The sequence below is a fragment of the Zalophus californianus genome, chromosome 13, assembly GCF_009762305.2.
Source record: "Zalophus californianus isolate mZalCal1 chromosome 13, mZalCal1.pri.v2, whole genome shotgun sequence".
Classification (NCBI taxonomy): domain Eukaryota; kingdom Metazoa; phylum Chordata; class Mammalia; order Carnivora; family Otariidae; genus Zalophus; species Zalophus californianus.
Window position 1 is genome coordinate 46,393,187 of NC_045607.1, and position 72,089 is coordinate 46,465,275.

Sequence of the window (72,089 nt, forward strand, 5' to 3'; positions counted from 1 at the left end):
TATTTTTAATCCAACATGGAACCTGGGTCTTACGGCAGGAGGACTTGGCATTCCCAGAGATAGCATGGACCAGTTGGAGCGATTTAGGTTATCGTACCAAAAGGGGGGGAAACATAAAAGCTGTTTTTTTCTTTTCCTCTGGTTTTTTTTAAAACAGTACCCGATAGTCTGTTTTTTCCATTTTGATCTAGCTTTTGGGTAAACTTGGCTAGGGAAAGAGCATGTCCGGTCTATAGGAAGGGGTAGCAGGTTGTAAAGCAGAAAGCACTGCCTTGATCGTCTGTGTTGACTTATGGGCCCTGCCACTTTCAAGCTGTGGTCTTGGGCATTTCACTTCTATCTTTGTGGCCTCCGTTGTCAACAGTATAAAACAGGGACGGGCACGGTGGTGATGATGATGAGGGTGATACCACATAACTCTCAGTTGCCTAGAATACTCTTTAGAGTGAGACAGAGATAAAAATTGCCTCACAAGCTAAAAAAGCAAAATGCCTGTAGATTCCTTTGCATCAGGGAGTCTATTCCCTCATTTACTCTCTTGATTTTTTATTTCTGCTATATTGCTTAGAGGCTCTGAATTAAATGTTTAACAGAGGGCCTGGCATGTGGCTATGGTTTAGTTTCCTGTTGAAACAAAGCCTGAAAATTACTAGATAATCCTTCACCTTTAGATCTTGTTTTTAGTCACTAGACTCAGTGCTGCCGAGAAGTTTGGGCCCCAGGAGCCTGGAAGGAGGAGATTCAGGCTCCCCTTTACATTTTCTGTTCCCTCTTTCCGATTCTGTGACCGACAGTCAGGAGGTGAGGCAGGCGCTGTGGGCTGCATTCCCATCTGCAAGCCTCAACTTGCCCAGAGTGCTCAGCCACTGAGCTGGGTCAGGAACGGTGGAAATGAACTGTATGCAATGTGCAGTTTGACTCCGCTGTGCCGGCTGGAATACACCTCTAGGAGCTGAGCAGGTGAGTTCATTTGGGGGATCCTACTGATTTTCAGCCTTTCAGCGGAAAGGACAGCGATTTCTGGGGAAAATGTAGTCTTCGAGCCAGCTCTTTTCTCACGGACTGTCAGTGGGTTATAAACATCATACAGGCAGGCCTGAGCTGCATTTTGAGCTTGTGACCTGCAGGTGAATGTTCTGCCCATCCCTTCCAATCATTCTTCCCCATGAGGTGGTATTTTTGCATTGACCTAGAGCCCGTCTACTGGTTTTCTGTGCATGGCACTGCTGTAATTTGTGGCTTCAAAATAAGTGCTCAATTTTTTTTCCCGTGTGTGGACATTGATTTTTCTTTTTAAACCTGGAAGGCAAGGGAACCTGTGCCTGCTATCTGAATATCTCTAATTAGGCTACTTGTGCAAATCAACCGATTGACTTTAATAGATTGGATCCAGTTCTGCAACTGTCGGAGGGGAAAGGAGATTTCCTTGCCTCTCTAGTTATCTTCGGTACTCTGTCTAAATTCAGACAGATTTCCCAAATTTGAGATACTCCAGCAGGCAAGCTTTGCCGAGAGCCTGAAAGCAGGATTTAATCATAACACAGGTAAATTATCTCTGCCTTGAGAAAATCGGAGCAGTAAATGAAATGTCAGCCTACTTACCTAGGAGATCATGTATGTTATAGCACCACACCAACCCACTCCTCTGATTATAGAGTCGAGGCTGACATTCAAGCCTTCCTTCCCCCCACCCCTTTTCCTCTTTATAGTCCACTGAGTTTTGTTTACTTCAGCTTCCCTGTGTTCTACCAATTAAGCCCAAAATTGCCAGTTAAGACAAAGTATATAGGAAAGAGAGGAGGGGGTGAGGAAGTGGACAAAAGCAATGGAGAATAAAGTTGAAAATTGCTCGTTTCTTCCTCTTCCCATCATTCTCCTGGCAGCCATGTTAGTAGAGGAGAGACGGAGGTTTGCCTGATGGAGACCCAGTAACTTACCAGGTTTGAATCCCTGGGCAGTCTTGAGTACCGTAGCGTACCCCTTATCTGTGGTTTCACTATCCACCATTCTGGTCTCTGTGGTTTCAGCATCCCCCCCGCCCCCCGGGTCAACTCTGATCAGGAAGCAGATGATCCTCCTCCTGAGATACCACCAGAAGATCGGTGGCCTAATGCTGTGTCATGGTGCCCATGTCATTCCCCACACAGGCGTTTTATCATCTCACATCACAAGAAGTGTGAGTGCAGGACAAGAAGGTATTTTGAGAGACTGCATCCACATCACCTTTATTACAGTACTTTGTTGTAACTGTTGTATTTTTTTTTTTACTAGCTTTTGTTGTCGCTCTCTTACTGTGCCTAATTTATCAATTTGGCTTTATCATAGGTAGGTACATAGAGAAAATAACATGGTGAATTATAAGATTCCGTACTACCCTCAACGTTAGGCATCCACTGGGGTTCTTTTTTTTTTTTTTTTTTTTTAAGATTTTATTTATTTATTTGAGAGAGAGAGAGAAACAGCATGAGAGGGGAAAGGGTCAGAGGGAGAAGCAGGCTCCCCGCTGAGCCGGGAGCCCGATGTGGGACTCGATCCCAGGACTCCGGGATCATGACCTGAGCCGAAAGCAGTCGCTTAACCAACTGAGCCACCCAGGCGCTCTCCACTGGGGTTCTTGAGGGTATATCCCGTGGATACCGGGGGACTTTTGTAAAAATACGTAGTAGGAGGCAAAGTTTATTATGTGAGCCTGTCCCCGTTCCATCTTACGTTGGTGCCGCCCAAGTTCCAGGGCATGCCTGGGCTCCTCCACATGCAACATTATTGGGTAATATTTAGAGAGGTTTACTATGCTGGCCACTGTTCCAAGTGCTTTCAATGGATCATCTCGTCATCATCTTACAAAAACCCTAAAAGGAAACTCACACTGTCTTCATTTATAGATGAGTAAGCTGAGGCAACAGGAAAGTATAGGACGTATCTGGAGGTCACACAGCTACCAAGTGGGAATAGGATTCAAATCCAGACAGTCTGACCTGGGAGTATTTTCACATTACTTTCTAATTATTAACATATTTGTGTTCATTGTAGAAGACCTGGAAAATATTTTAAAAAACCTAGAGAAGGGGGCGCCTGGGTGGCTCAGTCGGTTAAGTGTCAGCCTTCGGCTCAGGTCATGATCCCAGGGTCCTGGGATCGAGTCCCACATCGGGCTCCTTGCTCAGCAGAGAGCCTGCTTCTCCCTCTGCCTCTGCCTGTGCTCTCTCTCTCTGTCAGATAAAGAAATAAAATCTTAAAAAAAAAAAAAAGACCTAGAGAAGGAAATAAAACCATCTGAGCCTTTGACTACTCTGATAAAACCACAATTACACCATTTTGTTGCATTTCATTCCATTATTTCATCTAAATATACAAATGTACTTTATATATATTGCTGAGATCATGCTTTAGATATATAGTATTTTACTTTGTTTTTTTGCAGTCAGCATTCTAGTGAACATTTTCCCATGCTATTTTTTTTTAAGAGTTTAAAAAAAATTTGTTTATATGACAGAGAAAGCATGAGCAGAGGGAGCAGCAGAGGGAGAGGGAGAAGCAGACTCCCCACTGAGCAGGGAGCCTGTTGCGGGGCTCGATCCCAGGACCTTGAGATCAGGACCTGAGCTGAAGTCAGATGCTTAACTGACTGAGCCACCCAGGCACCCCCTCATGCTATTGTTATAAGTTCTCTTGGAATTAATCCTGTGTAATTGACCATTTCCCTATTGTTGGACATGTAGAGTATTCTAATATCTTCACTTTAATGGTGGGATAAAGGCCTGTTTTGCTTCAGGGGAAAAAAATGAATCTTTTAAAGTATAAAGGCAGGAAGGAGTGGCATTTTGGGGTCAAAAAGTCCTTTGATCCAGATTTATTTTCCTTTTTCAAATTGTCATTTTCACTATTTACACTTTCTAAAGCTTTGATTCTTCAAGTTTACTTTCCTTTTACTACTGTACTCTTGGACCAGAGTAATTCAGCCTTAAGATGGACTGACATTCTGTATAGCAAATCTTATTCAAAGGCTGCAGTGAGCTTCTTTTGATGGCATATTTCTTGGTTTTATGGAAAATCTTTAGTGTTCAACTGTCTCCAGTTACATTTGTGCTGTACACCCCAGGGAACTCCTTATTTTCAACTCAATCATACACCTATTGTTTGATACCTGTGTGTGCATGTATGTGTTGCACTGGATATTCAGCTGGCCAAGGGGATTGAACCCAGTCACACACAACTGTCATTAAGAACCTGTGAGTCTAGCCAAGGATGAGAATGAAGAACAAGGATTATGACTTTAATGATTAAGTGCTGTGATACATATGGTTAACGGTCATAAAGGGTTATGGGAACCCAGCTTAAGAAGCATGCTTCCCAGGGAGAACAGATTTCAGCAAAAGCTATGAATAAATGAGATGTCTTTAAGCTTAACCTGGAAAAATGATTACGAATTTTGGAGGCAGATAAGGTAGGCGAAGGGCACACCTTACAGAGGGACAATTATTCGTAAGCCCCACAGAGGTGGGGCTTGTTCAGGATGCACATCTCATGCAGGTTGGGTCAGCAGAGGATGAATAGTGGTTAAAGAGGAAGGCAGGAATGCATCACGGAGAGTGAGGTGCCAGCTCGAGAGGTTTTGATTGTATCTGTAGATGTCAGTACATGGATGAGGCATTTAAGCTAAAGACATAATCTCAACTCTCAGGAACTCACAAGGCTCTGGATGGGCATCTCAGGTACCCATTGGGCTACCCTTATTCATCTTCCCTTCTGTCATCTTCCTATTTTATAACCTCATTCCTTTTAAATGCCCTGGCCTCTGAAAGGTCATTCAAAAACTTGACAATAACTGAATATGAAGTTTCTTGACTCTGAGTGTCCAGTGGAACCATTTCGGACATCTGCAGTTAACCCATTCATGGCCTGCAGCATTGTAGCCTACTCTGGAGGACTCAGGTTCCTTTTTGCCTTGGGTTTGTATTACTTAGGTTTGATCAGCTGCCGTAAAAACCACACCCACAGCTCAGTCCCTTAATGCACTCGCTCCCTCCCATTTTAGTCTAAAGCAGACCAGAGCAGAGGCGTGTGGAGGAGTGGGATATCTGTGGTCCATGCAGTTAGTTGTTCATGGTCCCAAGCTTCCCTAGGAATTCCATTCATGGTTCACTGGCCAAAACTCAGTCTCGGGGCTAAACCTGATCTCACGGAGGCTGGGAAGGTGGCCCCCAGAAGAAATGATATGTGGTTTGGTGAATACCCTGTTACAGTGTATAGCGATAGGGGTATAGTTAGTTACGAAAGGCTTTTGCTTCTAAGGGAGGCATCTCCGGAACTACAAGTCAGGCTTTTAGGTTTGGGGATAGCCCATGCTCACAGCTCTTTAATAGTTTATGAAGTTTAGCTAGTTCTGTTTGGGCTGATAGTCTGGCATATGTGCCCAGATTTTCTTTTTCTGCTTTTTTATACGGAATTTATTTTTCATCTTTGTCCCTACTTGGTAAAACTCTTACAGAGTAAAGGTGTTTATGCCTTCTCCTTTCCCTCTAATGGAGAAGTGGTGATTGTGAATCAGCCTTCAAATTGTAAATGCAAAATTGAATATTCTATCAAAATAGTTTTCTCTCTTAGTTTGGTGCCATCTTAGAAGGTAAATCAGAAGCTGCTGAGGGTGCCTGGGTGGCTCAGTGGGCGCCTGGGTGGCTCAGTTGGTTAGGCGACTGCCTTCGGCTCAGCTCATGATCCTGGAGTCTCGGGATTGAGTCCCGCATCGGGCTCCCTGCTCAGCGGGGAGTCTGCTTCTCCCTCTGACCTTCCTCCCTCTCATGCTCTCTACCATTCTCTCTCTCTCTCTATCTCAATAAATAAAATCTTAAAAAAAAAGCTGCTGAAAGACTGAAAAACTGTAAGACAGTGTGCTCAGACTACATTTATAATAGAAGAAACTGCAAAAATTATCTTCAGTTTGATTTTATTTATCTTTATAGAAGTGTGACTCTGTTGGGCTTTTTGTTCTAATCTCCGTATATAACATTTGCTGTTTTCACCCTGTCCCCCACCAAATGGATCGGTCTGTCATATGAGGCATATTCTCTTCTGTTCTGTCACCTCCACACCTGCCTTATTTAATTCTATGCAATCAGAAATGTGTTGTGGAGAACATAATTAGCACTGCCAGCAGACCAGCAATGAAGCAGCATGTGTGTGTGTGTGTAAGATGGAAGAGATGCTTCTGGGTAAGGAAATACATTTTAGTTTCACATTACACAGGAACTGCTGTAAGCCCCAAAGATAGGAGTTAGAACACAAAATATATTTTGTTAATATCATTGACAATCAGTGGGTATTTTTTTGGTTTCTCCCTTTATCCCCACCACCCTCTCCCCCTCCTTCCCTGATAGCCCATCCATCAGTCCAGGACATTCAGAGTAAGAGACAAGGCTCTGGGCAGCCCCCTGGCCACCAGATTAACTTCCTCAGTAACTTCCCCAACTTCAGATCTCAACTCAAATGACCCTGCCTTGAAGAAGGCTTCCTTGACCAGTGAGGCAAGGCTTGGTGCCCCTGCAGTCTGCCTCCGTAGCATGCACATTCCCTGCCCGATACTGATCATGCTGCATTGCATCGTAGTACTTTTACAATTATCTTCTGGGAAATTATCCGCTGTAATCGTAGCATCTAGCACAATTCCTGGCACATGGTTGACAACGAATATCTGTATGAATAAATGAGTGAATGAATGAATGGTGTAAACAGGAGAGGCTTTAAAAACAGGCGCACCTGGATTTCTTCTTTAATTCTTCTGGTTCATAGCTTTAGGTTTGTGGGCAATTTATTGAATCTTTTTATGACCCAGTCCCCAGAGCTGCACAATAAAGGAGGGAGGTCCTACTTTATTGTAGGACCTACTTTGTTGTTCTGAGGATTGATTGAGCAAGACCGGGTACGTACAGGAGAATTCCCATCCCATAGATGCAAATGTAGTATCAGTTCTGTCATCATGGAGAATGGTGGCGGACTTAGAAGAGGACAGTGACAGAATGAATGTGCTTTGTGAAAGATGAATCTGGCGGCGGGTGCAGAAGAGATGAGGAAGGGAGTAGAGAAACTGCTGTGCGATTCTTCGTGTGAGATGACAAGGTCTGAACTTGTGTGGAGTTAACCATCCCGGATGCCATCTCTGGGTGGAGCGGTTCACTCTTTAAGTCGCCTATGAATGTGACAACTACTCAGTGAGCTGCCTCACCGAGCTCTTGGCCATTTAGCCAGCAGGTGCTGACTTGGGTTAGTCAGGCTCCCAACCAAATGAAGAACAGTGACTCACTGAGACCCTCGTAAACAATGAGTTTATTTAAGGGATATCCTTCAATTGAAACAGGAAGACTGTAGGGATCCAAGACAGTTCTCTCCTTCTTGACGTTCACCACTTTACTGTCGTGGTGTGTCTGCTTCTCTCTGTAGACTTGCTCTTTTATTTCTCCCTGGTGACTTTCTAAACTCCTCGAGTCCAAATCCCACAGGGCAGCTCTGTGTTTGTCTCAGTCACCATAACCCCATGTAGAGTGTATTTTGTGCTAGACCAGCTCATGGGTTCTCAGCGTGGCTAAGAAAGAACATCCTTTGGGTCTTTTCTCTCCCTGACAATGAAGGCCACTGGGGTAAACTAGAAAGGGACTTGGGGATGGTAGATAGCATGAGTGGCTCGCCCAGACAGAGTAGTTGAGAAGGCAACACAACTTTCCTAATGCTATTGGAAAAACTGATCCTGTCTGTTAGCATGAACACGGGCCTGGTATAATGGCAGGGGCCCAGTGACATAAGCAAGGAAAAGAACATGGCGTCAGGATCATCTGAAAGAACAGGCAATAGAAGATCATCAGACAGGAGAGTCCATGAAAAGTGCATTTAGTAATTTAAGAAATAATTATTGGTGCCTTCCATGTGCCAAGCACTGTACCAGGTGCTAAAGATATAGTGGTGAACAAGCCAGAGTCCCTGCCCTCATGAAGCTTACCCTCTAGTGTGGGAAGATAATGAAAAGGCAAGCAAATAAACCCATGATGTAATTTCAGGTGGAGATAAACCTATGAAGACAACCGTAGTGGCATAAGGGTCTCCTGGATGTGGTGGATCACCAATCCCATCTACTCTTCCTCATGAACACAAAAACAGACTGTATTTTCCAACCTCCCTTGAGCTCCAGCTGTGACCATCTGTGTGTGTTCTAACCACTGAAAGCTGGGAAGACGTGATGTGTGCCCCTTCCGAGCCTGACCCATAAAGACCTCCCACTTGTGGTCCTCTGTGCTCTTCCCTTTTGGCTGGCTTGGAAAAAGCGCGGGCAATCCTGGGCATCCTTTGTTAAAAATAGTGGAGCCATGGGATGGGGTACCTGAATCACTACACGGAGGGGAGCTTCCCTGCTGGACGCCGCCCTTATTCGTCGTTAGGTGAGTGAGAAATCAACTTGAATTTTTTTAACCCAGTGGTTCCCTTAACCAGTAGTGTTAACATCACCTGAGATCTTGTTAGAAATGTAAATTCTTGGGTCATACCCCAGACATACTGAATCAGAAGCTTGGACTGTCTGTGTTGTAACAGGTCCTCCAAAGGATTCTGATCTAAGCCAAAGTTTAGACCTGTTCTAAACCGTGGAGCCCCTGGGGTTTATGTGTTACACCAGCTAGCATTATCTTCACTAATAGACTGATTCGAGTGGTGGGGTGGGGTTAGCAATTTGAAACGGAGTGATCATGGAAAGCAGTTCTGTGGGCTTGACAATCAAGGGAAGGAGGGGCCACAAGAAGATGTGGGGAAGATCATTTTAAGCATTGGAAAGCAATCGCAGTGAACTTGCGGAGGGAATAAGTCTGGTGTAGTTGCAGAACACAAAGGAGACCGATACAGTCAGAGAAGAATGATTATGGGAGAAGGGCAGGGGACGAGATCAGAATGGAAAGCTGGGACCGGATCACATTGGGTCTAAGAGGCCATGGATAGCTTTAGATCTCTTCTAAGTGCAATGTGATTTATTTGTTCAACCAACTTTTTTTTTATTGTGGTAAAATATACACAACATAAAAGTTTACCATTTTAAACCACTTTAAGTGTACAATTTAGTATAAGCATTAAGTGCATTAACAGTACTGTGCAAACCATCATCACTGTTCATTTCTAGGACTTTTTCGTCATCCCAAACAGAAACTGCACCCAGTAAACAATAATTCCCCATTCCCTGTCCCCTTCCAGCCCCTGCTGACCTCTCTTCTACTTTCTGTCTGTATGAATTTGCCTATTCTCACCTCCTCATGTAAGTAGAATCACATAGTATTTGTCCTTTTGTGTCTGGCTTATTGCACCTAACATTAGTGTTTCAAGGTTCATCCATGTTGTAGCATGTGTCAGAACTTCCTTCCTCTTGAAGGCTGAATAATATTCCATTGTAGGGTTGTATCGCATTCTGTTTATCCATTCTTCTCATGGTGGACACTTGGGCACCGCCCCCCCTTCAGCTATTGTGAATAATGCTGCTGTGAACATCAGTGCACAGTTATCCATGTGAGATTCTGTTTTCAGTTCTTCTGAGCCAACAAAATGTGTGTGTGCTCTACTGCTGTGTACTGAGAGCGAGGAGATGCACAGGGTCTGACCTGGGCAAGACACTCATTCAGGTTATTAGGAGTCAAGTAAAGATCAGTTGGGATCTTTTGGAGTGGTAAGGTATGCTCATGCCGCGCACCTCGGAGGATCGCCGGCTCGTGTCTGGGGCAGTTTTCCTAGAGGAGGCAGTGCTGACTCCGTGTGAAAGAAAAAATAGAAATGAGGCAGGTGAAGAAGAGAGGGAGGGGTGTTCTAGGAAGAGGGCAGAGCACGGAAGCTGAGGCCCGAGTGTGTAATCCTCTGGAGAAGCCCAGGCTGGCTCAGGGTGGATGAGGCACTGAGGGTAAAGTGGGGCAGGCGGTAGGAGATGAGGCTAACGAGATAAGCCAGGGCCTGGCTGCCGAGGGCCTGGCAAGAGATGTTAAGGAGCCTGACACTAATCCCTCAGGGCAGTGGTTCTTAATCTTGACTGCACTTGAGAATCGCTCAGCAGCTTTCAAAAACCTCCAGTGTGGATCCTGAATTCCACCCCCATACATTCTGGCTTAATTGGTCTGGGCGGGGGCCAGGACGTTGGCATTTCTCACATTTCCCCAGGTAAATCCAGTGTGCAGCTAGGGTTGAGAGGTATTGCCTCAGGCAAGGGGAAAGCTTTTGGAAGGTTTCAAGCAAGGGAGTAACAAGATCAGATTCTTTCCAAACCGCCTGCACATATTTCAATGTAAAGTGAATTTTATGGCTGATGAGGCCTCCTTGGGGAAAGAGGCCCTTCTTTGTTCTCTGCGACTCAGTTTGTCCCACTAAACTTCACTAAAATGAAGATACTCCTTACATACCTCAAGTGCTATTATAAAGATTGCATTTCATCCCTGCTCAGAGCAGATGGGGACTCTTGGTCCTCTGGTCAAAGGTGACAGCGACCGAGGAACCGTAGGCGGGGGCCCTTGATGCGCAGGGTCGCTGGGCGGCCAGGGCCACGGGCCACAGGCCACGGCACTGCGTTCACCTGGGAAAGACAGCAGCAACCTACCGTTGGCATGGCGAAGGCTTCTCCTGAGCAGAGCGCCGGCCGGGGGTCGGCAGCTTCTCTGGCCTTGGCACTCTGCTGGGATCAGAGTCTCGTTTCCTTAACGGGAGACTTCCTGATGAGCGGGATGAATTTACAGTTTGTTTGACTGGAATGAAAAGCAAAAGCTGATGCAGCTGTGCGTGATAAGGATGAGGGAGCGCGAGTGGGGCGGCACCTGCCCGCTGACTTCATCACAGGCTCCACGCTGTGGCAGCAGTCGTGTGCTGTTTGCTTGTTTCCATCTCTTTCTGGAGCACGAATCCCATAGCGGAGCCCTTCACATGCTCCCTTCCACCCCTTCCCGGGAGCAGCGTGTGTGACTGGGTTCAAATAACAAAGAGTAAGAAACCTGACTCTGAGTTGGATCTTTTCTTAGGGCACAACAGCTCTTAATTTGGGGGGGGGGGTGGGGGGTGTCTTTTTTTTCTTCACCTTTACCACCGCTGAGGGCCTGAACCATGCCTGTGGTCACTTTGCGCTTTGGGGTGAGCCCATTAGGTGGACAAAAGAAAGTGTGTTCGGTTGCCTGAGGGTCAGTTAGAATCGGTTATGCTGGGGGGGTGGGGAGGAATGAGGATGAACCCGAGGAGCCTTGAGACTAAGAGAGAAATGCAAAGGGGCAATGCGTCTCTTAGAATGCAAGTTAACAGAAAGATCTGGCCGGGACCATTATATGTTAAAGTCCCTCCCAGAGGGGTGAAACCCCAGGCCTCTCCTACCCCATTTATAGAGCCAAGCTTGATGTGAGGTGGGGCACCCAGAAACGTCAGCACATTCGGAAGCATCCGCCAAAGTCTTGCTTGCATATCCTTGACACTGCATTCTGAGGACACACAGACAGTTGACATCATTGCACACCTCTGCTCTATTCCATTTCTCTAGGCAGTTGAGTAGTTGAGTCAATTGTGTTGGGTGGTGGGGAGAGCTTCTAGATCCAATAGCCTAAATGTTAAAGGGTGCAATGTTTTTGTTCTCTCCAGATTGGAAACCTCACCTTGTTAGCTGGATTTATTTTTAGGTTTGGGACCATTCTTTCCCAATAAGCTGGTTCTCCGTCACTTTAAAATAACACCACGGGGTTAATAGTGCATTTAGGGCAAGTGTTTGAGCCTGTGTCTGTCTCTGGGACAGTCCTGGAGCCTTGGCCCAGCAGGGGGCCCTGTGATTCCTAACCTCAGTAACAGGGCCTGGCCATGCATGCATGCTCAGATGACGGGCCATCTGTGCCCTGCCTTGCGCCAACTCATAAAGTACCTCTCTTGACAAATTAAAGGTGAGGAAGCCTCAGGCTTCCTAGCTCCTTGTGAATGTGGAAATCAGTCCCTTTGAAGTCAGGTGAAGGTGAGGAAATAAGAGAAAGTGTACCCGACATGTCTCATCAGTTCCTTCACTGAACCCTTGTGAGGCAGGTATTTGTTATCCGTATTTTACAGATGAAGGAATGAAAGCTTCACATGACTGAGTACCCTGCCCAAGATCACACAGCTAGACTGGAGGCACCCAGAATTCAAAGCTAGGCATGAGTGCTGGGCTCTCTGCTTGGGTTTCTCGAAATGTCTGCTATTGACATTTGGGGATGACAGTGCTTTATTATCTGCTCTGTGCCCTGTAGGGTATCTAGCAGGATCCCTGGTTTCTATTCTAGATGACAGTAGTACCCCACCCCCCCCAGCCCAAAGATAACAACCAAAACTGTCCCTAGACATTGCCATTTGAGGGCAGTTGGTGGGCAAAATCATCCCATCCCCAGGTGAGAACCACTGTCCTACGTTAATATGTACATTTTCTCAATTCTTACAACAACCCTGTACATCAGGTACCATTTCCTCTTCATTTTTCAGATAAATGTTCAGAACCTACAGAAAGTATGAGTTGACCAAGGTCATACAGCTTGGATGAGTAAGTTGGGAATACGTAGCATCTGAGTCTCTCCTTTCTTCCTGGGTACAGAGTGGTGGATCCTGTATTAAGACCAGGCAAGTGTAACACCAAAGTCATTTTTTCTTTGCCACTTTACTAGGCATTTGGAAAGTTTAGTGTTTGTGGAAATAAACCAGAAAGCTTGTTAAAATTCATATTCCTGATAGATTCAAATCCAGTAGACCTGTGGGGGAGCGCCCAGGAATGTGTATTTTAAAACACCCCCACAGCGATTTGGGGGTGCTGTGGTTCAGGGAGCCTGAATTGAGATACACTGAACACTGTGGTTGGCTGTGTTTGAAGTGACCCTAAGATAAAAACTGAGGAGATAGAATGGAGGTGATTTGTGGAAGGGGTTTGGGATGAGACCTGATGTGTAAGTGCTTTGCAGAATCCAGTTTAATTGCCAGACTTGGAGGGTGATGAATGTGTGTAGTACCAAGTGACCGGCAGTGCTGGCTGGGATAAGGGGTATCTTCTAGACCTTGAGATGATACGTCCAATGCTTCAAATCCTATCCGCCCCCTAATGTTGAATCCCAAGGTTGAGTGGGCTGCCTCGTTTGGAAGCAGTGCATCCTGAAATTCTAAAAACGGTTACAGTTAAACAAAAACAGCTGTGTCAATTTCCAATTTCCGCTCTATTCAGATTCACACTCTGCCTCCTCTCTTCTCTCAGAGGCTCTGGGAGGGACACGCACACACACACGCGCGCGCACACACACACACACACACACACACATGTCCACACACGCGCACGACGCGCACGACGCACACACACACACTGTCGCCTTTCTCTCACTCACACTTGACTTCATTTCTCCATGGAGAGGGAACGTTTCTAGTTTTCCAAAAAGGAATCACAATCAAGAGAAGCCACAAGAGCCCAGACTACAATAAAATGCTACAATATGCTTTCAAGCTGGAGCAACTAAAAAGCTGGGAAGGGAAGGCGGCAGCATAATGCCTATTTTTATCTTCAACTATAATCTACCCACTTGTGGTTTCATAGCTGTCAGGAGGCAGAAAAGGACACGTAATCAGCCCACCGTTCTCTGCTCGCACCCTCCATCCGTATGACACAGATGTGGGTGTGTGTGCACATACACAGATATTTTACAACTGTCAGAGGGTTTGCCTGAACTCACACCTGAGGCCAGGTGGGGTTTTTTTGTTTGTTTTTTTAGAACCTCTCCTTTTGTCCATTATTTCTTGGCAACCAGAAGGTGAAAAGCAGGAGATTAAAACCCATTCTCTAGATGTCAGAGGCTAAGGAACTGCTACTTACTACTAGTATTATTTTGCTCTTTCTGCTTTATTTGTATTGTTGCCTTCGTAGTAGAAGAGGAAGTAGTAGTTTGGGGGTTGATGTCTGCATCTTTTCTCTAGTCTTTGTTATTTTGAGTGGTTACTCTCCTGTATTGCTAGCAGAGTGTATTGATGAGGTTGCTCAGTGTTCCTACAGCGTCCTCACAGACGAGTCCCGGGAGTGACCTCCTTTATGGTGTACGGGTAGGATTTTTTGAAAATCTGATGCCCTAGCATTTTCCCTTTACTTCCTGGCAGATAAGGGACTTAAAATCTTCATGGAGAAGCTCCTTCCCACCCCCTGACCCCCAGGCTTCCCCTTTCGCTGTTCCAGTGCCATCTCAGTGTAAATGGAGGAGCCGGGAGTAAGTTTGGTGCTAATTCTTCAGAGTCATGACACCGGGAATGACGCGGAGCTCGACCTGAGTGCTGCCCTGCCTTTTATTAGCCACGTGAACTTGCAATTGTTGTTGAATCTTTCAAGGACTCAGTTTCGTCATCTGTGAAATAATACCTTTATTGGGTCATTAGCAAGGTTCAAAGTGTGAAAACACTCTATAAACTCCATTGTGCGAGATAACCGCTAGCTGGCTGTCATGAGCGTTAAGGGCGGCCGAGGGTTGGTCCCACCTTTCCGAGAGCTGAAGTCGCAAGAATCCTCTTAGCTCACTGGGGCCCCAGACCAGTTTCTGCAAATGAAGCGCTGTGATTCTCGAGTGTGGTTTTCACTCCATGCTTTACCCCCGGCCTGCGTGCAGGGCCTGCGCCACACGCCACACAGTCAGTTCTTTGTCTGAGAGCTCATTAATGGAGCCACCCCTTGCACAGAAGAGCAGCTGTTGGGTGGCGTCTAGCTCACTGAGCGGGACACACAGGTACTGGGGCTGCGATTAAGCATTTGCAAGATGACAGATTGCCTCAATGAAGTGTCCATGTGCTTCTCCATGATAATGCCTCAGGTTGAGAAAAAAAAAAAAAAAGCCAGGACCCACCAAAAAGCGTTCACAGATTGGAAAGTGCACAGTTTGGGGGTGTTTAGCACTTCAGCACATGCTCTGTGACTGTGCATTCAAGGCAACACGTCAGAAGAAATTAGTCTTCAGCAGGCCACATATGTCAGCCAGCCGGTGGGGGCCCGTGCCTGACACCCGGGCTCGGGACTCCGAAGAAAAGGCTGCTTACCTTAAAAACGCCCTTGATTGAGCGTGTTGGCGAGATTGTCCAGGCTCTCCTGCTCCGGTCGGGTGTTGCTGAGTGTGCAGCACAAGTGTGGGTAAGGGAGAAGTGGGCAGTACCAAGGAAAAGAAATGGAATCCCGGGGCGCCTGGGGGGCTCAGTTGTTAAGTGTCTGCCTTCGGCTCAGGTCCTGATCCCAGGGTCCTGGGATCGAGCCCCACATCAGGCTCCCTGCCCACTGGGAAGCCTGCTTCTCCCTCTCCAACTCCCCCTGCTTGTGTTCCCTCTCTCGCTGTGTCTCTCTCTGTCAAATAGATAAAATCCTTAAAAACAAACAAACAAAAAGAAATGGAATCCCGTGTCATTTACTCAGAGTTAGGCAGAGAGAGATGTGTGCCACACACATAACACACTTAAGATGACAGTGCTGCCAAGAGGGCAGAATGGATATCTGAATTTACTTATGAGGAGATCAAAGCTCAGAGGCGTCACGTGGAGAGAGTCCCCCCACAGAGGTCTTCGAATCTGGAGTGTACTGACGCTCCTTCCTTTTATGGAGCATGTGCCTCTAAAAGGGATGAGGTTGATTTCCTTTTTGAACACACACACCAGTACTCACGTACTTGACCGTCATCCTCAAGGCAGAAACTCTGACAGGCGCTATTCTACGACCAGTGTTCATGTTCAGACCTTGTTGGGTTCCTGTTTGGGAATGTCCTTCCTTCTTCTGAAGAGACTGAATAACAGTGAGTTATAGCCTCTTGCAGGTGGGTTTGTCACGTGGTTGAGAGAGTGATTAGGATTCCGTGTTGAAAGTCTGGGCGGGAGATGAGCTAAGGTCAAGGGCAGTGGTGGTAGGGGCAAGGGCACATGTGCCAGAGAAGGAAAAAGACACCGTGAGCTCTGTAATAAGAGAGGGGAGGGGGAGGAGCGCTCCCAGCTTGGGTAGTGGTGTGGACGGTAGCACGGCTTCCTCACTGAATATAGGAGGAAGAGGAACAGTTTCTTTGAGAGAGCGGGGGTCGGGCTGGAAAGGGATCAGACAGAATGTACTCCATTTAAGACTACAGGCATGCTGCTCTATGCTCGGAAGTCAGGAGGGAGTTCAGAGCTGCTCTTAGGGTTTGCAGTTGCTCAGTAAGTGATCAGAGGAACCGTGTGTGATGGGTAATGTTGTGTGTCAGCCAGACTGGGCAAGGAGATGCCCAGATTGCTGGGAAAGCATTATTTCTGGGTTCCTTTGTGGAGGTGTTTCCAGTTGAGATTAACATTTGAATCAGTAGAATGAGTAAAGATCACCCTCGCCAATGTGGGTGGGTACCGTCTAACTGTCGAGGGCCTGAATGGAACAAGAAGGTGGAGAAAGGGCAAATTCTCTCTCTGTGTCTCTCTCTCTGTCTCTCTCTTTCTGTCTCACCCACTCTTCCTCCCTCTTTCTTCCTGACCTGGGATGTCCACTTTCTCCTGCCCTCAGGCATTGAAGCCCCTGGTTTTCTGGCCTTCACATTCCAGGACTTAAACCAGCTGCTTGTACCCCCACCACACACTGTCCCCCTGTCCAGGTTCTTAGGCTTGTAGCCTCAGACTGGGAGTAGCCTCAGACTGGGAGTAGCCTCAGACTGGGAGTAGCCTCAGACTGGGAGTAGCCTCAGACTGGGAGTAGCCTCAGACTGGGAGGTGGGAGTAGCATATTAGCAATCTGCTTCTCAGACCTTCAGACTCTGAATCACACCACCAGCCTTCCTGGGTCTCCAGCTTGCAGACGGCAGAACGTGGGGCTTCTCAGCCTCCGTCATTGCATGAGACACTTCCTATAATAAATCTCCTCCTATCTATATCTGTATCTATCCTGTTGGTTCTGTTTCTCTGGAGAACCCTGACTAATGCTCCATGAGAGCAGATACGATGCGGAGAGCGAGAAATGAAGAGAAGAGAACATTGGAACTTAATGCCGTTTAAAGGGTGTGAAGAAGAGGAGGGATGTTAGTGACTCTTGAGTAGCATCACCCCTGTTTCAAGCATATCCTTGCCGACAGCTAGATTGAAATTGACGTAAATGTGTGAGAAGAGGAAGAGGAACGTGATCATATTGTTTAGGCCAATTCTCTCCTCCAGGCTTGGTCTTAGGAAGATCATCCAAGAAGGCGGGCTGATGCCGAGTGACAAGTCAGTTGCTGACAGGCCTGTGTGCACAACACAGACACATGCACAGTGCACCCCTCGGCCACATAGTCAGATGACTTGGGCTGCTCTGGCTGAACTCTTTTTTTTTTTTTTTTTTTAAGATTTTGTTTATTTATTTTAGCGCTAGAGAGAGAGAGAGAGCCTACATGTGCAAGCAAGGGGAGGAGCAGAGGGAGAGGGACAAGCCAACTTCCTGCTGAGCACGGAGCCCAACACGGAACTCCACCTCACAACCCCGAGATCATGACCTGAGCCAAAATCAAGAGTCAGACGCTTAACCGACTGAGCCACCCAGGTGCCCTTGAACTCTGCTTTGAAGGATAAATTTGGGAGAGAAAAATTCAAGCAAATATTCCATCCTGCTTTGCCTCGCTCCCGACTAGCCTCGATGTGTGGAAGGAAGGAAGAGTGTGACATAGAGCAACAGGAGTGAGGCGTCAACCATGGCAGCCAGTCCTCTTCGGCAACACTCAGAGAGTTCTTCCTTGTGCTCAATTAACTGTCTCTTGCTTGGACGGGGATGTCATCTCCCTAATCTGTGTGGATTGTGTATGTAATCAGGGGCCGGTGCTAAAGGACCTCAGACAGGGGAAGACAAAGGCAGAGCAAGACCTCAACTCTTAAACACCCATGCACACTTGGGCAAGTGACTTCAGTTCTCTGTGCCTTACCTGCTCCATGTAAAATGAAAGCTTTGGAGTGGTTTCCTCATTTTGTCCCCACTGAGACGTCAGTATGTGTGAGGCTTAATAGAGCATGTTCACACATGCACACATAGAGACCTCTTCATACATCTGTTTCACAAATATTCTGTTCTCACTAATCTGAAGTTACCTACACAAGGTCACAATGAGGCCGTGGTCACTTTATTTGCTGAGTCACAAAGGATCTTACCTCCACCTGTTCCCCAGATTTTCCCCAGAACCACCACCCCGCCCCCCAGGCTTGCAACGCTTGTGGGAAGGAGTTCTCCTTATTTGTTGCCTCCTTCCAGGAGAATTGACAATCTGACGCAGCCCTTAAGTCCGTCTGCCATCAATGAGGACATCTGGGCAAGTAATGAGATTCATGCCAGAACCCGGGAAGTGCCAGGCCGCATGCTCCTGCTTTCCCAGGGCCTTGCTTCAGTCCCCCAGAGACCTAAGTGTATGCCTCCACAGCTTCTCTTTGTGGACGTGGCCCTATCAACCATCCCGCATCATTTCCAACCTCTGACCCCTTCACACGCTTTCTTTCAGCCACCCTGACCCCCTTGCTCTTGTTGACTTTGCCAAGCATCCTCCCACCTCAGGGCCTGGGGACTTCCTATGTATTCCGCACGGAGTAATAGCTATTCTGGTCCAGTATCACATGGTGGCACCTTCATTTCTCCTAGGTCTCTGCGTACATGTCACTTCCTTAGAGAAGCCTTTGCTGAAGACCCCATATAAAATACCAACCTAAGTATCTTTTTTTCATACCTGGTTTTATTTTCTTCATGGTATACCTGACATTGTTCTCTTTGGTTATTGGCTCTCTCTGCATGCTAGAATGTGAGTTCCAGGGACTCAGGGATATTGTTCATCGCTCTGTCCTCAGCACCTGGAACAGTACCTGGCCCAGGGCAGGTGGGTAATACATGTTTTTCAAATGAGTGAAAGTCTAAATGAGCAAATAGGGTGCATGTGTGGCTCCAAGAGTTGTCGCTCTTGGTGATAACACTCTTTCACCTTATTCATGTTGTAATTGAGAAAGAAAAGAGTCCTGTTTTGGTGGAGTTTATATTCTAGTGGTAGAGGCAGATTTTAAAAGTATGTACAGTCTTGGGGCACCTGGGAGGCGCAGTTGGGTAAGCATTCGACTCTTGGTTTCCGCTCAGGTCATGATCTCAGGGTCATGACATTGAGCCCCACATTGGGCTCTGCACTCAGCAGGGAGTCTGCTTAAGATTCTCTCTCTCCCTCTCCCTCTGCACCCCCCCCAACTAAATAAATCTTTTAAAAAAAGTATGTACATTCTTAAACTTCAGATGTCAGTAAGTGCTTTGAAGAAAATAAAGCAGAGAAACGGGAAAGCGTGGCTGGGTTGGAATGACGGAAATTCTCTTACATGGGGTGGTGACGAAAGGCCTCCGGGTGGGTGAAGAACTGAGGTAATAGCAGGTGCAAAGCTGCTGAGCTGGATAAGTTTAGTGTATTTGTGCAGCCCTGAGCCAGCGTGGCTGGAGCTTAATGCATGGGAAGGAAAGCACCAGGTGCCTGGACGGGGGGCTGGAGGTCCAGTCGTGGTAGGATCTTGCAGGCCCCGGTGAGGAGGTTAGTCTTTATTATAAGGGTCTTGAGAAGTCATCCCTGGAACCAGGTTGGCAGGTCCGAGGTGATTCCCATTCCAGGATACACAGCATTTACCTTGCCTGTAAGTCCACTGAACTTGCCACGGCTGTTGGGTCTGGTCACGGAATCAAGAGCCCCGCCCTCTGGAGAATTTCCTTTCTGAGGGCGCATGATGTCCTTTTCCATCATCTGCTTTTGGTTACAACGAGACAAGCCATCACATGAGTTTTTAAATAAATATTTTTGACCTTCACCTGGGAAGAGTCGAAGTCCCAATCCTCATTTCTCCTTTAGTACCAATAGATAGGAGGGAGGTGATATTTCAGTGTCTATACTGCAGACCATGCCCGTGAACTGCTAAAAATATCAGTTCATGCTCATAGAAAATGTTCTTCATCTTTCTAGCTCTCTCTGGCTCTCTCAGCTCTGTCTGTAGTCTTCTGCTTTTCTGGTAGAAGACCCTTTCTGCTTCCTGCATTGGGTTTCTAGTATAGGATTGCTTACATTTGTCTACTGGTTCAGCAAATTTCCATGATTTCAAGGCACTGATTCGAACTTTCTGGCACAGGAATTCTAGAGATGTACAGTTTATGGAATCTCAGGTTTGGAAAAATCCTTAAAAGATTTCCACCTTTAAATGCTGTTTCTAGTAGGGACAGGTTATTGGGGTAACTGGGTGGCAAGTTATTACCATTTTGCTTACTTCTTTTTTTTTTTTTAAGTTTTATTTATTTATTTGACAGAGAGAGAGAGAGTGAGAGAGGGAACACAAGCAGGGGGAGTGGGAGAGGGAGAAGCAGGCCTCCCGCCGAGCAAAGAGCCCGATGCGGGGCTCGATTCCAGGACCCTGGGATCACGACCCGAGCTGAAGGCAGACGCCCAACAACTGAGCCACCCAGGTGCCCCCATTTTGCTTACTTCTTAAAATCTTGTTATGCCTCTACTTTCATACTCTTTCAAGTGGTTGATCCAGATCCATTGCATTGCAGCCAACTGCCCAGTGGCACATGGGGCTGAGGTGGCCTGGCATTAATCCAGAATAGTGGCAGCTCTCTCAAAATCTACAGGGGAAAAATTACCATTTTAGAGAAAATAATTTCCTTAAAATCTTCTTCCAAAATTCATTCTTAAACGTTGATGCCCGCGACCGCTTGTCTGGTAGCAAGCAGTAGCAGATGACCAAGGAAATGAACAAACAGCAAATGAATATTAATGGGAAAATTCTGAAACAGTTGATCATGCCTGGTTTGACAGCTTGTTTCTTTGTGGACATGTGGGCTCCCGGTTCCACATATAGAATCTTTCTCCTAGTAAAATTGTGCGTGCTTCATCTGATGGAGCTCTCACTACGGTGATATTTTAAGGTGGTTGGCAGAGCAGGGCGTTTTGCAAAGAGCATTCTTTATCCCGGGTTCTCCTCTTCCATAACTTTGAGAACCATTCTGTTTTAGCGATCAGCTGAGGTCTGTCTCTTAGGAAGTCCCCAGATCAGATTCTGCCTCTCAGCCACCAGAACTTTAGAATGTTTTTGCCAGTTTGTACAAGGCTATGTGAACATGTGGCTACTTCACAGCATCCAGGGGTAGAAGTCCATGTTCATTTACTCATGTATTCAGCAAACGTGGCCTCCACTGTGTTGTGCTGAGTTGTCAGCTTGAAATCACCTCCATGCACCCCTGAGGTCTTGTGGAGGAGAAGCTAGGAACCGTATTTTTCCAGGATCCCCTTCCCCATGTGGTTCCAAGTTGGAGTCTGCCAATGAGAACTACCCAGGTGAGATTTAGGAGATGGGGAGAAAAAGAGGTCATGTAGGTAGGCAGTTTATGCAGATACACGGACAGGTGGCTGACTCAAGCCTTAGAGAAGCTTCTGGCAAGCTCCTGTGAGTTACCTGCTTTGTGCTGCAGCCAGTGGAGATAGTGTGACTATTTATGAGTCTTTGATTGAGTGTCACCAGCTGATCAAAGCAGCGGGGGCTTCCTGGAGGTTCTTGACTTTTGCAGTAGCTTCTTGGGAACCACCTGTTTTCACTGCTGCAGGCAGAGATCTTCAGCGATGCTTATCAGTTCTTTGCCAACTGTTCCAATGATTGTCCAAGCTTCTGAACTCCTATATTCAAACCCTGCCTATTTGGAACACTCAGAGGTTGGAAGTTTAGATACTGGGGTGTGGGGTTGGTCTTATCAGCCATTTTGACGCTGATGACCCCTGCAATCCCACAGGATATCATCCGATGGGTCAGATCCATCCTTCGACCAGCCTAATAATCTTCTTTGACAGCACCATCTTTGTGAAAGACAGTCTCTCTCTCTATCACATAAACCTCGAAGGACTGGGGAAGACATTCATCTGCTCAGATTTGACATCCTTGGACTTATCAGACCCCCCTTGAACCTGTTTACATTTTCAGTGTTACCAGCGCTTGGGAAATAGTTCCACTTGCCTTCCTTTATTTTTCCTTTTAACTATCAGCTTTCAAGTCAAACTTGGCTGGTATCACTTTAACAGTTCTTTTGAGACTCTGAGTTAAATAGAAGAAGCATGGGCAAATCAAACTTTTTCCTAAGAATATGCTCTTGCCCAGGATCTGGGTGAATTGTGGGACTTACACCCTGATGTAACAGACATCCACGACTGCCTCCACGTTCACTCAACGTGCACTTGATCGTATAAAAATATTGTCACCTTAGCTGTTTCAGAGAAAAAGCAGCATAGAAGTTCAAACAAAATAAATTTTAAAATAGATGGAAGCAGACTTGAGGGATTAGTTCTGTCGCTTGAATGTTTAATGGATGTAGGTAGGCTCAGAGAGCCAGCTGGGTCCGTCTCCACCATCAGTGAATCCTGCTGAATGGACCAAGGTCTCTGGTGGATCAGCATCCACGATGGGCACTGATGTTGGCATTTACCTCCGTCGTCTGTGCTCTGTGGCTAACAACCCCACTCTCCTGATCAACACACTCTTGACCTGTTAAAACATTCCATCAAGTTGTAGTCAAGTCCTGTTTTATTCCATATTTAGGGCCAGTGTTCCACTGTTGGATCACTTTTACGGCTCTACCAGTTTTAAAAATGTCGAAAAGCTTTCATGCTAGTGGGTAGTCACTGCTCTGAGTCTCTGTTGTGACAGACTTGATCTGCATCCTGTATTGGCCACTTCCAGCACTGTGACTGTGGGCACTTGAATCTCCTTGGGTCTTAGTGCACTCGTTTAAAAATGGGGATAATTCATTGGGCGTTTGTGGAGATCAAATGAGGTAAACATATATGCAAAACACATTATGCTGAATTGATAGCTAAAACAAAACCACAAAATAAGCAACTTGCTCTTCAAATTTCATATTTTAGGCAGTGTGAAGAAGAGGCTGAGCAGGTGGTCCTGGCCAGTGGCATTCTTTATATTGTGGTATTTTTATGTTAGTTCCTGGGATGCACTTTTTTTTTCCTGTATTAGCATATTGACTGAAGGCCTTCATGTGTGATGAAGGTCATGTCCCAGGACAAAGGAAATAAGATCCAGTGCTTTCCCTTACCACTTCTAGGAAGAGATGACCAAGGAGAATGGACTTTTTATTCCTGTCCTGTGGCCTGGAAATTGTCCTAGGCCTCTTCAGTTTCCCCAGTGCAGCGAATCCTTGCCAGTACCACAGAGACACATAGTAAGGCAGGCGTCCAAGCTCTTCCTCAGGTGACCCCTCCCCCAGTCCCACAGGCTGTCTTCCATGGCTGCTTCTGGAAATCAGCAATGGGAAGCGATACCTTTTTAATAGTAAAGGTTGCATCAGGTGGTCTTTTTTTTTTTTTTTTAAAGATTTTATTTATTTATTCGAGAGAGAGAGAATGAGAAATAGCACAAGAGGGAAGAGGGTCAGAGGGAGAGGCAGACTCCCCGCCGAGCAGGGAGCCCGACATGGGACTCGATCCCGGGACTCAGGATCATGACCTGAGCCGAAGGCAGTCGCTTAACCAACTGAGCCACCCAGGCGCCCACATCAGGTGGTCTTCTGAGTGCCTCTTGAATAGTGAGGCTCTTTTCCTATACTTCAATGTTTACAATATATGATTCTTATCTTTAAAGTCCAGGTGACAAATAGGAGTAACCCCAAAGGCCAGCACAGGTTGCTTGGTGGAGGCTGCCCATCTATTGTGCTTTCTTGGGATTCTAAGGCTACAATTAAGGCCTTGATGATTACCAGTATCTGTAATGGGTACGGGAAGGAATAAGCACAGGTACCTATAATGCATTTTCCTACCCTATTTTATAGTCTCTTTGATTCTTGTTCAGACAGTAACTTTGTTTTTTAAGGTACAAAATAGCAGACTGAATGAATTGGGGGAGCTTTTCTTAGGAAAATGATAGAACACAAACTGAAGAGGTACCCATTCCTAAGCAGAGTGTTTTATGATTTCAGATTAGAGGGTATATTGTCATATGCGCAAGATGGGTTTTCTGGTGCTTATGTCTACAGGCAATGAAAAGAAAAATACGTGTTTAAATGTACATAATCAGTATGCCCTAGCTTTTACCTCTTTCTGCTAAAATAGGGTATATATGCCTAAAATTTGCAATCTTTTTTTTTGTTGTTGTTACTTTCCTTAGGGGTATTTGCATGGTGTTCTCTCCCACAATGGGATGCATTCATTTCTTCCTTTCCTTACGTGCTGGGAAGCCACTTAATGGTATCTTGCTGCTATAGGTACCCACGGGAGAAGTTGGATGTTGGTACCAAGGATTCCATCTCCTGATGCTCCAAAAGTGTAAATCCTCCAGGGCCGGTAGAAGTGCGCTTCAGCGGGGAGACGACCCCCACCTTCTTCTGTTTGTGTCATATTTCGTATCCTGGGCATTAAGGCAGCACTGAACCTAATGAACCCCTAACTTCTGCTTCTGCATGCAGACCCCGTAACACAGGAGACTGATCACCCAGGGGGACTGGGTAAGGTCTAGAGGCGAGGCTAGGCTTCTGTCCCATGGGTGTGTCCATTGTATCTCTTTTAAAACTACTTGTGCAAATTTCCAGTCGATGGGTCTGTCTCCAGGGGACATTAGCACTTGGACAGTTAGAGTTCTTTGATGTTTTGGATCATGAGTATTTCGTGATTTCAGGTTTTCTTTCTAATTCCTCATAGCCATTTTACTTTCAAGTAAAATGTGGGTTCTTACATAGCGTCCTGGAATATCTGGAATAGCTGGGGTGTGGAGGGAAGGCTTGGCATTTAGATTAGACAGTCTTCTTTCCGATTCCATTATATTCCCTTTTGTTAATTTCTACCATATTTTAATTTTTTATTCATTCATGTACTCAACATTTATTGAGCTGCTCTGATGTCCCAGAGAATACTATTGAATCCTGAACTGATAAATATGAATGCTACAATCTTTGCCTTCAGAAGGCTTTCACAATTTTGCACAGAATGGGAGATAAACGTGAACCTGAAATGCTATCGATGAGTGAAAAATGGAAACGTGAAAGCATTTATGTCTAGAGAATAGCCCTAGGGAGGAAAAGCTTAATCTCAGGCAGATGAGGGAGAATAAATGACTTTAACTTTGCCACCCAGCCCTGGACACCAGTCTCTCTGAGCTGGTGTGGACTTCACCCAGCTCACAGAGGTGCCATTAGCGAGCACTGGCCTGCCAGTACGGCTTAAAAACGAAAACAAATTTAACAACATCCTGAGCTGGAGGAAATCTTAACTGAAAACTGCAAGCAGTAGCTGCCTTGGCATAAGCTGTGTGGAATCTTAAAAGGGAGCAGGTTTTGAGGCCAAGATTTATGTTCAACAGCTAATGCTTTAGAGACAGAGTTATATGTAGAAAAGCTGACTCTGTGTTTGTCCCTTATGGATGCAAATAGGCACATCTGTAATCCAGGCTTTATTTATTTACTTACTTACTTACTGATTTTAGATCCTGACCTATCACAAAAGGTGAGCATAAGGCTAACCCAGAGTACCAAGGAAGGGTCTGTCTCCTCACCCCGTTGCAGGACTGCAGTATGGGAAAAGAGGAACAAGGACCGTGAAAGTCAGTTACCCCCTTGCCCCTAACTGTAGGGGCTGGTTAGCTGTAATGTCAATAGTCCTAATGAGGACTGTGGAGTAATTTGTTAAATAACTGAGCGAGCATGCCAGTCAGAAGCTGCTGGATGAGCGTGCGGCATCAATTAGAGACAAAGGAAATCGCTTGCTTTTCTCTGCATCGAGTGGGCCCTTGGAGGCTCAGAACTAGCTGGTCCAAAAAAGCAGAGAAAGCAGAAGAAGGAATGGGGGTAGATGAGACAACTCAGCCTCCTGGAAGGCTGAGGGGCGGTAAAGAAAGAGACCCCTTCCTCTTGCTTGGAGAACACACAGGACCTGTGCTGAGGGTGGAAAGAAAGGCCCGGGGTCCCCAGGGAACTTGGCAGAGCGTGTCTGACAGCCAGACTGAGTGACCAGCCTCACCATCTGCTCCCACATGTCTCCCCGCAACAATGGGGACTTCTGCAGACCTTCTGCCCCCTCCCCTCCCCCACCTGCAGGATGCATTTAAATGAGGCCCCGCAACTGGGGTGGGGGGGGTGGCGCTCCCATTGTGATCTCTCACACGAGGGAGCCAGCCTAGCGCCCAGAACGGGAAGCCTGAGCGGGGGAGAGGTTAAAATCTCAGCTGCCCAGAGAGATGATTACGGAGCTGCTCCCAAATTAAGCTGCTTCACTGCTGGTACTTGGGCATGTGTTGGGATAATTGTGCTTGAATACTTAATGCTTGATTGACTTGGCTGTTTTGTGTTTGACCATATTTTGAAATGCGATCTCACTGTTGGGGTAGGCAATTAGCATCGAGCCCACGGGGTTGGAAAGAGTGAAACTGAGTTGCTTCTATGGTGATTTCTGCTTCTTTCCTGGATTCAGCACAGAAAGCTGAGTGTTCTGCTGGGGCTCATTTGCCTATATTTGGATCATCTGGAATTTTGATCTTAAAGAGGAAGTCTCTTAATCCTGAACGTCAGTGTGGCTGCCAACTTTGATCTTTGAGCCTTTGGTTAAAGCGGAGAGTTTTGCCTCCATTCCAAGTGACCTTTGTTCTGGTTCAGCAGTGGAAGAATAGGAGAGGGGAAGTCAGGGCTCAGGAAAGGGAGATTCTTGCCGGCTCTTAGAAAGGCGAGGACAGAATGTGAGTGATAAGTTATGACACAGGATCCAGAATTTCTACATGGCAGTCTGCTGAGTGGCTTTGGTGCCCTGTCTTGTTCAGTTCAGTGGGTATGTCTTCATCATCTTTGTATCCCCAGCGCACAGCACAGAGCCTGGCTTTTAGTAAGCATTTGGTATTTATATTTGTGAAACAGGTATATTAAAGCTAGCACAATTTTTAGGAAAACAGAGAAGGGCAATTAGCCAATTTTTAAAAAATCTGTGTAATTTCATTTTCAGATGCTAATCTTGAGCACCAGTCAGGCTGTGCCCCATTTTATTGGAATAAAGTGTTCCAGTTAAGAATTCTAAAAGGCAGGCAGTATATCTCACAGATTCAAGATCACTTTTGGGATATTTGACGCTACTGACTCCCAATTATAAAGGAAGGCCAGGTTTCTACTCATTGAATCCCATTAAAAGCAGCACAAGTAGGTACTGATTTACTTAAAGAGAAGAGGAAAGTTAACTATGGAATAGTCAGATAACTTAATGTGTCTCACTAATTCCTTAGAGGAAGATGTCCATTCCATAAATGAATGCATCACAACCCATTTGTTGAGTTTTATGAGAAAAATAAGAACCAAGGACTAATTCAATGTATCGTGAAACCTAAGTATCGGGTCTTTATAGGACAACTCCCTGAGTACAGAAACTCGTGGGCTGGGTCTAAGGCCAAATGTTGATATATGCATGCAGTTGCAGTCTCTGTATTGCCTTGGACCTCTGAGGACTAGGTATTAGTGAAATGAAAGGGGTCACTGACTTTGGCTCAGGGGTGTGAAGTTCAACAGATCTGGGATATACAAACTCAATTTATTTGTAAATTGACCTTGAGCATCCTTTAATCAAGGCAGGACTCCTATGTTGTTCTCATTGTTGTTACTGTTTTGAATTAAAAATGAAGAATGATTCTTGGATTTGCATTTGTTCTGTGTTCTTAACTCAGAAAAAGTCTTTCGACTTTTTCGTGTCCTGGATGTTTAATCACCTCTTTCAAAAACTGGTTATAGAAAAAAAAATTAGTTATTGATACTTCTGTTTTTGTTTCATCTGTATAATTGGGATTTTAATAGTACCTACTTCGTAGAATTGTGAAGATTAGATTAAATAATATATGGAAAATGCTTAAATTGTGTCTGTCACCTAGTATTTACCTATATTTGCAATGATAACATTTGCAATTATTTGAGCACCTTCTTGTTTGTCAAGGATGCAGTCTTACTCATGTTTCTTTTCTGTTTAAGTATGTATGACTCTGCTTAGGAAGACTGTAGACTTCTCCAAAAGATAGTGCAGACAAATTTATTATAGTAAATACTTTTGTAAGGTCACATAATGAAGTATAATAATTCTCAGTCACTGCCCTAAATTTGAAATTCTAATTATACAATTATCATAAATTCCTAGCAGCTGGGGAGTCTGGGTTAAGTATTAACAAGGCTAAGTATTTTAGTGCATCATGTAAGGCAGAGTAGAGTAGTGAATAAGCAAGTGGGTTTGAATCTTGGCTCCTTCAGTTATTAACCTCTTTGAGCCTTGAGATTCTTGTCTTTTAATGGAGTAATAATACCTACCTCACAAAACTGGTGAAAAGATTGAATAAGATAATATGTGTAAAGGACTTAGCACAGTGTTTGGCCTATATAGAGAGGACCCAGTAAGTGAATAAGTGATGATGATGATGATGATGATGATGAAAGCTGTGATCATTATCTTAGGTCACAGAAATTAGAAGGTGGGCCTTTTTTACTCCTCACGGGGAAACAGCATTCATGAGAAGCTTACTGGGGACAGTTTGGCATCTTAGAGGATATGCTATGGTTTATTGCCAAGAAGCCAGAGGACATGGATTGGAACTCTCGAAATGAATGCCAGGCTTCCAGTCCCTCTTGGAAGGCTCTACAGAGCTGAGGATGGCTTTGCTGCTATAGTAGCAAAGGATGATCTCCTCTGCCTACTCTCTGCCCCCAGTAATCGCAACTATCATCAGAATATAAAGGCACCATTTATTGACTTCCTTATATGCGCAAGGACTTTATTTGCATTATTTTTAATTACCATAGAAAATCCAATCTGCAAGCTAGATTATCCCAATTTACAATTGTAAAAAAAGTCACTTAGCCAGTGGGTAGCAGAAACAAGGATTCCTGTGGGGTCTTTCTGACTGTGAAACCTGAGATTTCACCATTGTTTTCCGGCACACGTTACCACCTAGCGCCATCTCAAAATTTACCCTTAACAAAGGTCTTTAAAAACAGTTATAAAGAAACATTTATGAGAATAATTTTTTTTCTCAACTTGAGTTGTGTTTCTCTTCCTCCCCTACAGAGTACAAAATTATCAGAATCCACACATATACACACTTGTGAAACTATAGTGCGAGTCACTACTCTGAGTGGTGTTACATGTAGTTTGGCTGCAAGAAAATGAAACTCTGCATCAGGAAATGGTTCCTAAGACCAGTATTTTTATTTTTTGCTTTTTTGTATAAAAGCAGATGCCAACGAAAGAGTGAATCCGAAAAAAAGTCTCCCAACCACAGATAGTAAATACGTATAATATTAGTTCAGTGTTCTAAAGAGGTTGCTCAAGGTTGGTCACACAGCAAGTTAGTAATGGAATCAAATTGGAATCCACCCCTTTGGATATTCTTTCCAGCACTTTTTCTTTATACTTCTACAGCTTGTCAGGTATTGGGGTTGTAGCACAGAGAACAACTTTTTACGAAAAATGGATTGTGGGGGGAAAGTGGTTAACACACTCCCGGAATGTGTTACCTGAAGAGGGTATCTAATTTTTGAACCCTTTTGGAGGTTGCCCACCTCCTTAGATCTGTGTATCATGTGCATAAACAGCGTATTTAGCTCCAGGCCACCGCTCAGCCCTGAGCATACACTACACTGGGCATGTTGCAAGGACCATTCATTCCAACTAAACACCTCTACAGGGGCAGGTGGAGGTGTAGCAAAATGTCCATGCTGGCATTTTTCTCTCATGGTCCTCTGACTCCTTTTGATATACCTACTAACCCTCTGGCAGGCTCTGAAATCCTGTTTGTATGTTTTGTTATTGAACAGTTTATTTTCACATGAGAACTATTTTTACAAAATTCTACAAAAACTTACCTGCAAATGGTAATCACCTGTATTTGTATAGCTCATTCCATTGAATAAAGTATCCACATATGCATTATTTTATTTTTCTTGTTAACTCGGCCAAGTGGACCACACATGTGGGTTATCCACATTTTACTACCATTATAAAATGGGGTTGGAGAAGTTTTTTAAAAGACTTGCTCAGAGTCACACTGGGTAGTCAGCAGTGGAGTCAGATCAAACTTAGATCTTCTGAGACCTAACAGCGCATTCATCACTGAGATGCGTTTCTGCAGACAGTATTTTCACTTCTAGAAAAGATTGAAAAGTGCTTAATGTAAAGACTCTGGTCATGTAATTTCAGGCTTTATGGCAGAAATAAGGCAAAAATAGACTTTGGGGGGCACCTCTTGCTTCATACCAGGGAAGCCTAAAACCTTTTTTTCTTTTTTTAAGATTTTATTTATTTATTTGACAGAGAGAGAGACAGTGAGAGAGGGAACACAAGCAGGGGGAGTGGGAGAGGGAGAAGCAGGCTTCCCACCGAGCAGGGAGCCCGATGTGGGGCTCGATCCCAGGACCCTAGGACTATGACCTGAGCCGAAGGCAGATGCTTAACGACTGAGCCACCCAGGCGCCCCGGGAAGCCTAAAACCTTAATGAAGTAAGGTCATTGGAAGCATTCCTTCCCCAAGGTCTTATCCCACAGTAAACGTCTGACAAATTTTTATCTTCAGAAAGAAGGGAATACATTTTTTAGTGTCAAGTATCATTTTTAAACAAAAATCATTGTCAAGCCAAAAATACTCAGTATTTCTCCCACTTACCATGTTCTATAACCTCTTTATTAGAGGATTTTAAGTTCTGAGATAAACGTTAACCAGTGAAATTTATGGGAAATTCATAAGCAACTAACATGAAACAGTGACATTAACTACTGGTCATATGTTGTGTTATCTGTTGGTTCCCAAACTCAGGAATTTCCTGGGTAAAATCTGTAACTGGCTCTGGTCCACAGAGGGTGTGGAGAGACTAAAGAAAAAGGTGGGCCCCTCCAGATTGGTAAGTGGCAGTTTTAATAAGCAAGGGAACTTGCTTGTCTTTAGCAGCCGCAAGATCAGTAGATCTCTACACCTGCCCACCACAATCTTAGGCCTTAACTGTGGTCAGTCCTTCTGGCCTCAACAATACCTTACTCTCTAAGGCTGAGTCCTTGAAGCAGCTCCTAATGGGGGAGTGGCAGGTGGATCATATATTCCAAGGACAGGGGGGAGGGGGTGAGGAGCCTCCAGTTGCCTGGGTCCAGCTCTGAGGTCAACTGGCAGTCACGTCCTTTCAGGGACCTCTTCCAACAGCATCGTGTCTGCTGTGGATCCCTTAGAAGATTCAGTTGCCTAACAGTTTCTTAGGTTCTTTGGAAAATGAGGGCCAGCCCTATAAATACTCTGGTGGATGTGATACCCTGGTTGTTACGGAGCAAACAACTTGTGTACCTTGAGGAGGGAGAGGTGATGCAGCCATAATTGCCGGTTATATAAAGTTAATAACGTAAGAGATAACATTGTTAATAATTGTTTATAGGTTTTCATTTGACTCAAGAGAATTTGTAATTGCTTGTAGAAGCATATTTATGAAGGCTGCTTTAAAATTCTTGTCAGGTAATTCTAATGCCCGATTACTCTCGGTGTTGGTGGCTGGCGATTGTCTTTACTCATTTAAGTTGTGATTTTCCTGGTTCTTGGTATGGTGAATGGTTTTTTATTGTACCCTGGACATTATTTTATGAAACTTTGGCTCCTATTTAATCGTTCTTTTTTTTTCGGTAGGTAGTCTCCCTGTTGAGATGTAGCTTGAGGGCTGGATGGGTGTATATGTCTAGCTTCCTGATGGGCTCTGCCAATACCAGAAGTGGAAGGATGACTCAGACTGCTTCCTTGCAGGGGCGTGGGGTGGGAGTTCAGCTCCCCATTTAGTCCTGCCGACACCTTCATGGAGAACACGGGGCATCGGCTTGTACTGCCTTCGTTGCCTCTATGTGGTGGAGTAAGACTGTACCCTGCTGACACCGGGGCGGGGGGGGGGGGCAGGGTGTGGGAGCAGCAAGCTGACTCACCTGCTTTTGCTGCAGAGTGGGGCAAATGTTGGGCAGGCTTGACTTCAAGGGAAGGGAAGGGGGGGATAAGTGCTGAGTGCCAACTAACTACTCCCGTCCCCCCCCCCGCCTCATACTTTCTCTTACCACCTCATGGAAGCCAGGCAGGCATAAAGGTTCAGCTCCCCACTGGGCTCTACAGAAAAAGGGCTGGTGCAGTACCAGATTCACTACCTGGTAGGGATGGGAGACTGTGCAGGTCACTGGACCTCACTGACTGTCCTGGTAGGGGAATCTGTGGGTCCCCATTTACTGATGTGGGGAGGAGAGTGGGGTGAGGGCGGAAGATCAGCTCCCTACTTAGCCCTCCTAAAACCATGGGGGTGGGAGGGATGCAGTTTTTCTTTTCCAGTTTCCTCAAGTAAGGCAGTATTGCCAAAAAGGTTTTCTGCTGATAGGCTACCCATTTCCTAGTCTTTTGGCTAGGGAGAATAGGCTTTTCTTAGAGTTTTTGTTTGTTTTTGTGTTTTTTTTTTTGTCTGTGCATGTTGCTGGTTTCTAGTTAAAGGCTTCCACAGCATATATCTGGGGTATATGGGGGAGTGGGGGTGCCATGTGGTTCCTCAAGTCCTGAGATTCCTAGGCAGTCTGTCTTCTTCCTCCCACCTTTCAGGGTCTTTCAACTTGTTTGTGCTGTTAGGTTCATGAATTCTTACCTGTGAGAGAGAGGACCTCTGCTTGTGTAAAAGGGAGAAATGGGGTTACTCCATCTTAGAGCTAGAGGTCCTGTAACCATTTTTAAAGAACTTTCTGACATTCAGTTTGGTCAGAATATTTGCATGACCTTGCCAAAGGAGTCCTGTGGGGGTGGGGGGGTGCACTCACAAAGACAAATTTGAATGACTGAAATTTTCCTTCTTCCAATACTCATTATGATATTTTGCCTTCCTTTCATACACACACACACACACACACACACACACATTTTGTGTTGTTGTTGATCTATCATGCAAATTTACTTGCACTCCTACCCCAACTCCAAGCTCATTCCAAATCTTGCCCTGTGATTCCTTGCCTTGGGTTGGATGTAAAAGTCAAGGGTATTAACTCACGTCACCAAGTAATCCCAAGTATCTATCTATTATTTTGCATCTGTTTGATCATGCTGTCTGGTATTGTAATTTGTCTTAGTGGCTTTGCAGGGAGCTTCAGCTCAGAACTCTTTGACTATTCACCTTTGTATCTATAGCACCTGGGCTCAGTACCTGAGACTTCACAGATTCTCAGTGACTATTTGTTGAATAACATGCCCATGTAAGCACATCATCCATTCACCCCTCCCTCTTTGGAAACCTTTCTTTGCACATCCTAATTTGTAGCTTCTTAATTTATTTGAGTGAAAGGTATGGCCTACCTGATATTGGACTGTCCCACTGTGTAACCTTGGGTAGTTCAGTATTTCCGTTATCTGTTGCTGTATAATAAGCTGTCTCAAAACTCAGTAGCTTACAACAACAGTGATTTGCCATTTGAGTAGGGCTTGGTGGAGACAGCTTATCTCTGTTCCATGTGCCATCAGCTGGAGTGTTTTGACTCACTCTGGGGAATATACATCCAAGATGGCTCACTCACATAACTGGCAAGTCAGTGCTGACTGTTTGCTGGGAGCTCAACCGAAACTGTTTGACCAGAGGTGATTATTGTGATTATTCCCACAAGAGCCTCTCCATGTGGTTACTTGGGCTTCCTCACAACATGGTGGCTGGATTTCAAGGGGTAGAAGCTGCCAGTCCTTATTAATCCGTGGCTTGGAAGGCTCATAATATTTCTTTCTTTGCATTTTATTGGGCAAATCAGTCTTAGACCCAGCATAGAGTTAAGGGGGAGGGAATGTAAATTCTACTTCTTTATGGGAGTTGTAGCTTGTATGTAGAGGGAGGAGCTGAATTATTTGGGACTGTCTTTGGAGAATAACTTTAACTTTCTGCCTGCATCTTTATGTGTAGAATGTCAAATGGGCAACAATAAAACATACATCACAGAGTTGCTATGAAAATTACAGGAGAAAATATGTGTGTCAAGTTTAGAATGATTACTGGCACATAGTAAGCAGTGAATACATTTTAGCTACGTTAGCTAATTTTTCTTGATATGAGGATGGAGAATTGCAACAAAATAGTAAGTCAGATAAGAGCATACCTTTTCCTCCATGGAAGTTATGACATCTTCTCATAAAGTCCAGTCAAAAGATTTTAATATTTCTTCCTTTGACAACTTCAATTAATGCATCCTCTTTGATCAGCTGCTTCCTCTTAAACAACTGATAGAGATTAAAAAGAGAGAGAGACCTCAAATCAGTAGCCATCCAGTGAAAGGAATAACCCATAATTTTGTTGTCTGATGACTTTTGGTATCTTTGTTGGAATCCTTTTTCTTTTTATACTCACTTGCGGGTATTTTTGTTCTTGATATCACTTTTCAGTTCCTCCACATTGCACTTTGAAAAAGCAGTCCTCTCAAGAGATATAATGAAGGATATTGGAATGACATGCCCTGAGAAGCTGCTCTTGGTCCTCTCTTTGGAAGCACTCATGTGCAGAGTTAATCCTTAAAGAAAGTTACAGATCATCAGAAGTCATCAGCCAGATGAAATCCTAGGTATAACCAGATCACTTCCAAGTCAAGTCATCTCTGCATTTCAGCAATTCCAACAAAGTAATTTCTTGTTACCACAGATAGGGATTGATGCAATGTGCTACTACAATTATATAAATTCACTATTTTTAGCAGTTGAAATGTTAGCCAGGTCAAAGTGCATGGTGCCTTTGTAACTAGCTTGATTTTATATAAAAAGAGCTATCAAGTTTGTGCTAGGTTCTAATAGCACTGCTAATCTCATTCTTTTATTTTGATTCTGTGTCCATACCTGTAATTTCTCCAAGTGATTAAGACCACAAGTCTTAATCTTCTACAGCTGACATTTCCTTATGTGATTATTCATCTCTTTAGTTCTTTTAACAGCCACATTTTATTAATGATCATTTACCATACAGTAATAAGCTCCGTTATCATTTAGTCCTTCCAGAATTTTCTGATCCTTGATTACAGTGTAACATATTGCCTGATTAATTGCTCATCATTGCTGTTTTCAGCTTCTGCGTGCACTAAGGTTATTTCTTCCCTTTTTGGCTTTACTGTCCCCTGAAGACTTTGTTTTTCAACAACCTTATTAGTTGTTGAACCTGAACTTCTCTCACTTCCTTTTTGTGTTCTCTGATAGCACAGACTGACTCCTTGTAAATGGTTACCATTTACTCTTGTTTCAGTCTGGCACAGTGGTTCTTAGATTTTAGTGTGCCTTAGGAGCATCTGCAGGGCTCGTTAAAACACAGATTTCTGGATCCCACTCCCAGAGTAGGTCTAGGATGGCCAGAGAATTTGTTTTTCTAACAAGTTCCCAGGGGTGCCCGTGCTGCCTGTCTGGGACCAAGCTTTGAGAACCATTAGCATAGCAGGTTAGCATGGTGGTTAAGAGCCTAGGTTCTGGGTTCAGCTGATATGGGTTCTGACCATAGCTCTGCCACTTAACTTTCCCAACCATGTGACCTTGGGAAAGCTAAGGTTTTATAGCTTAAACTGTAGTTTCTACATTAGTAAAATCAGAAGAGGGCCAATCTTCTAGACTCCTTATAAGGATGAGATGAGATAATCCACATAAAGCACTTAGTACAGTAGCAAGATGTCAATGCTCAATAAATGTTAGTATTGATATTTTTTACAAGTGTGAGGAATTAATGTTCAAGCTTAATTACCGAAATTAAGAAAAATGCGCCTTTTTTCACAAATTGGCCATTTTTTCTTTGGCTCTTGATTTTCTATACTGCTGAGTTAGACCTGCTATTTTTTTTTTTTTTTTTTTAAAGATTGGCCATGTGGACAGAAAGATGCAGTAGAGAGATCATGAGATTTGGAATCAGGAAAACGCCTGGGTTCTAGTCTAGACTCTGCTATTTCTGGCTTTGTGACTCACAGCAATTTGCTTCATCTCTCTGATCCAAGTTTCCTGTAAATATCTTCTAAAGTGGTGACATAAATGGTAAGGATTGTTATATGGATCAAATGAGCTAGATCATTTGGTAGATTTTTTTACTTTAAGGTTCTGTGCAAGTAGTTGTTGTTATTTTTATTGAGAATAGGGGTCTAGAGCAATGTTTTATTGCACTTATTCATTATCATTGTGGAAAGTCATGCTTCCATGGAGTGACAATTATGGAAAAATACTTTTCCATTAGCATTATTTTGAGGTGGTAGTGACTCTAACTAAGAATTGCTGAACACTTGCTTAGATGTATGGTTGTGTTATTTTCTATTTGTGATCTAGTTAGATCTCTTTCTTATTGACTGAAATGCTGGCTCATCTTCCAGACTTTTTACCTGGAGAGAATTAACATCCGAATGACCATATTTTAAAATGATGCAGATGGAAAGAGAAACAATTATGTTATATCTGATAATAATTGGGCCAAAAGCATGCTTAAGAAAACTTTGTTCTCATGGTTTGAGTTGCTGAGTTTTCATAGATTTTAGACAAAACTCAGGGATTTCTCTTCAGTTGATACTACAGGATCCTTTCAGAAGAGGAAAGAAGTTCCATTTAATAAAAAATCTTAAATGTTTGAAGATACCAAAATAAGCCACTCACATTTCATGCTTTTGACGCATTTTTCTCTTGAAGGAAGCAGAATGACACACAAAAAGTCACTACATATGTCCCAAAGAAGGCCAAGTCAGAGGGCTGAGGGAGTTAAAGACAGAGAGACTGCGGGATCAGCACCCTCCCTTTCTCAGGCCACGTGATGAGCCACATTAAGCCGGTGTGTCTGAGTGTCATAAGGAGCCTGAAAAGGACTTTGTGTGCCCAATTTATTGACCTTCACAAAGGATTATATTGAAACCATCTCAGACAGGTGAGAACCTATCCTCCATTGGGGGAAGAAATCCTTTTCTTGAAGGAGATTCTATAACCTTCCTTATTAACTCATTTCAGTATTTACCATCCTTGGCTTCCTGCAGAGAAACCTCTTTCAACTGCCACAGGAACATCAGAATTTGTCCACTCTGGATTTGCTGAACACAGACATCTTTATGTAGCCAACCATCGTCATATCTCCGGGGCCCCCATGTCACTACTTCATCAATTGATTACACAATTAAACAGTTTTGGGAGTCAGGATATCGTCGTGGGCAAGAGCACTGAGAGTCAGGCAGTTCTGGATTAGAGTCTTGGCTCCTTCACTTTCTTGTTCCTATGACTTTGGGCAAAGTTACTTAAAACCTCTGAGCCTCAGTTTTCTTACCCATACAATGAGGATAATAAACATATAACATATCTACCTCTTAGGGGTGTTGTGAAGATGAAATGAGAAAGGTGAATGTTTTAGGTCGAGCTACATGAAATCATTAATATATGACCATTTGGACCGACAAAATAGCAACTTTACATGGTTCATACTAATAAATGGCTTAGCAAAAGGACCTGAATTCTATCAAAGATTTAACATTAATAATAGTTTTTAGAAACAAGAGAAAAAACTTTAATGATATATTATCAACATAATACATACAATGTTAATATAGTATATATATATATAACATAATATATATTATAATAACGTTATCATTATTATATTATCATTATTATTATCATGATGTACACTGTCCAGTCTAGGTGCTAGAGGATATTCCTGCAACCAAACCATTATGCAATGGTGAGAACACTGATTTATGGAGCTGTGTGTGATGCTATAAAAGTGTGGAAGATAGAATGTCTAGATTGGCCTGCAGAGGTCAGGGAAGGTGCCTGAAAGGCAGCAGCATTTGAACTGGGTTTTTTAGGGTCAGTTGGAGATTTCTTGATTGACAAACTGATGGGTGAATTTCAAACAGAGGAAAAAGCATGAGCCTAACCCACAGAGGTAGGAGGAGATGTGGGACATTTGGTGACCTGCAGTGATTCTGTGCGGCGAGAACATGAACTTGGACTTGGGCATGGAAGGAATTGCAGTAGAGAAAGAAATGGCGTGAAAGCAGGGTAGATTTTATTGGGGAAGTGTCATGAATGGTTTTTGCCAGTTCGGAAGGTTCCTCTGGAGGTTTTGTGGAGCACGATGAGCCTGGAGCAAGCATGGACACAGAGGGATGTGGAAGGAGGCTACTGCCAACTGATGTGGGGTGGTAGCAGCATGTTGGAGAGCAGTGGATGCAAATGACAGATTTATGGTTTCAAGGCCCTAGTGGTGGCTGAGCTCAGGCAAGAGGGTGACATGTACATGGACTTGTGGGTGTGTGGCTTGGGCCCTGGTGGGTGGTCACACTGTTCCCTGAAGTAGAGGAAATCAGAGACGCAGGAGGAGGCCGACTTGGACGTGCAAACAGGGTGGGAGAGAGCTGAGGAGATAAGGAGTTGGGTTTGGGCATCCTTGCTGTGGTCTAAGTGATTGTGTCTCCCCAAAATCCGTATGCTGAAGCCCTAATCCCCATGTGATGGTACTTGGAGGTGGGGCTTTGGGGAGGGAATCAAGTGTAGATGAGGCCATGAGTGTAGAGCCCTCACAATCAAATTGTACCCTTAAAAGGGGGAGGACACCAGAGCTGCCTGTCTGCCACGCGACGACCCTGCAAGAAGGTAGTGCATGCGAGAGGACCTCACCAGTCTCCAGAACCATAAGAAATGTGTGTGTTTGGAGCTAGATGAGGCACCATTTACAGAGTGGCAGACACAGTTTCTGCACTTCTTCCGTTATAGAGAAATAAGGAGTCTGCTTTTCTGACTACCAGGATAAGACTGTGTGGGAACATCTCTGCTTTTCTAGGTGAGAATGGTGGTGGCTGTTGTCACGTGGTTGAAGGTATTTTCTAATGACTTTGTAAAACTTTGATTTTAGAATATTCTCCGCCTTTGGGAGAATCTCTTAAGTGAGGTTTATTAAGAGCCTGAGAGACATGAGCAGATCTGGGAGAGTTAGCCGTGGAAGACTTGCTCATTCCTAGAATTCATGTTGATCAGTAATATTGGTTCTGAAAATAGCTTAGAGCTAAAAATACCTTTCAGAGAGAGAAAAATTTATAGGCCCATCAAGAAGGGAAAACACGAGAAAAGGAAGATGCCACGTTTTCCTTGAGCTTTGTAATGGCATCAGCTAATATAAATCATGGATGAGTGTGGAAATAGAAAAAAGAAAAAGGCATGGCTGCTCGAGTCTTTTCAGAGAACAATCTCCCTGAGTCATAGTGACTGATTACTATGTGTAATGAAAGATAGGAATGTTGGTGATGATGGAGTTTTCAAGCCTGCCTAAGTGGGGAAATGGTGTTATTGATGAAGGTGAGGGACTTAGCATGCTGAGCCCAGGGTGGGTGGAAGGAAAAGGAGGAGCTCAGTTTGGCAAGGGTTCGTTTGCGGGAAGAAAATGGAACAGCCAAGGAGGAGCATTCAGCAGGAATCAAAGACAGCACCGCAGGGACTGGAGCGAGAGAACAAGGTGGAAGGTAGAGGTTGGGGTATCATTTGCATGGATATTATCCAAGAGGCAGACAGAACATTTGTAGCAGAAGAAAGAACTCAGTACCCAGAATGAATTTTCAGAAATGCTCAGAATTCAGGGTTGGGGGACAGGAGGAAGAAGAAAAGCCAGGGGTGGAAGCAGAGGTCAAGCAAGAAGGTAGAATGACTTACCTTGGAAGTGCGTAGAGGCCATTTCAAGGTTTCAAGACAGGTGTTCGGTATATCCTGGAGCTTCTTTTGGCTCAGGTCATGGTCCCAGGGTCCTGGGATCGAGTCCCGCATCGGGCTCCCTGCTCCACGGGAAGCCTGCTTCTCCCTCTCCCACTCCCCCTGCTTGTGTTCCCTCTCTCGCTGTGTCTCTCTCTGTCAAATAAATAAATAAAATCTTAAAAAAAAAAAAAAAAGAAATATGTCGGTAAAGGAGGAGTAATAAGGTGGTAGCTAGAGCCAACACCAAGATCATACTGAGATTTTCTTTCAAGGTAAAGGAGAAACACACAGGTTGGGTTGAAGTCTATAGGGAGGGGAAGTTTGAAGATGCCAGAGAGAGGAAATAAATATAACAACCGTATCTCTCAGATGGGATCTAGCTTTAGAGAAAAAAGGAGGACACAGATTCCTTTGAGCTGGAAAGGACAAGAGGGTTAGTAAAAATGAAGATTGAAGTAAATTTTTTTTAAATGACAGTGTTAGAGGGGCACCTGGGTGTCTCAGTAGGTTAAGTGTCTGACTCTTGATTTCGGCTCAGGTCATGATCTCAGGGTCGTGGGATCGAGCCCTGCATTGGGCTCCGCGCTCAGCGGGGAGCCTGCTTGGGATTCTCTCTTTCTGCCCTTCCCCCGCTAAAATAAATGAATCCTTAAAAAAATAAATGAAGGTGTTAGGATAAAGAAGGGAATCTTTGGAGCTGCTCATTAAAAATAGAATGGGGACTCATTTATCAAGTAAGAATGCAGATCTCAGAAGAATTAAGAGATTTTGAAGTAGCTATTGGTAGACATGTTATCACCCAAAAATGAGGAAAGAACTTGGAGCTAAGTGGTGAGTGCTGAATTTGAGTAGCAATCACAAAATAATTATTTGTTGAGTTCCTTCTATGTGCCAGGCACATGTACTTGAAGTGAGAATACAGGTTTATATCTCTCACTAGCAATTCTCTGGGACCAAGTCTCCAGGGATACAGAGAGTCAAGGGAGAGGAGTTTTTGGAGTGGAGGAAAGGACCACACTGAAGAACATGCTGAGCAGGCGTCCAGAGCACTGTGCCATTCATAAAGCACTGTTCCAGACTCTGATAAAACTTGCCACCTTCAACATTCCTCAGAAATTGTATCTGGGTGTTAATAAGCTAGAGTCAGGAAAAAGAAATAGTTCCCAGAAAGGGGGAAGAAAATAAGCATTCCTTGGAAAAATAAATAAACGGATATTTTTTCTTTTCTTTTTTTTTTTTAATAAAGATTTTATTTATTTATCTGACAGAGAGACACAGTGAGAGCAGGAACACAAGCAGGGGGAGTGGGAGAGGGAGAAGCAGGCTTCCCGCGGAGCAGGGAGCCCGATGTGGGGCTCGATCCCAGGACCCTGGGATCATGACCTGAGCCGAAGGCAGACGCCTAACGACTGAGCCACCCAGGCGCCCAGTATTTTTTGTTTTCTTTTAAAGATTTTGTTTACTCATTCATGAAAGACAGAGTGAGAGAGAGAGAGACAGGGGGAGAAGCAGGCTCCCCGCCGAGCACGGAGCCCGATAGAGGACTCCATCCCAGGACCCTGGGATCATGACCCGAGCCCAAGGCAGATGCTTAACTGACTGAGCCACCCAGGCGCCCTAAATGGATAATTTTCAATAGATATCTTTGATCTTCTCAGCAGTTTTATTATGATTTGCTAGGTATAGCTTTCTTTGTATTTATCCAAAATATTCATGAGTAGAATGGTTAAGTAGATTGTACACAGTGTTTACACAGTGGAATACTGTATGGCAAGGAAAATGAATACACTGTAGTTACACACAACAGCGTGGATGAAACTCACGAACAGAATGTTGAGGGAAAGGAGACTTACACAAAAGAATTTATACAAACTTTTTTTCACGTATTAGAAAGTTGATCTGTAATGTTAGAAGTCAGGGGAGCTTCACGTTTGACTTATACGAGAGAATACCAGGGGGCTGGTAATGTTCTGTTTCTTGATCTAGGTGGTTTCCCTTGTGCTAATTTATTAAGCTGTATACTTCTAATTTGTGTGCTTTCTATAGTATATTATACTTAAAAAGTTTTTTTCTACAAAAATGCTTGTTAGCAATGGGAAAGAAAAAAGAAACCCATTTGCATTTAGTTTGAAGAAAGCAAATTGAACATCTATTGAATATCACTGGTATGATATTCCATCCTTTATTTTACAGACTAGGAAACAATTATCTAGATCTATTAAATGCCTGATTCTAGCTCTCAGAGATAATTAGTAACAGAGTTGGAACTGAAGGCTGTTCTTGAATTCCAAATCAAAATCCAGAGCTTTCCACCAGTTTGTCATAATATACATGTAATATCCATAAATCCTTCTAGCTCTGGTACCAAAGGCGCTTTCATCCATTCATTCATGTGGCATCTATTATGAGCTGGCCATTGTACTAGGCTCAGGGGTCTGGGGGCTGCTGCGCTGCAGCCCAGGGAGTGCTGTAATACAAAATATAAACAGACACTGAGAAACACATGTAGGGAGCTGTGAGATCCTAGGTGGATCCGGGGTGCCATCCTAGAGGTGTATTTATATGCGTACTAGATATTTCGAGAGGCGTATGTTTGGTGGTAAGGTGGGTGAACTGGTGTAATACTGTCTGGATTGAAACCTTGAGCACGTCACTTATGTGCTAGGCAGTATGACCAAGCTAGATGCCTTGAGGTTAGTCACACAATCTCTCTGTGCTTCAGTTCTCTCTGCTGTCAAATGGGGTTCAGTTATACTAAGTTAATATATATAAATGCTTAGGAAGGTGCTGGACACAGCATGCGCTAAGGAGGAAGGGGAACTCAGCGGGAAAAGTCTTCCCCAGCAGATAAGGAGTGTTTTGTTACTGACATTGTTTAGAATTGCCAACATATGGTAGTCAGAGAAAGCAGACTCATTTTTTGGCTTTATTATTGTTTTTAAAATCTCTATCGACAGTGCAACTCCTTACTGCTTGCATCTGAAGCAGCTCCTCCCACTACCCCACCCTCAACCCTCTACACTACCAGGTACACAGTAGGCACTACATAAGTGCTTGCTAGCATTATTGTTTAGGTATGGAAGGCCCCGGAGGAATTCCCCAGAAGAACAAGGTGCGGAGGAGGCCTTCCTGACAGAGGAACCCTACGTGCAAAGGCAAGTAGGTAGAAAGGCAGTGTTCATTCAAACCGTCAGTTCATAAGCAGGAGGAGGACAGGGCTTACGTGGGGGTAGTCCCACCGTCACTGGAAAGGAAAGCGAATCGTTGTGAATCTTCCCTTTGACGGGCATCATGGAAGGCCACTCACAATTTCACATGAGCTCCTTCTGCCTTCAGTTCGACATTTTCCCCACTCCTCAACATTGTATGCGGTTGCCTTTCTGCTCCAGAGAGTCAAGGATGGCTTGAAGATACTCGCCCTTGAGAGTGTAATTCTGCCAACAAGCTATTTCTGTGCAGTGCTTTTTACCGCACCAATATGAGAGCCTACTTTGATGATGAGAATAATCAACTGCTTTGTCTTCTAGAGGGTTCTTAATGCCAACAGTCCGTACTTCTCTGTGAGTGCAATTAAATAAAGGGAGGGGCAAAGCCCAGTTAAATAATTCATAAAAGCACAACTACAGAAAGAAAAATTTAGCTTGGTTTTTCCATTAGTGACCAGGCCACTACCAAGGTAAGGGACTCCCTTACGCTGAGGACTGTCACACCATCATAGGAGTTCACAGCAGAAATGTAAATCATCTTACTGAGGAGTCCCAGGAGGACTGGCTTAACCTGCTGGGCTGCTTTTGCAAAATACCATAGACCATAACCAACAAGGAATCAATCCCTTCATACCTGTTAAAATGGCTGTTATCTGTGATCAATTAGAGAAGAGATAACAAATACTGGGGGGAAATGTGGAGAAAAACAAGGCATTGTGCACTGTTGGCGGGGATGTAAATTGGTGCGGCCACTGTGGAAAACAGTAGAGACATTTCTCAAGAAATTAAAAATAGACATACCACATGACCCGGGAATTCCACCTCTGGGTATACATCCAACAGAAATGAAAACAGAATTTAGAAGAGATACCTGCACCCCAAGTTCACTGCAGCTTTATTCATGGAGCCAAAATAGGGAAACAGCCCAATATATGGAATATTATTTAGCCATGAGAAAGAAGTACATTCTGCCATTTGTAAGAACGTGTGAGACCCTGAAGACATTATGCTAAGTGAAATAAATCAGAGAGGTAAAGACAAATACTGTGTGATATCACTTACATGTGGAACCTAAGAAAAGCTGAACTCATAGAAATGGACACTAGAATAGTAGTTACCAGGGGCTGGGGTGGGGGAAAAGGGGAGATGTTGGTCAAAAAGTACAAACTTCCAGTCATAAGATGAATAAGTTCTGGGATCTAATGTACAGCATAGTGATTATAGGTAATAATACTCTATTATTTACTTGAAAATTACTAAAATAGTAGATCTTAAATGTTCTCACCGCAAAAAAGAAATGATAATTAGGTGACATGATGGAGGTGTTAGCGAGCACTATGGTGGTAATTATTTTGCAGTATAGAAGCGTATCAAATCAACACATCATACACCTCAAACTTACACAATGCTGGGTGTCAATTATATCTCAGTAAAGGTGGAAAAAATATGTAGGGTTTTGGTAAAATTGGTTATCACTTTGACATATTGATAAGAGAAGTTGCAGAGAGCACTGTTATTCCAAATAACTGGTACACAGTACCCGAATCTTCCTGGAACTTTTCATAACATCTAGAACATCTGGAAAGGAAGCAAATTCCCATTTACATAATGTCGTCTCCTTCTTTCTGAAAAGCGCCCCTGTTCTCCAGCCATCGGATGTGGGATACTGTTGTAGTGGGGGCTACTATTCGAGGATATCATGAAATCTTCGCATGTGTAAGAAGAGATTTTTGTCTTTAAGAGGTTGTGTCAAAAATAACGTTTTCTGGTCTGGGCTTTGGCCATTGTCTTACCATCTTCTGTGGTCCTGGTAGGCACCGTGATGCCTCCCCACCTTCCTAAGACTGTATGAGTCCAACAGCTCTCAGTCCTTGTCTTTGTCACCTTGGCCCCCAGGGAGGCCACGACAGTGTTTTGTTTTGGTGGTGGAGATTCTTAGAACACTTAATCTTCAGAACAACCCCGACACCATAGGTTTTATTAAGACCCGTTTTCACACTGAAGGAACAGACTCAGAGACGTTACACAACTTGGCCATGGTTCTCGCTGCCAGGAAGCGGTGGACTTGGGGTTTAAACCTCCATCCATCGATCAGCTACCAAAGTTTATATATGCTGTTACGTGGCAGCATTCAGCAGTGTCCCTATTTGTGGACATTGAATTCATGGTGTCTAATCTGTTACCAATTAGCTTAAATTGTTGGAAACCTATTTCAGATACTGAACTTAAAATCTGTTTCTTTTTATTTCTGTGTAAAATTGCCCTGTGAGAGCTATCCAGAATGTCCACTTTTTTTTTTTTTTCCTCCTGACAGTCACTTTCAAATACTTGAACGAAACTCTCAAATATAGTTAGGGATGGATTCATAAAGAGGTGGAACCTGAAGAGGAGCCATAGCATTTGAATTGATGGAAATGAAAGAAACAGACATTACAGGTAATCAAATGTGATAACAATAGAATGATTTGTTGAGGGCTTATTGTGTCCAGTATTGTGCTAGTCACTGGCTGTGCGTTATCCCGAGTCAGCCACATGGGATGACTGTGCAGAAGGTGGATGCTGTAGTCATTTGCTGGATGCAAAAACATACTCGAGAGATGTGCAGTAATCCATTTCACCCAGGTATTAAGTGACAGAGATTTGAAGCTGGACCTCTGTTATTCCAAAAAATATGTTTTCTTCACTAGCCTCGGCCTGGGTCTTGGCTATGTAAATTAAGTTACAAAAACAGTGTAATCTGTTTATAAGTCTGAATTCAGTGGAGTACAAGGCTGGGAAGGCCTTCTTGTTTTTCAGTCACCGTATTAAACACGCTCTGCCAATTTACTCCATTCTTGTCCTCTATTAACATTTTAAGAGGATTCCATTGCTTTTTAGGCCTTTTTAGTCAGGACAAAGCCCAGCCCATGGCAATCTCATTTCTTTCCCTTTGTCCAGATCAGACCCAACAACCTAAGGCGGGTACCTGCAGTGAAGAGGAGCATGGTGTACTCATTTAATCTTTTTTCCCTACCTCTTTCACGGGGGTTTCAGGCAGGGAGCAGAGAAATGGTGGTGATTCCAACTGATGACGTCGGAATCATCTTTGACACCTGCTGCTTCTCTAGGTAACCCTGATCAGCTACCGATGCTGTCAGTAAGGCCAGCACCCACCGATGGACTGGATTTTGGGAAATGAAGGACAAAGGGGGAGCAAAGTTAAGGTTTGCATGACAGGGAAGATGGCATTTATGGAAATGGGCATGCTGGAAGAGAGTGAGCTGATTCAGGATAGGCATAATCCTATCCGTTGTGGAAGCTTCTACATGATGACTTAAATTGGAAGGACAGTTAGCTCTCACTTTACGGAACTGGTGTGTTCCAGCTGTTGGTTCTAAAATGAACCCAATTGTTCTTGTTAACTGCTATTAGAAAATCAAGGATGTATCCCCACAAGGAAAAAAGAAAATTCTCAGTTGACTCAATTAAAAACTTTTGGTGAAGATGTAGTTGCACTGGTGGCCAGCTTCCTAGCCCCTGGGGGATTGTTGTCCCACTTAGTGGTTCGCTTCTCCTTTGCTGTGATTTTTCGACTCCTTGGTTTCCCCTCGGCTGTCAGTCCCCATCGTGCTCCCTTTGGGATAGAATGTAGTGTGGTGTCTGTTATTGGAGAAATGACTGCACAATCCCAAAGCACCCCGAGTTTTCTGGCTGGCTATAGATGTCACATTTGCATTCAGGTTTTACATACTTTCTCTCTGTTCTTTCTTATCTTTGGAACATCTCTAAAAATAACAACCTACTGGGAGCACCCATGAGGGTAACTGTGACCTGCATCCCTTTATCTTCCCATGAACAAAACTCTTAAGAAAACGGTCTACAGACATGGCATCTTCTATTTCATCAGACTCTTCGTTGTCCTGTAGATTTGACATTCCCTGTGTCTGTATAACATTTATTGGTGTGTCTATTATGAGAAAGCTCTTTTGAACCAGTTATAAGAAAACCCAATTTGGCAAATGGTAAGTTATGTCCCTACCTCTGCCCCCTGAGCGATTTGATCTTGGGCACCACAGGAAGTTGTGGAGGTTTGGAAGGAGAGCATGAACAGAAGACACCAGGAGATCGAAGAACTTAGGAACACCTTGGGAAAGAGAAGAGGCATAAGGAGGGAGGAAAGGGCTACTGGCAAAGACGAAATTACTTTAGAAATATTGCTGCACTGGTTTCTATGCGGGAAACCTATAATACCAATCCCATTGAAAAGACTGGGTCAATAGAGTTACCTCCTGAACTCTCAATTTATAGCACCAACGTTTTCTCTAACTTTGTTACAGCTGAAGGCAGGAGTCATGTTGATACAAAACACTATTACAGCTCTTCTTGAAAAGAAGAAAAAGATTTTCACAAATGCTTCCCTTCTCATTTATTGTCACTACCATTTTTCCCCAGACTACTCTCATTCTCGGCCCACGGAGGAAATCAGAAGATAATCTAAAATTAAATGATGATGGCTCAAAGCTTAAAGCACTTAAAAAGAGAGAGAGGGAAAAAAACCGCATCACATCTTGAAAGGGCTGGGAATGAGGACTGGAAGATTGCCAAGGAAGCCCAGAAGTGCTGTTGACAAGTGGGCCTTTGGTACGTTGTGTGACCAGAGAGGACCTGTAAGACATTCTCCTTCCTCATGCTCTGTGATGGTGTTTGAGGTTATGAAAACCTAGGAGAGAGTTGAGAAAGAATGGAAAGCAGGTATACACAGAGCACTAGTGAGTTAGGAAAACCAAGTTGAACACTTGATTTACTAGTTACCATGTTGTAATATAAACCTACTCAGCATTTCTTTCTGTACCTAAAATGACATCCTCATAGAATATGAAAATTAAAATCAAATTATATATATGCACACACGTATATCTTTTACATATATATGCCTATATATTTGTGTGATACATATATACACACACACACACACACACACAACATATGTATCACACACCCCACGTGCACATAATTCTTAATCAATATAGGGGTTAACATATAAAACACTTGTTATAGTAATGCTATTAACTATTTTTATTATAGGATATAAAGCCAGCTCTTCAGCTTACTTTAGCTTTAGTCCCACTTGCCCATATGTGATGATATGCAAATCACAAAAAGGGCCCTCCCGTTTAGCATCTTCCATTTCTTGTCAAGTTTCTCTGACTGTTAGAAGTAAAAAAAAGCATAGGTGTCAGAGTCTGACAAATCAGAATTCAAATGTGTGCTCTGCCGCTCATGAGCCATAAAACCTGGGACAAGTTACCTTTCTGGGTCTGAGAGTCCACATCTGGATAGTGGCATTATTTATTATTTCACAACACGGCTGGGAAATTTAATGAGGTGAAAAGTATGTAACAGTGCTGAGCAGATTGCCTGGCATATAAGATACACTAAATCAGGGGCTGGCAAACTTCTGCCCAAGACCAGATAGTAAATATTTTAGGCTTTGCAGGCCTAAGTACTCAAGTTAGTCATCATAGCATGAAAGCAGCCAGAGACAATTGTAAAAGAATGAGTATGGCTGTGTTCCAATAAAACTTTATTTAAAAAAGACATGTGGGTCACTTGGGGCCTGTGATCTGTAGTTTGCAAATCCAAGCTCTGTTTCTTCCTCTTTCCCCAATTTGAGATTTAGGTTTTTCATGTGTGTAATGTTGAAAATAGCACCTACCAAAATGTTAGTTTATTTATCGAGCATCTGTTGTGTACAAAGGACCGGGTAAAGTGCGATGAAGAACAGAGTGAATAAAATTTGCTTTTACCCTTGAGGGGCTTAAAGAGTAACAGAAAGTGTTTAACTTATCTAAGTTTGGTCCTCTTCCTTAGCCAGGAAATGGTTTAAGAGTATTTATTTCATGGAGTTATTATGAGAATGAAATAAAGCATCGTGTTTAAGTGTAGATGCAGTAGCAGGCTTTGTGGAAAATGGTCATGGGACTGAACCTTTCTGCTATGAAGAGCTGTAAAGCTGGACAAAGTATATGAATAAACTGTTTTCACACATTGGACAACACATAGCACGGGGCTGTGATGCTTGAGATCAGGAAAACACCATATTTCACTACAGCTTTCTACCTGAGACCACCATTCAAACTTCAGCACAAGTAAGTGAAGCCCAATTAAAAACAAGTTGAGCCTACTTTTTGTTTTTAAGTGTCTTTCTTTTTAAGGTAGTGGTTTCACTGGGTGGAGGCAGGCGAGAATAGAGTTTGGGGGCTGCTGATGTCGCAGGAAGTTACAGGTCAGGTTACTGAGGACCAGGCAGATGCGCACATAAGATGGCTTCAGAAATCTGCATAAGGCTCCCCTGGAGGTTTTGGGTGAGTAGAAAGCTGTGTATGCATAGATCAAGATTCAGTAAGATTAGACAGAGAACAGTGAACTGAACAAAATCTTGGAGGTTGCACAAGAGAGGAAGATGGAGTTACAACCATCCAACATGGAGGGACCTCATAAGCACCCTAGACATTCGATTGAGATGCCAGAAAATGTATATCTTAAGAGTAAGGTTACTCTAGCTCTAGAAGAGAGGCTACTCTAGAGTCATCATAAAAAAGCTTAAAACCAAGCCTTGATAGGATAAAGCTGACCTGTCAATAAATTAAGTGCCTGCCAAAGCAAAACACAACAGGCTTAAAATTCAGACTTATATAACAGCATAGAATCCATAATTGAGTATACATAATATGTTTTGAAGACATGTGAGGGAGTAGGAAAATGTGGCACTTAACCAGGAGAAAAGTGAGTCAATAGCAACAGACCCAGAAATAACACAGAACTTGAAATTAGCAGACTTGTTGTTTTTTTTTTTTTGGCCACACCCACCGCCCAGCCCCCATCCCTGACCCCTAGCAACCACTAATCTATTCTCTATGATTTTGTCATTGCAAGAATGTAATAAATGAAATTATACAGTTGTCAATCTTTGGGGATTGGCTTTTTTCACTCAATATAATTCCCTGGAGATACATTCAAGTTATTGCATGTATTGATAATTTGTTCCTTTTATTACTGAGTAGTATTCCGTGATGTGGATGTATCACTGTTTATTTCACTGTTCATTCATTGAAGGACCTCCTGATTGTCTCCCCCTTTTGGCTATTACAAATAAATCTGTGAACATTTTTGTACAGGGTTTTTGTATGGACATAAGTTTTCATTTCTCTGGGACAAATGCCCAAAGGTACAACTGCTGGGTTCTAGGGGAGTTGCATGTTTAGTTTTATAAGAAACAGTCAAATTCTTTTCCAGAGTAGCTTTATTACTTATAATCTCACTAACAGTGTACGAGTGATCCAGTTTTTCTGCATCTTTGCCAGCATTTAATGTTGTCACTATTTTTTATTTCAGCCATTCTAAGTTACGTGAGATGCACTTTAAACACGAAGACATAGATGGGTTAAAAGAGAAAAAAATCATTTTTCATAGTAAAGATGCAGTAATTGTGTCAAGGATAGGCAAAGTAGAGTTCAAGGAAAGGAGTATTTACCAGAGATAAAGAGGAAGATTTCATAATGATATAAATAATGAATTAATTATTATTCATTAAGAAGACAAAACAGTCTTAAATGTGAGTTTATCTATAACAGAGCCTCAAAACATATAAATCAAGTGATAGGACTGAAAGCAAGGATAGATATATCCATTATCAGAGTTGGACATTTTAACACTTCTGCTCTCAGTAACTGGTTTGACAAATAGACTAAAAGCTGTAAAGATATAGATTTAAACACTGCTATCAGCCAAGTTGACCTAAAAGATAATTATAGCACACTATTCAACAATTGTAGGACACTTTCTTTTCAAGGCTACATGGGATATTTATCAAGGGAGACTATTTGCTGGACCATCAGAGTGTGTTTATAAATTTAACATTATTGAAACCTTTAAGCATACTTTCTGTCCGTAAAGAATTAAATTAGAAATCAATAACAAAATATTGACATAATTCTCAAATATTTGGAATAAGAAACACTTCTAAATAATATATTCACCAAATAAAAAGAATTACAAAGGTTATTAAGAACTATTTTACTAAATGGTAATAAAAACAAAGTATCAAAATTTGTGGGGTGCCGGTAAAACATTGTTTAGATGGAAATTTATAATGGCAAATCTTAAAAGGAAGAATGGTTGTTGTGTGTTTTTTTTTTTTTTATTAGAGAAAGAGCACAAGCAGGGGAAGCCGCAGAGGGTGAGGGAGAAGGAGAAGCAGACTCCCCGCTGAGCAGGGGTCCTGGAATCACGACCCAAGCCAAAGACAGACGCGTAACCGACTGGGCCACCCGGGTGCCCCAGAAGAATGGTTTTAAATCAACCGTCCATATTTGCACCTCAGGAAGATAGAAAAAGCAAAGGAAATTATACCCAAAGTACACAGAAGGAAGGAAATAATAGAAATTAATGAAACAGAAAATGAGCAGATAATAGAACAAATCAGTGGGGAAACAAAAATTGATTATCAGAAAAGATGACTAAAATTGAGAATTTATCTTTCTCAACTGGGGTTCTGCAAGAGAATTAGACTTAAAGAATATTGACCATTTTTTCTATTCTTCTAAGTAAGTTACATAGCCAATACTATTTTAGATCAAGAGAAAAGTTTATTTCATTTTATATAATAGATACTTTAGAGCATTAGGGCTTAATTCTTTTGTGGAATCCTAGTTGAGAACAGTTGCCCCCAGCTATAGTGATAAAGATTGTATTTATTTTGTTTGTTTGTTTTAGAGATTTACTTATTTGAGAGAGAGAGAGAGAGAGAGCTGGGGGAGGGGCAAAGGGAGAGGGAGGGGAGAGAAATCTCAAGTGAACTCTCCACTGAGTGTGGACCTTGACACAGGGCTCGATCCTATGACCCTGAGATCATGACTTGAGCCAAAATCAAGAGTCAGACGCTTAACCAACTGAGCCACCCTGTACTGATAAAAATTACAAAAGAAAATAGAAATTACAAATTACCAATATCAGAAACGTAGAAGGGGCCATCACTAAAGATGCTGTGGACATTAAAAATTAGTAAGAAAAAATACTATATGCCATGAAAGGAAAAAACAACACTACAGCTGTGTTGAATTTAAGTTAAATTTATAATTTAAAATTTTCCTATAATTCCAGATGCACTGGAATTATTAACTGGAAGACTTTAACTTATATTTAAGAAAGAAATATTGCCAGTTTTACAAAAAGTTGTTTAGAAAAAGGAGTCGGAACTGCTACTCAACTTTATGAAGTGAACATAGCCTTGATGTCACAGTCCATTATCATGCATTAACATAAATGTATATGCAGAATTTTAACAAAATACTAGAAATTGAATGCAGAAATTATGACAAAATATTAGAAATCAAATCTGGAAATATATAGTCAGGTAGTATATATGACAAAGTGGGATTTATCTCACAAATGAATACAAGGTTGTTTCAACATTTGAAAATCAATTATTTAAATCAATTTAACAAAATTAATGAAATCAACTAAGGTAATACATCACATTAAGAGATTAAAGAAGAAAAATCCTGTGATTAAAATGCAGAAAAAATACAAAATTCAACACCCATTTATAATAAAAACTTTCAGCAAAGTAGGAATAATAAGGGGTCTCTCAATCTGATAAAAGCTACAGCTAACATATTTAAAGGTGAAGGACTGATTGTTTTCCCTATCATTTTGGAACAAGACAAAAAGGCTACTCTATTCTATTCAACCTTGTGCTCAAAGTAATGGCTAGTGTAATAAAGCAAAAATAAAAAACATACAAAAGGAAAAATGGCAATATAAATGTATACACAGAGGGGCGCCTGGGTGGCTCAGTCGGTTAAGCATCTGACTTCAGCTCAGGTCATGATCCCGGCGTCCTGGGATTGAGCCCCACATCGCTTCTCCTTCTCCCTCTGCTCCTGCACTCTCTCAAATAAATAAAATCTTAAAAAAAAATGTATACATAGAAAATTTTATGGGATTTATCAAAAAAGATCCTAGAACCAACAAATGACTTTAGCAAGGCCACAGAATATGGCGTTGATCTAGAGAAATTAATTGCATTATATGTAATAGCAACACATAATTTTAAATAGAAACTATTTAAAACACCCACTGCTTGCAACAGCATCAAAACATTAAAAATTAAATGTAAGTATGTGTAAGAACTCCTCATTGAAAATTAAAAAAATTACTGAGCACAACTAAAGATCTACATAAGAGAATAAATGATATACATGAATTGGAGGATTAATTACATTAGTGTAAATTTAATGCAAGATGTAAAACTCCCTAAATTTTTCTAGAGATTTTCAGTGTAATCTCAAAATCCCAAGGTTTTTTTCTTCTAAAAATTGGCAAGCTGATTCTAAGATTATTTGGAAATACAAAGGACCTAGAATAGGAAAGAAAGAACGAAAAAAAGAAAGAAGAGGGAGGGAGGAAGGGTCTTGAAGAGGACAAACAAGTTAAAAGATATATACTACCTGATTTCAGAACCTATCATGAAGATAAACTAAATGAAGAAAGTGTGATGGTGGCTACCAATGGATCTTTAAGGTTTATGAAACAATAGAGAGTTTAGAAATAGACAAATGGTTATATAATCAATGTGATTTTTGACCCAAGGAAGATACATAAATGACCAATAAACACTTGAAAAATTGCACATTATTAGTCATCAGGGCAATGCAAATTAGTATGAAAATATCATTATACTTCTGGGATGGCTTAAATTTAAAAAGTCTGACAACACTAAATGTTGGCCAGGATGTGAAGCAATTAGAATCCTCTTCCATTGCTGGCAGGAGTACAGAATGGTACAACCAATTTGGAAACTGGCTGTTTCTTATAAATTAAAACATGCTTCAACAACTATGACCAAATAATTCCACTGCTAAGTGTTTAACCAAGGCAAATGAAAACGTATGTCCACAAAAGGTTTTTATACAAATATTCATTGCCGCTCTATTAATGCCCCAAACTGAAACAATCCAAATGGCCACCAACAAGACAATGAAAAAAATGTAGTATAGCCGTCAAATGAAACTGTGCTTAGCAATTTAAAGGAGAGGATAGATTTGGACACTTCCAGGGAGAATCAGCATCAGTTAGTGACTTGATTGAAAGAGCAATGTGAGATAAAGAGAGGCACTGATGACGGCCTTGAAATGATTAGGAGAAAGTGAGGAAAAAGCTTTTCCTTCAAGATGAGAAGGATATAGATGAAGATTCTCGGAGATTTGCTTGGAAACTATTTTTTTTTCAGTGTGAAGCAAAATAAGTTTCTTTATTAAGTGAAGGTTCCAGGTAGTCAGAATTCACTTGTTTCCGTGTTTCAACCTCTTTGTGTCTTTCCTGGGCTAATTTTCAGTGACTTCAGAGGGTGTTTGGCGTTGTGAGTGTACCAAAAATGGTCTCAAGAGTACTTAGTGTGCTTTAGTACTACCTGTTCTCTTTTTAAGATTTAATTTTTAAGCACTCTCCACTCCTCGCATGGGGCTCCAACCCACGACCCCGAGATCAAGAGTCCTGTGCTCCACAGACTGAGCCAGCCAGGCGCCCCTCCCTGTTCTCCTTTCTGATGATGTATTCGAAGCTCAGGTGCCTGTGGGATAGTAGTGGAATGGATGCCTCTTAGGTTGAGGGGGTTTGGGCTGAGATGCACTATTGTGGATGTTCAGGAATGTTGGTGAGAAAGGAGGGGCAGAGCGTCGTAAGAGTCTGTATGTCAGGTCCTTCGGGAATCAGTCATCACATTCCTTGAGTTATTTTCTGTAATACAGTTGTTTTCTTCTTTCCTACTGGGTGAATTTCTTGAGGGTAATGACTGCCTTATTCATCTTCTCACATTTCCTCCTTGAAGTTTATCATGAAGTGAGGTGGCATTCAATGAAAAGATGCTGAAAGAGGGAGCCAATTTGCCTCTGGAGATTTTATTATCACTATTTCTTCTGAGATACAAAGTTTTGTTATTAAAAACAACAACAAATGTAAACAACAGTTACAAAGTGAATTTTTAAAGAACTTTCAAGAGAAGGGCATGTAAGACAAGCCCAATATAAAAACGGAAAGACCCTTGACTAAAAGGGACATTTAAAAACCAGATTGGCAAGATAAGAGAGAAAAAGGAGAGGGAAATCAGATACCCAAGCTTTCTGAACTCAGAAGGGGAAAAAGCAGAAGATACAGATCAAAAAATCAAAACTCCATTAAGGGAAACAAATGGGAAGTAAAGGGAATAGGGTGTCCCTGCAAGATACAGAAGCATTTTGATTGAGCTATTGAAACAAGGAAGGTCGCACGAAAACAGGGAGAGGTCGTACAAAAACCAGAGGGAGGTTACCTGAAAACGGTCCACTGGTACTGGGTAGCGAAGCTGGGATTGACATTCGCTTTGATCTCACCGTCCACTTCGTGATCCACTCTCTAGATTATGCACCTCTTGATATTTACCCATAAACTGTGATAAGCAGCTTCGAAGAATGCCTGCCCATGAAGGATCCATGCTACAACTCAGCCACCTTGCATTTTTCTAGCCACTGTCCTGTCCCGTCAAACTCTTTTAACACTGACCTTGAAACCACTTTGGCTTCGCTGTTCAATGTGTTCCCTTCAAAACATGGTCCAAATTCCGGTATCTAACTAGGGCGATTAGTGTGAGGTGTATTCTTTTGAGTATACAAGGATGGATATGAAGAAGGAAAGTAAAATAATTACTACTTTAATAGAATATATGGCTCTCTTCCTTGAATATTATCTGGCACGGGAAGGCCTCAAACTATTTACTGTGGCCTGAGAGGCCAGCTTCTTCTTTTCCAGTGTCACCTTCTACAAAATCAAATAGGTTTAGATTTTATTTTTAACTATAAATATCCAAAGAGAGTTGATAGTTTTGAATGAAAGATGGTACATTAACAGAAAATGCTTTCAGAATGAGGTTGTCCTGAATTATTATATGAAACATGCAAATATTTCAACGAAAGCAAAAGTCAGCTGAACCTGAGGGTTCAGCTGAGGGATTGAGGGTTTCCTTCATCAGTAAACAAAACTTTGGGTGAAGAAAATCTGGAAGAAAAGAAGCAATGATTATATGCTTTGGGAGTTTGGTCATTAGTTTCATATTTGCTGCTATAAAAAAACTATCACAAATATGGTGGCTTCAAAACCCACCAATGTATTATCTTACAGTTCTCTAGGTCAGAAGTCCCGCATGAGTCTCACTGAGCTAAAATCAAGGCGTCTGCAGGGCACTGGTCCTTTCTGAAGGCAGGAGGGGAGAACTCGTTCCCTTGCCTTTTCAGCACCTACAGGCTGCCCACACTCCTTAGGTCTTGGCCCCTTCCGCCTCCCTCTTCCAAGGCAGAAATAGTGGGTGAAGCCCTTCTGCCCTCCCATCTCTTTGACTTCCCCTTCTGTCTCCCTTGCCAGCTTTTAAGAACCCTTGTGATTACACTGGGCCCGCCTGGATAATCTATTTTCAAGTCAGTTGATGAGTAATCGTAATTCCAGCTGCAACCTTAATTTCCCTTGTCATGTAACATAACATACTCACTTGGGATTAGGGCCGGGGCATCTCTGGGGGATTATTATTCTGCCTGCCACAGCTGGCTTGTGATTTCTGCCTCTTGACACAGCATGCTATAGGATGGCAGTCCCTCCTGAACTTGGACAGCCCCTGCTACATTTGCTTTAAAAAATACACACGTTCCAGCCCATGTACAGAGTTGACCTTGGAGCATTATAGGAAAACATTTGAGGCTATAAAAATATGCAAAGTGTTTGTGAGCTGCCTTTTTAATCTTTTTTGGTCTTTTATCCACCAAAACTAAGTTATGAAAATTTGACAATCCTGCTAAGAGATTTACAGTAAATTATTTAGTAATTATGTTTATAGTTAGTGCAAGTAAGGGTCTGCTTAGCTTTTGTTAAACACTCCCTGTGACACTTTATTGACCTTTTAGTTGCTTTTAAATGACATGTAATGCTTTTCTGAATTTCGACTGAATTCTCTCCTATGGACAGGTGGGTATAAACAGTTCTCTTAAAAAAAAAAAAAGCTGTCTTGATCCAGTTTTGAGGCCCTGGCTACAGGCAAGTCAGACCCCCTCCTTGAGCAGCTGATTAAGTCCATAGCCCAGTCACTTCCCCTATCAGGTCTTCACACTTCAGGGCCTCTAGGCCATTATGCACCAACCCTAATGACCCAGGGACTTGGGTACCAGGCCACCAACCCCTCTGCCCTGGAGCCTGCAGAGCTATTCAAATTAGCCAATCCACAGGAGTCCAGGGCGCCTGGATGGAACTCCATTCTCTTTGCCATCCATAAGCTGCCCCTGCTAGCCCCAGCTTGCTGTTACCTTGTCGTGGGTGCAACCCCACCTGACAGCCTTCTCTCACTTGGAACCCTAAGTCACAAAGACTTTCATCTGTCCGAGTGTCCATGTGCTGTGTCCCGCCATCAAAGAATCTTTAGATCTTATAAAACAGTGAGCCGTTCATCCATCTACCTATTCTTCCACACCGCTAACATTTATTGCATGTTCAGTGTGGGCAAGCCCTGTGCCAGGCCGCAGGGGTGATTACGGCGGTCCCTGTACCCAAAAGCTATTAAAGATGCAGATTTCGTTTCTCCCTGAGTTCCAGCATATCACCAGTGTTTCCTCCCATCCCCACTTTTAAAAATCATTTGCTGCTGAAATTAATAGCTCTGCATTGCTTTTGCACAACCCAATCAAGGTAGCTGGAAATCTGTTCGCATATGAATTTTAGGAATGAGACATTCCATTTCAGCTTATAAGGATTTAATTTGCCACAACACTGATTGGATATACTCTTTTGAGCCCTTATAGCCACTTGAAGGTACTGACTATTGCCAAGAGTTCTCTGCAAGATGCCATTGATACACGAACTCCTAAGAAGAAAAAAACAGAAAACCTGTTGTAGTTAACATGATGAATCAGCCATGTAATAAAAGAAATCCAAGCAATGTTTTACCAAATGGTGTCCTCCGTAAAAAGAGTATTTTTTTTCCTATCACAGGCAGCAAGAATAGCATTTGTTTGAATGACCAGTTCCCTATCTTGCCTTTGTAGGGCGGCCAAAGCCATTTTAGGATGGTGAGAGACATGTCGCCAGCACATTTGAAACGCGTCTCTGGTGGACAGGGAACTGTATGATTCACACTCGAAGTTGTCTGTTGCTCGAAAGGGATGAAACTGCTTTGACTTCAGGAGGACCGGAGGTGTTAGGAGCTGCTTGGCATTTTGACTGTGTTTTTTGAGACGAATATGTATGTATGACTGCCTGGGGAGAAACCACACACAACAGAACCTGAAGCGAATAACACCCGGTGATATATTGCCCCTTACCATTAGTCATATCATATGCAGTGTAAACAGAGTGAAGCAATTTGCTACTTTCCTGGGTTCCATTATATATATGTGTTTATTTAATCAGGACTAAATGATATTACGTGAAGTTCCCCTTGCCCTCCTGAGGAATCCAGATTCAACACTTTCAGCGCTGTTCAGTGCTGGAGAGCGAAGAAAGTGTAACCATAGTGATGGAATGGAAATGATTTTCTTTGTTCAGAGGCTTCAATATCCAACAGACATTACAGTTTTCAAGGTCAAAAATATATTAGGATGAGATAAAAATTAAAGAAAAATGTGCTGGCTTAGCTACAAAAGCTAATTTAGTTTATGCATTATAAATTATGTTAAAATGACTAAAATGAGATTTCTCAGCAAGAACTAAATGTGTGGTTTCACAAAACTAATTTCCAAAGATGAACATGATTACAGAATTTAGCTTTAAAAGCTTTTCAGGCCATCAGAAAAAACAGCAAAGCTATCAATTATCAGACTTTAGTGGTGCCTCTGTCAGAAATATAATGGTATTTTTAGCATTCCGCTCAGCGTTTACTAAATTAAGAATGTCTACAAACAAATCAATTAATTGGGACATTATTTAATTAAGTAAAGCATGTGATCTGCCAAAGAACCTTAAGCAGACGATCATAACATTCCAGTAGCCTTCTTTTCCTATTGAGGGAGATAGCAGGCCAGCAGTGAAAAGATGGAAACTACAGGAAATGAAATGTTGATCAAACAAGCAAACACAGCTTCATGCTTCTCTGATTCATACTGCATACTTATGTAATTTTAAAAAGTGCTTGTTTTGAAAATCTGTGATTTCCTGGGAGAAGGTCACTGCTATCTGTCAGTCATTCCAGTGCTGTTAGGTGGATGTGTGGCATTTGTGCGGTGGATTATTTTTTTTTTTTTTTGTAGCGATGCATATATAAACATAAAAGAATCTGTATTCTCACGCATGGCACACTTAAGTTCCTGGGTGTCAGGAAGTTCCTGGGTTTGTATTTTTTGCTTTCCATAAACAGTTTAGATCCAGTGAAAGTTTATTTGGGACCTCACTATCAGCCAGGCAGTTTCCCACCAACCATCCCGTTCTACCTGTCAGCGGTCCTGTGAGTTAGGTCTCAAGACGCCAGTCTGAGGCTCAAGGAGGTGAAGTACTTTCCCTGTACTCATAGACCTCTTAATTTCAGAGCTGGGATTTAGATCCATGGCCTGTTATACTGAGTCCTGAACATGTCCCATTATTCCAGTGTGGACCAGACCGGATTTAAATGTGGTTGCACACTAAGATGCCACCCTGTTGGCCAACAGAGTCCTTAAAATCATGTTGTCTCCAAAGAGACTGAAGCAATGATTTGGTTGGGGAAGGAGGGAGTGGAGCCGTGGGTTACTGTTTGGGCAAGTCAGAGTATCTAATTGCCTAATCCCACGAGGCAACATGGGAAAGGCTAGACTGCCTATTCACAAACAAACAACCTGGAGTAACGTGCTATCCTTACTTGAAGTAATTGCAAGTGTGGACCAAGAGGAAGTTAAATGAAGTGAGATGGAGAGCAGGTGTGCAATAGCAATGCTGTGACCTGTTAGAAACTTTAGGATGGAATTCCTCCCTTTTTGTTGGTGAACATTATCTTCTCGCACATATCAGAATGATGAGCTTGTGTATTGGGGAATATCTCATGAGCTCTATCAAACACCCTTGAAATAATTTTCAGAACTCATTTGATCTAAGCCAGTATTATTGGTCCTACCCAGGTGACTGTCCCCATGCAGGCCAGTCGGTCTTCTGGAGCCCTTTGTTCTTTCTTTTTTCCCTTTTCTTCTCTCAGATCCAGGTGTGTCCCTGCTGCAGTTATGCATCTGAGCTTTCTTCTCCTGCTGGGTTTATCTTTCTGAAAATTTCTCACACAAGACATGAATGTAAGTCTGCAAATCAGGGACACCTGATAATCTACGAATGATCAAGAAGCCAGGAGAACATGAAAGTGCTTTCAAATTCTTGTCTCCCCTAGATATTAATTGTTAAGTCAAAGCTTTGTTACTTGTTAGTCTCCGCATTTTTATTCCTAAGCAGTAGATTAAACTTTTAATGAAATGCCATGTGGGAAATTGACAACTTTTCCACTCAGTGCTAAAAATAAAAGAACTTACTACGTTCGTCATTAAACTGGAGAGAAAGCACCTTATCTCAGCCCATACCTGATGACCGAGGCGGGTGTTGGCTCTCCTGACTGGAGCTATAGGAAGGGGCACAGATGGACTTCACTCTCTGCTCAGGATAGACAGCATGTGGGCAAAATGCTTTGCTCTAATTACGGTAATTTTGCATGCAATGGGGAGAAACAACCCCTTAAATATCAGTGTGGGATTCAATAGCAAAATATGTCTAGACATATGAAGCCTTCCACACTGAAAGAAGTTATTGAAAAATGATTCATTTTTACATCCTCCACCTGCTGCCTGATTCTTCATAATATTGATTTGTGAGAGAAAGAACTTTCCCAAATGATAGTACTGAGATGGGTTGCTAATAAGATACATAATTTTAAGCACTCAGCCTTATTGAGCATCAACTATGTGTTAGATGCCGTTCAGAAAAATCAGAGTAACTGTCTTTATCTTAATTCCATTTTCATAAAAATTTTTTTTGTCATTCATACTGTTCAGAATTTAGGATCACTTAAACATAGATGATGTTTGATCTTTTTTTTTCAGAGCAGGAAATTATGACTTTGAAAATGTGTTTTTCATGTAAGGATAGATATTTATTATTATTATAAAATTAAAGTTGTTTTTCTCTGTTATCTCACTAATCTGGATACTTTAGAGACAGCGTTTTAGATATTCTCCTGCATCCGTTGGCTTTTTTTACCTGTAATTACAAGAATAAGGTCTCACAGTGCTTAAACAAATACTTTGTTTTTCTCAGATACCGAGGAGTCAGAATGTAGTTGGCTACACTTGTTTGTGCAGCTTGATGTCAGGGGCAGCATCTCCGTGATTTTCTTTACCTTTTCCTGAGAGTCACAAGGTGTGACTGTGTGTGTGCGTGTGTGTGTGTGTGTTTGCGTGTGTGGTTACTCCAGCCTCTAGATGGCGATGAGGCAGGGAAGGAGGTGATATGTAGAAAGTAGAAGGGCAGGTGTAGTGCTAGAGATGTATGCTTCTTTTATCATACAGCAGAGCTTTCCAGATACTCCAGCAAACTTCAACTTACACAAATCATTTGGCTAAAACCCAGGCATCTGGCCATTCCTGGCTTCAAAGAATCTGAGACGGTGAGTGTTTAGGTCTTTAGGAATGGATCTTAGGTTACCTCTCCAACAGTGCCTGCCACCTCTTGCAACCAAATTTATATTTTAACGAGTAGGATTGATGCTGTGACTGAGTGAGATAAGCTATTACTTGAGGCTTTATTGTATAGGAAAAGAAAATGGACTTAAATCATATCATCTGAGTTTAAATCTCAACTCTGTAGTTCCCATGTTATGATCCTAAGCAAGCTACTTACTTCTATAAGCATCAGTTTCCTCGTCTATAAAGGGAGATAAGAATTCCTCTCTGGAGGTGTGCTGAGGATAAAATGAATAAGATGTCTTAGAGTATCAAGTACAGATTTGAACAGATAGAAATTCACAAATTCAGTTATTATTTCTTTCATTCATATGATCAGTTGGCCAAAACAAACTTTATTTCAAGGAAGCAATCAAGAAAAGGTCACCACTGGTCAGGTTTGTGTCTGTGAGGCCAAAGATGCTGTAGTTGCTCATTTCAGGGTGTTGTTCCTGAGGAGGGGTGTGGTTGGGGGGGTGGTTACTCCAGCCTCTAGATGGTGATGAGGCAGGGAAGAAGAAAATGAACTTTTATTGACCGCCGCCTACATTCTTCTCTTAACCTAAGATTGTTTTTTACCTGATGAAGCAGACATTCATTTTCTCTCATGTTAAACCAGGCTATTAAGCTACAAGCAAAATGGCTTTGACCTCTTATATTTCTAAGTTGCACGTATTACACCATTTTTCCATCTTATTCGGTCTTTTATTTCCCTGGGAACCCATCATCAGTTCCTGGAGGCTGGGCGGAAACACAAAGACAGTTTTATTAAATACTGCTCAGGGTCGCACAACAAATCTTTCCTTACTTTCAACCTCCAACTGATATTCCACAAATAGGTTGGTACCTAATTATCTCTCTCCTGAGAGTATATTTCTTTCCTATCTTGACTTCTTCCATCCAGTCCCCATCAGAGAGAAAAGATAGCCATTACTCAAGACAAATTTGGAATCTGAACTTTAGGAACTACTGTCCATTTCTTCAAGTGTTGCCTCTTCTCTGAAGCTCACTGTGCCATCTTTCCTGGTCTGTCCAGATGTAGCCAACGTGACATACCCAGATTCTCTGTGGGTTTATTCCTCAGACCTGTGATCTGGAAACCTTGCCACATATGCATTATGTAACACTATCATGGGCACTCATTTCTAAATATGAACATGTGAACATAAATATGTCTTCTGGACAAGGAAATACAATCTCCCTTGTCCTTTGCTCTTTCCTCCAGCCATCTCTTTCTTCCTCCATCCTTGATTGTCTCTGCTTCTCTCCTCCCTCTCTCTCTGCCTCTGCCTCTCCCTCATATCTGAATAATCTGTAGGAGAGGGGCACTCTGAGAGATGACTAGTAATCTGTATGTAACACAATGATGTATTACAGATTGCTAAATGATCCCTCCTGAAGGATAGTACATGGAATCAAACCAGTCATTGAATTGTTGCCAGACACGTTCTGATCAGCTTCTGTAAGAGATCAAAATAGGTGTGATTCAAGCTAAGTACAATTCCTGACTTTCCTCTAGAGGGAGCTGGTGGTCAGGCTAGAGAAAACCAACAGTGAGCTTGGTCAAAAACTAGTGAGAAAGCTCTAAATGTAGGCAGCATCACAAGACTGGGTGGAGCTGAGCAATTAATCCTAAACCCATGGAATTAAAAAACATCAGAAACTCCCAGGGGAAAAAAAAAAAGAAAGAAAAGAAACTCCCAGGAAAATATCAGAGAAACAACTGCTGTGTACCTCATCTAAGTGTTTTTTTTCCTCATGCTGCGGTGCTAACATCTTGATTTGGGTCCTGGAAATATTCAAAAATTTTATGAACTTTCAACCACCCATTTATTTATCTATCCACCTCCCACTAAAATTTGCTGAGTTTATATTATGTACCGAATGTTGTGCCAGGTATTGGGCATGCAGAATTAAATGGGTATTGTCCCTAACCTCAAGGAACTCAAAATCTAATGGAGAAAATACATATAGAAGCAGATAGTCACAATTTAGTACAAAAGTGCTAATTTGAAGATACATATGTGACGTGATAGTTGGGAAGAAAGCATACATGATAGTAGGGAAGATTGGCATGAGGAATCGATCAACCTACCTAGAAGCATCTCGGAAAACCAGTGGACAGGTTGACAAGTCAAGAAAGAGGGCCACTGTGAAACTCTTGGGTCAGGGGCTCCGCAGCACCAACCATATAACTTCTTTGCCTGATACGCAAGGCTCACCATCCCATAGTTGGCTCTCAGTTCCCATTGGTGGTTCCCAGAGCACGTTATTTTATATGTCCGTGTCATTGTATACGCTGTTTCTCCCACTTGACATCCTCCCTTCTTTCTTTCTGCCCTCCTATCCACCTGATATATAGAATGTACCACCCTAGGATTTGGGATTGACTTCATTCTTCATTGGGTGTCAGCTCCGTTGTTACCTACTCAGGGATATCTTCCCTTCTTACTCAGTCTAAAGTGGCAACTCCATCCACATTCACCATCACATCATTCTTTTTTATTTTCATCCCAGCACTTTTTTGTATTTTCTGTATCTGAATTTCTAGCTCATTTATTTCTCACTCTCTGTGTAGACCTTGATTAACAAATAAATGCCACGATACAGGGATTTGGACAGTCTCAGTCACTGCTGTATTTTATGGTCTAGAATTAAGTCTGGTGCCTAACAGGTGCTTACTAAATATTTGTTGAATTGGTGAAATCAATTAATGAGTAGCCCAATTTTTTTCACGAGGGTGCATACCTCTTGGGAGAAGAGCTCATCACTTTTTTCCTGTGTACTCTACATACTTGGCATACTCTCTGACACACAGTAGAAGCTCAATAGATATTTACTGACTGAGTGGGGGGTCAAAAGAGTTCTTTCCATGACCAATGAATTCAGTCATTTCCTCCCAATACAATTAAATTAAAGATTATTTGACACTACTTGGCACACAAATTGTGATTCCTGTTAAACAATCAAATCAATACGTAGAGAATCATTTTGGGCAAATCTATTTTGAGGAGATATTTTTATTGTTAATAATTTTATCAAACAGTTTTACCCTTGTATCCGGAGAGAGGTCATTCAGTATCAGATTTCCTGGTGGAGGAAGCTTCACTGTTCTGACCTCCTTTCTCCGAAGGCTCGAGGCTCGAGGGAAGAGTGGGTGGTGAGGAAGTCGTTTTCTCTCTAAAACAATGCCAGCGCCTGAAACCTTCACTTGAATGGAAAGTAGTAAAAAATTTTTGTCCTCTGGCACTATTACCTCCTCAGAAAGAACTTTTCTGACCACCCTGTTTAAAGTGGGTACCCTCTGCCACTAGCTCAGCTCCTTGGTTTTCCCCCCACAGTACGATCGCTGTTGTTTCATTGTGACTTATCTTCTTCTCCACACATCCCCCAAACCTGCTGTTTTGTAATCTTCATGGTGGCAGGCGTATGTCTTATTTCCATTCCTGCAACTCCAGCTCCTAGCGCAGGGCTGGATACACAGAAGTCAATAAACGTTGGTTGAAGAAACGGTAATTCTCCTGTATAAGGTGCATCCATTAGTAACATTTACTCTCAGGCCACAGTACACATATAAATGTAGTAGTTTGTGCTCTATGCGTAATTTCCTGTGCACAGATGTAACCCCACATCTTTTTTCACTGATTTGGCAGTTTGGTGTATTGAGACACCACAGTAGCAAATCATTTGGATATAACGTACAGTTTATGAAGGAATGGAGGGAGAGCATGGTTCTTTAAGACTGAATATCTCATTTGGGAAGGTGAAGTATGTGATGGTCACTGAAAAGCCTGTGTGTTGATAACTTGTGGCTTATTGTTTGGGATTTCTTGGTCACCTGAATTCTTCATGCATTCTTCTCTCTCTCAGCATGTGGTTTGTGGCTCAGTAGTGTAGGCATCATCTGAAAACTTGTTAGAAATGCACACTTAGTCCTGCTGAATCAGAATCTGTATTTTAGTGTGCTTCTTAGGTGATGTGTGGAGTACGTTGAAGTCTGAGAAGCCTTCGTAGATGATTAGATTAACTTCCTGCTTTCTCCCCGTTATTGCCACCACATTAGCTTTTCCATCACCAACCACTCTCTTCTGCCTGAGTGGTCATGAATAATTGAGTTTCTTAGTGTCTTAAAGGTCTTAGTTCTCTGGACGGCAATAAGCCCTCTGTGAGGCTACCAGGTACATGAGAACTTGCCTGGACGTGCACCAGATCTTTTATGAGCCCTGACATTGGAGCTTCGGTCACGTAAAGTATAATTAAAGAGAAAAATTGTAGCACCAATAATAACACATGTGTTAACAGTTCCATGATGTTTTTTTCTCTTTTCAGAGCACTTAATTTGTGATATTCATTGTGTTCCCTAAAAACTCAGGGAAGGGGGTGGAACTGGTGTTATTATACCTCTTTTGCAGGTGAGGAACCAAGGCTCATAGTGATGAATCTAGCTCCCAGACAGCATACCTGGCACATCTTTTGACTCCTATTCTCCTTGTGCTGCACAAACCAAATCAGGTAAAAAATGAACAGGGGGCACGTGATGATGCATCCATGACAAAACATGGCGGCTGTTTAAAGATTCATCAAGTCATCGGGAGAGGCCGAGTCTAAGCTTTAAGGCCCCAAGAATATGTCTTCATGCCTTGAGGGCTTTTCATGCCAAAATATTATGAAACAGAAAAAAAAAATCCAACTGAGAAAAATATCTCAAATGAGAGATGCCGTGAGAAAGCCCCTGAAAGCAGTGTCACCAACATCGTGACAGGTTTGCTTCGGTTAAAGTCGTCAGTCACTATGTTCTGCCGTTGTCTTTGAAAATGTTCAAGGAGTGCCAACTTTGTGTTTGCATCTCTTCAATTTATGGACTCAAATGAGTTTTAGTTCAAATGGGATTGGTTTGGAACGAGGTGTTTTATGCCAGCTTTGGAATAAATCCACAGGTATAGTTCTAAGGCGGCTGTAGTCTTTAGTGACGAGGCTGACTATTGACTGGAAACAAGGCATTTTAAATTCCTACTCGGAATAAGCACAAGATGAGTTGTTTTTATTTTTAAAAATTTTCCCTTTCTCAAGGAGAGATCGATTGGGCATCTTTGGAAAGGACTAAATGTTCTTGTGCTTTCTTCAGAACTTTGGTTACTTTTTTGGGTCAGATGTAATGAAGCTCTTCCCATGTGTGGGAAGGGGCGCCTGACTGACTGCTCAGGGCCACGCAGAGATTCTCTTGGCTGTGAAAAAACAGGAGCCGAAAGACAGACTGGACCCTGCTTACCTGGCAGATATTTCTCACTGAGCTTTCTCCGCTCTGGATATCCTGATGTGGCTACCTACAGTCTTCCTATTCCCAGGCCAGATCTTACTGCCTGCGTTGCCAAAAAACCCGCACGCTCTCGTTTCCAGGTGCTTTGGCCCCTTTTTCCGTCCCTTCCCTTGGCTCCCTCAGCAGTGTTCCTAATTTGGTCTTTAGATTTCCAGAACTAATGAAGCTTTTCTTTCCTTTTAATTTTTAAAAAAACATTCATTTCATTTCCTTTTCCATCTCCCCTTCCTTCTGCTTCACCTCTTCCTCCTTCCTCTTTCTTCTTTGTGACAATCCTCTACTTCTTTGGATTTCTCTGATCCATTTCTCATTTGAGATGAAGACCAGTCTTTTCCGGTGAAATCACAGAAGTGCCAGGATATTAATTGACAGTCTGAAGCAATCACTGTGGAGCATTATACTCGAGAGCAGCATAGTTATTTCGATGACATCTAGAGGTTGAATACCATCTGTCTTAAACCTGGGTATTTAACCTGGACCAGCCCACCTCTGGACCAGGTGCCTAGCACCTGATAATAGAGTCCCATTGCCTCTGCTCTGTTCATGACAAGAATCCTGTACCTTCTCATCTTCTTGCTACACTGGTTCAGCATTTTTACTTAGCTGCAATTGTGCAATTACCTATGTTTTATAACTTTCCCCCACTGCTTTTGATTTCACCATGATAATAGATTTCGTTTCTGTGACTTTTGATAATTTGAGGTTACCCTTTAGTTCCCTCTGTAGATAACATAGTTAGGTCCTGGCCCTGCAACCCAATCCTGGAGCTGCTTGATGGGGTTGGGGTTTTCTTTCCTCCTACCTCAACCTTCAAGAAGTGCTCAAATGACAGACCCAAACCTTAAACTTCTGTCTCATGTTCAAGAAATCCTGATTGATACAATGAAGGATCTGCTACCCCAGATATAATGAATCTGATTTTCTTACAAATTCTCCACCTCTTTATCACTGTTAAATATTTATTAAAATTGATATAAGTGAAGAAGGCAATAGGGAATATACAGCTTGCTTTCTCCAATAGGTGTATTCCTAAAAACATGTATAAATAGAAGGCCTGTGCACGAATTTTTATTGATATATCTTAGGAGATATTTAAAGAAACATCAGGATAAAACTTTTACAGAATGTAAAAAAAAAAAGTCTTTGTATTCTGTATCAGTCAGGATAGGCTGGTTTATGCTGCAGTAACAAATAACTCCCCAGTCATAACAAATGTATTTATTCTTATATTGTTTGTCTAGAATAGATTGTCAGGAAGCTCTGGAAGTTTGATGGAAGCTCATGCAATATGAGAAAGACTTGACCAGCCATGGCTAACTTTGAAAGTGGAAGGGGGCCATGAGCCAAGGAATGTGGGCAGCCTTTAGAAGCTGAGAAGGTAAGAAAATGGATTATCCCCTTGGGTTAAGGGAATACAGTCCTGCCAACACTTTGATTTTTGCCTAGAGAGAGCCATTAAGACTATCAGAACTAGAAAAGTAAATCTGTATTATTTTAAGCCATCAAGTTTGTAGTAATTTGTCACAGAAGCAACAGGAAATGAATACACATGTTAAATCTGCTCAGAGCTTTTAGCACTAGCTTTTAACACTATTGCCATATCCTTAATTTAGTTTTAGCTGCAAGGCAGAGTTTTAATCAGCCTTTGTTGCTCAAAACTCTTTCTCAATTACATATTTTACTGTTTAAGTATAAGGAGTAGTTGTTTCTTGTAACACTACCAGCCCATGAATTAGAGAATTTTCTATTTCCTTTTCATTCTAGCTCGTAAACCAACCAGTTCATTTTTCAGCTTCTCTCTACTGCAGGCTTCTCTCGTTACCAACATTCTGTTTTCCAGCTCACTCCCCTAGTTGTCCAGTTTTATTAGGTATAGAGGATGCCTTCTACGATATTGCACATGACATGTTACCAAATATTCTGCATAACATGGATCACCGTTCTTCCAGCTCCACGGACAGTTTTCTTACCACAGCTTCTAATTAATGCTACCTTTTTGTTATGGTGGGAGCTCATTTCTGTGTCCCAATTTCTGTTGGTTAGAAGCTATATCCAATCTACTCATGATGGAGATTGTGGGGAGAGGTTACTCTATGCAACAAATAATCCTAAAATCTTGGTGGCTTAAAGAAGAAAGGTTTATTTCTCATTCACACTATGTCTCTTCTAGGGGCTCTGCTACCTTATACTATCTCCAGATCCTAAGCTAGTGGAGTAACCACAATCTGGAACATTGCCAGTCTCTAAGGGACAGGGAAAGAGGGTTTGACTAATCACATACTAGTTCTTAGGCTTTCACCCATGAGTGACACACATGTTCAGTTACATTACCTGTAATTGGCCAAATCCAGTAAATCACTACATCAAACTCAAGGGCACAGAGAGATGAAATCTTATGTCTGTAAGGTGAACAGCAAATATTTGGTGAACAGAAACAATGACTACCCCATCCTTTCCTGACTTCTGTAAATTGAGGTTTATTATAGTATGCCACAAGTATATTCAGAAATGGGAGCCATACTCTGAGAAAAGATGACTCTGCAGAAGTATTTTTTTGCATATTTGCAATGGAATTGTATTTATAAATGTAATTGTTCTAACTTCATATTTTTTTATTTTTTAATTTATTTTTATTTTTTCTGACTTCATATTTTAAAAGCCTATTAGTTTACAAGCATATTTTATTTTTATTATTTTTATTTTAAGATTTTATTTATTTATTTGAGAGAGAGAGTGCACACAGAGGGAGAATAAGAGGGAGAAGCAGACTCCCCGCTGGGCAGAGAGCTCAATGCAGGACTCGATCCCAGGACCCTGAGATCACGACCTGAGCTGAAGGCAGATGCTTAACTGACTGAGCCACCCAGGCGCCCCTACAAGCATATTTTAGAATATAAGGAATACTTAAAAAAAGGCAGACAGAATACCCCAACTTGACAGTTCAGTATATATCCAGAAAGAAATTCAAAATACCAGCAAAATAAAAATGTGTAATTCAGTGTTATTTTTTAATGAGAAATTTGCAACATCCCATACACTTTTTAAAAGTAGAGTATCTACACTCACTATATTGTGTAGCAATTATATAAATTATGTAAATATTAAATGTTAGAAATTGCTCCCAACCGACATTAATTTAAAAAGTAGAATATAATACTGTACATGTAGTTTGAACTTTAGCTTTTATGAATATGTGAGGAGAAAAATATGAATATTAATAATGGCTGTATATAAGTGATGGGTTTATGGTTAATTGTGATTGATTTTTTCCATTTTTACTTTCTAAATTTTCTACAGTAACATTTACTTTTATGTCCAAACCAGTAAACAAAATGAAGAATAAAATGTTTTTCTTTTATTTATGATGCCTTTTATCAAGGCCTGTCAATAAAACTGTTGAAATGGAGAACAAAAATTAAAACCATGTTTGGTGGGCAAAGTTATAATCATGTCCCTCCAAAATCCTGATTACCTGGTATTTAATTAAACACTAATCAGAGTAGGCTGCAAGGAGATTTTGAAGATGGAATTAAAGTTCTGAATCCACTGACTTCTAAATGGAGCAAGTATCGTGGGTTATCCACATGAGCTTGGCATAATCACGTGAGCCCTTAAAAAGAGAAGAGGCAGGGAGAAGAGTCAGAGTGTTGTGGCAGAAGGCGGGGGTTGGTGGTCAGAGATAATCAAAGCATGAGAAGGACCCCCACCCAACCACTGATGACTTCAAAGTCGGAGGAAGGGGACCATACTTCAAGGAATGCAGGTAGGGATTCAGCAGCTCAGAACAGCCCCTCACAGTTAGCAAAGGAACTGGATAAGCATTAAATGGAGAAATCAGAAAAATCAAGAAGTAAGTCTGTGGAAAATAAGACAATTATAAAGGTAAGATCAGCAATCAATCAATTAGGGAATACAAAACAGTAGAACTTATTAATGATTTTGAAATCTGGTCCTTTTGGGGGAGAAATCCATCTTTTAAATAGTTTAATGGATAAATAGCATTTTTATTAAAACAAATGAGACAAAAAGACAAAGAGTGAATGTAAAACTCAGATCAAGTAAGCATATAAAGGCAGTGTCAACCATTCTCAGAGAAATTATGAATTATCAAAATGATGGTAGAAGAGGTAGCAAACTTAAGTTCCTAAAAATCCATGAACAAACAAGAGGAAAAAAAAAACATTTGGCCACAGGTTTATGAACAAATAGAAAGTCTAACTTTTAAGGACCATATAATTCCCATATTTTTGTACTATGTTAGAAGATAGAAAAATTTTGCTGTTTGCTTATTCTTTGTCACTAATAATTCAGTTTGATAAAGGTACTCCCTTCCCACATAAGCACACTGAACTATACATAATTTCACTCACGAATAAACACAAAACAAAAGACCTAGGTAAAACACTAGCAAATCATATACAGATATATATAAAAGAATAATAGATTATGACCAAATGGAATTGATTATAAGAATATAAAAAATACAGTGTTGTCTGATACAAGAAGAATGACCCCAGAACTATGACCCTGAAACAAATCTGAAAATATACAAGCATTTTGTATACAATAAAGTGATAAAAGAAACCAGAAGGGGGGCATTAGAGTTATTCAAGGAATAGTGCATACTACTGGTAAACTGTTTGGCAAAATAGAAGTGTTGATCTTTATCTCATGATTTATGTGAAAATCAGATAAAAGTTAAATAATAAATAAGAGGAGAGTAAGGGAAGCAGAAAGATGGAGTGAGAAAGATAAATGATGGATAAATAGAGAAAGTAACTAGAGGAAGGGGCAAGAAAGGAAGGATGTCTAGAAAGAATTTAGAAATAAGGGAGCCCTGGTTGGCTCAGTCGGTTAAGCCTCTGCCTTCAGCTCTAGTCATGATCCCAGGGTTCTAGGTGGTAGCCTGCTTCTCCCTCTCCTCCCCACTCATGCTCTTGCTCCCTATCTCTGTCTCTCTCTCTCAAATAAATCTCAAATAAATAAATACAAATCTTAAAAAAAAAGAACATAAATAACTAAAGATAGTGTGTCCAAATTGTATCTCTGAGGGTTAAAGAAGGACTTTCTAAGCATTAAAGCAATGGTGAAAAGTCAGAAATAGCCATTGGGCTCCTGGGTGGCTCAGTGGGTTAAACGTCTGCCTTCGGCTCAGGTCATGATTGCGGG

The 72,089-nt window shown here is 42.3% G+C and overlaps 1 long non-coding RNA gene across 2 annotated transcripts; it reads left to right on the forward strand.

Annotated features, from left to right (window-relative positions):
• Window positions 1-36,656: 36,656 nt before the first annotated feature.
• Window positions 36,657-47,784, forward strand: LOC113935076. 2 transcript variants are annotated; one of them, XR_003523894.1, is made up of 3 exons: window positions 36,657-36,874; window positions 45,202-45,323; window positions 47,319-47,784. It is a non-coding gene; the product is annotated as an uncharacterized LOC113935076 (long non-coding RNA). The 2 variants fall into 2 exon arrangements; XR_003523893.2 differs by lacking the exon at window positions 47,319-47,784 and adding an exon at window positions 45,921-46,275.
• The last annotated feature ends 24,305 nt before the right edge of the window (window positions 47,785-72,089 follow it).